General features: G+C 41.0%; 1 protein-coding gene across 1 annotated transcript; it reads right to left on the reverse strand.

Moving 5' to 3' along the window:
* Nucleotides 1-31,266: 31,266 nt before the first annotated feature.
* Nucleotides 31,267-58,748, reverse strand: LOC116742636 (cytochrome P450 7A1). Its single transcript, XM_032610410.1, has 7 exons — nt 58,694-58,748; nt 39,177-39,293; nt 37,360-37,600; nt 35,893-36,470; nt 33,896-34,026; nt 32,378-32,553; nt 31,267-31,754 (listed from the first exon to the last, which is right to left on the reverse strand). The coding sequence occupies exons 2-7, from the start codon at nt 39,254-39,256 to the stop codon at nt 31,455-31,457; spliced, it is 1,506 nt and encodes a 501-aa protein (XP_032466301.1). The 5' UTR covers nt 39,257-39,293; nt 58,694-58,748; the 3' UTR covers nt 31,267-31,454.
* Nucleotides 58,749-60,948: the final 2,200 nt, after the last annotated feature.

A 60,948-nucleotide genomic window follows, 5' to 3' on the forward strand; every position in this document is an offset into this window, starting at 1 on the left:
AGAATATATGCATTCATGTTTTGAAAAGGAGATTCCGAATAGCGCCAATAGAGTCGATACTGGTGACAGAAGACATCTGTATATTTTGTTTGGGTTTAAAGGAAGGAGAAGGAGAAAAGTGATCTAGAAGTGGTGGCCTCGACTCATCCCAAGGGTGGGAGCATCTGTATCTGTGAGCGGGTGGTCCGGCCGTTTCCCCGGGTAGAATTGGGGCGAAGAGGGCTGAAGAATGTGCTCCTGAGAAGCCTGCTGGAGGTGAGATGCCTGGGATTGTCTGAAAGCCAGTAGCAGGGGCTGTGATTCTAGTTTAGAGGTAAGGAAGAACAATGCTCTATAAAGACCTGGTAGAAACCCCTCAGAGGGCTCAGTTCTTTTTTTTTTTTTTTTGATGGTTACTTCTTTAATATGATAAAATGTGTTTCAACCCAAAAGCCAGCATTTTTTAATGACATATACTAGAAAGATGTCGACTATCACCACTATATTTTTAATCAATTCATATTTATATTTTAATAATTAGCAATGAAAGGACTTACACTTTGGCATTCCAAGTTACAAAGGAATGGAGAAAATAATCCCCCTTAAAATGAAATTGACTAAGGTTAAAGACGTTTTGCAACTTTTTCAGGAAGGAGAATATAAATATAAACAATCCTCTTAAATGTTCTTGAAGGTGAGTTTTTCTAGAACAAAATAACATGGGACCATGGAAGGCCCGCTGTTACTCGGGGCAAGTCAAAGGAACAAAGATGGCCTTGTGGTCACATCACCAATTTCTTTTTTTTGAATTTTATTCTATTTATTTTTTTATACAGCAGGTTCTTATTAGTTATCCATTTCATATATATTTGTGTATATATGTCAATCCTAATCTCAGTGGGCTCTGTTCTATTTGCTTACTCTAAGTACAGCTGTTCTTATAGATTTGATCTTCATGTCAGAGTTAAAATATCGCTAGTCTTATAATAGCTATTTAATTTATTAATATCACATAATTTATTTAAAACGTTTAGCCCTCGATATTTTATTTTTGAATGTAATACCCCATCCTCATTTGTTACTTTAATACTGATACCCCAAAATGTGAAAGTTGATTTAATGAAATTTAATCACAGTAGGTTGGGAGTGTGCTAAAATATATGGCAACACTCTTGTTAACTGAAAAGCTGCAGAAACTCAGATGACACTAAAGGCCGTAACCACACATCGCTCGTGCGTTTGAAATCAAACTAGTTTGTAGAGCTGTTGACTTTGGCTATGCTCTCAATTTGGCTGAACTTATGAAGAAAACTCACGAGTCATTATATATTGTTCTTGTTCTCCAAATTAACCCCATTACTCAATCTTCCACGCAAGCAAAGAAGGCAGAAATGACCTGGAGTTACAGATTTCCAAATAACCTTTATAAACAGAAAAGGATTATCTCTGCAAACATGTATGAGTTTCAATGTTCTTCTTGAAATTATTTCTCAGGAAGAGTGATGTTACAGAATTCTCTTAATCTTGATATTCCTGAATAGCACACTTTTATGCAGGTTAAAATACTCAACCAGCACTTATTTAATTTGCATGTTTCTCTTTTTTAGCATAAGTACAAAATCTGAAGTATTTACATTTGACATGAGAAACGGCACTAAAGCTTATAATGGTAAGTGAAGTAGGTTCTCTACGTGCAGTCCTGGAAATAAGAAATGACTTTAAAGTGGAGATATAAATATCAAATTCTTTTTTGCATTGATCTAGTACAAGAATCTAGTATTCTTATACAACCATAAGCCAGAATATCTTGAAAGAAAGCCAAAAAGATTAATAAACTTAGAACTCTGAAAAGTTCTTAATGCAGCCCTTCAAAAATTTAATGTATTAAAACATGGGGGAGCGGGGGCAGAGAGACAACGTTTGCTACAGCAGGTATCATTGCCTGGCAGCATTTAACGATACCAAAAATGCTGTTGTTGATTACAATTTAACTCCTTTCACGAGGTGACTCCAATCTTAAAATTAACAGCCCAGGATGTCAGAGGAGAAAGAACTGCATTTCTTCCCACCAATACATATGTATGGAGAGGACCCACATGGGGTCGAGTGAAAAAAAAAAATTTTTCATATGTCATCATCTGGCAATAAATGTCTAAGGCCACAGGCCCTGTTAACCTTTACAAAGATCAAGGTGTTGCTGATAGTAAAACAAAACCTTTTAGTTGCCTTTGAGAAGGTAACATTAGGACATCGTGTGCGAGATGTTAGCTACTTATTCCTCCACCAGACGGCGTGCGGGCCCTGTAAAAGAATCTCATCATTATCTTTCCCTCAGCTGGTTGGGCTGTTGGCTTATTTACTGACGTATAGTTGCCTTAAAATATTATAGTAGTTTCAGGTGTACAACTTAGTGATTTGATATTTTGATAAAATAAAGAGAGGATGAAAGTTCGTTGTTAAAAACTAGGAATTACGCCAACATCAATATCATTTAGCACTGCTTTTTTCTGACCTTTTGCAGTATAGATAAGGAATACTTGGCTAAATATAATTAGCATCTTTAGAAATGTAACAAGGTTGAATCGTAAAAATATCGCTAGTGTCAATGTATTGGGCCTTGGGTTTTTCAGTGCAACATTGCCCGTTACACATGGCCCAGATGTCCATCACTGGTGTCTCACCCACTGACTGTTCTCCCTGGAAAGCATTTAAAATGCCCCACTAAGGTCTCATCTCTTGATAAGACATTCTCTGTTTTAATGCACTGCCATAAACTGACTTCTTAACTCTTTTCCTGTGTTGGTTTCTCTTTTTGGTTTTGGGGGGTTTTTTTTGTTTGTTTTTTTTTGTGTTTTTTTTTTTACCCACACCATATCCCCGCCTGTTTTCTGTAGCTAAATTCTGATTACTCCGATTTCAATTCTTCATTCTTTTTTATCTGCAGTCACCAGCTCTCACCACGGTAAATTCTATTTTGATCTTTGCCTTTCCCTCTTACAAAACTGTGCGTGCACGTTCACAGTCCGCAAGGCCACTAGCAGAGACGTGAGTAGCAGAATTGTAAATGAAAATGGAGAGAATTGGCATAGAGGTGGACGTCCTAAATTCCTCATCACGCCTCCACCACCAACTCTGTGAGTCCCAATTTTCTCATCTCCAGAACCAGGAGATCAGAACACCGTCCTTCAGTTCTTACTTCTGATTCTTTTCCACAAAATTAAGCACTAACCAACATAACATGCCTACAGATGTTACCAGGGAAGTAAAGATGGACAAATGATGCCCAAAACGGAAACCAACAAGTAAATCCAGAGAAAATATAACGTGTTGTTTATTCTCTTCCTTTTGGATTGCTTTTCTGGGACTGTCTACTGGTAAGAGAATTTGAGAATTCTTATTAAAAACATTTTAGGGCTTCCCTGGTGGCGCAGTGGTTGAGAGTCCACCTGCCGATGCAGGGGACACGGGTTCGTGCCCCGGTCCGGGAGGATCCCACATGCCGCGGAGCCGCCGGGCCCGTGAGCCATGGCCGCTGAGCCTGCGCATCCGGAGCCTGTGCTTCGCAATGGGAGAGGCCACAGCAGTGAGAGGCCCGCGTACCGCAAAACAAACAAACAAAAAAACACATTTTAGTCTAATAATATCTGTGGAGTAGCTTGGTAAAGGATAGCATTAAGCAACAGGTTAAAGACAGTGAAAATTTTGCAGGCCAATACAATTTTCCTGGGCCTAATGCTTAATAGCCTTTAAAAAAAATTATGTTAGACTCTAACGGCACAGACCTATTCAACAAAAATTATGGTTCCTTCATAGGACACTATTCAGTCTTTTGAAAAATGTCTAGTAAAATAATGATGTGAAAAAATTTACGATAAGTATAAAACTGTTAGAAAAGATTTGCCACGGGATTACAGTGTAGCTGAGGGGTGGAGGGGGCACTGCTTACCATTTCTAGCCCAAATCTTGGTCTCTCATATTATTCCCGACTAAAAATAGCCAGAGCCCTTTGAAGAAACGGCTGACTCCAGGTTAGGGAAAGGGAAACACAAGGTGAGCCCAGCTTATCTGGGGACTAAAAGTAAAGAAGCTTTCAAAGACCAATGGGGTCATGTCAAAAGGGCACAAAAGCCAGGTTGATGTAGTTCTCACCGGCCTAATTTGACACCATTTGAGCCCAATTATCAAGATCGTAGTTAACTGAAATTCACTGGGTCCATGAAAATCCATAAGTCATTCGTGATTATCAAATGAGTCACTAAAACCAGTTTGTCACCAATGGAGGTAGCCATTAAACCAACCCCTTACTTTGAAAACTTTATGCCTTTATTCTGCCTTTCCAGGAAGACCTTTATTTCTCGAAACCAGTAGCCCTCATTGATAAGGGAAAGCTGACTTAAAGAAGAATACCAGCTAGTAGAGGTAGATGGTGACAAACAGAAATGTAAAATCATCATTTTGCAGTCCCCAGTGAAATCACTGACAAGGATTATCAGTTGGTATTAAAATTATTAGATGAGGGATGGATGGGGAAGTGAATTTTGTACTTGCTTTGCCCAACTAACATCAAAAAAGATCACACTCATGACAAGGACGAGATCTTAACTGTACGACGGAGGAGGAGGGAAGCTAAAATTGTACAATATGAAGAATAACGCCGTCTTCACACTAATTCAGCGACCAAACTTGGCACCTCTAATGGTGGAACAACCAGGTACTGTGCGTCCCCAAGTGGACTGCCTACGTGTCTACACATCACCAGGGATGTATTCTCAACTAAAGCATTTAAATTGAATCTGTCAAGCCTTCAGGTGTAACTTTCAGTTTACAAGAAAGTACGTAGAAGAATAAGTTAAAAGCTGCCACAGAGAAGTAATCAGACAAACCCAGATGATGACACATTTGACAGGACAGATCAGTGTCATGAAAAAAAAAGACTCTTCTAGATTAAAGGAGAGGTAAGGAATACAACTAGGCTGCTGTAACTGGGACTGGATCCTGATTTGGACAGACCAGACCATCATACTTTGAGGACAACTTGTGAAATGTGCACTACGTATATTGAAAATTGTAATAAATTTTGTGAAATGGGATAACGTTTTTAGCCATGTAGAAGGAAATATTTAATGTGTGCTAAAGTAAAATCTTCCAAAACTGTTCATGCTCGTTAATACAAAAAAAAAATCAATCGTGCTGAAGTGTTGGCTTAGAGACAGGCCTGGCTTTGACCCCGGCTTCATTTACCAGCTGGTCGAGGCATTTAAACTGTGTGCCTTAGTTACGTCTTACGCTATACCTACCTTTGATAGGTAACGGGAACTATATGAGATATGCACAGTTTAACAACTAACTACTTTTCCCATTAACCTCCTGCTGCTTGACCTGTTTGTCTTCTCGTCTACATTTTTAAAACTCTCTTCTTTGTTCCTCGCTGTTTTAAGCTTTCGTTTGATTTCATTATTTCCACTGATGATTCTTTCGATCTCTCCGTGTACTAGGAGCATTCAGTGTGGAATTATCCCTTGTTATCTCTGTGCTGTCGAGTACTTTGATTACACAATTATCCACTTCTCTTAGGTCTTTTGTCACTAAAAAATTCAAGAATCTGTGCCACGCTGTCACTTTGTGAATCAGTCTTCAGTTAGCACAGTATCTGTTTTTCTTATTGACGCTTCATAATCCGCCTCCGTGTTTATTTCCTAAAAAATAACACTCCCTCCCTGCCTCCCTCTTTCCTTCCTTCCTTCCTCCCTCCCTCCCTCCCTCCCTTCCTTCCTTCCCTCCTACTCTCTCCCGCTTTGCCTCTCCCTCCCTCTCTCTCTCTCATTCCAGATAAAAGGGAGATCACCTTTTCTCCCTGCATGTTCCCACACTTTGCATGTCTCCATGTCTCCTGTATCTCGCTCTTCGGGGGGAGTCCGAGCCAAGTTTGCCCCTGACGTGCTCTGCTGACCCCTGAGCTGCTTCCGTGTCCACCCTCCAATTCTCCAATTCCCGCTCTGACCTCTGCCACCCTCACTTGTCAGAAACAGCTGTGCTGAGGTTTTCCTTAACCTCCTCTTTCTAAACTGAATCCAAAATCCTCACTGATTGTTAACACATTCTTCAGCTGCTTGTGATCAGCATCTGATCTCGCCTGTAACCATTTACATTTAACTGGCTTTCTTACTTTTCCAGTAATTTATTGAACTCTCACATTTAATTGCAGCCAACTTGTCCCTTATCTGCACATAATGAATTCTTCCCCACGTTTTCATCATATGTACTTTCCAATTCCTACAATTTCTGTAAAAAGGAATAGAAGCATTCTATTTTCTGGAGCAAATTCACCCAAGAAGACTGACTCTGTTGAAGAACCAATGTTGAAAGATAAAATGAAAATGACAATAGGGCAAAGGTCATTTGTTCCTTTTAAATCTCCTACCTATCTCCTTAGGGATCTGAATATACAGATAATTAAAGAGAGTCACTAATACACAGACGAGAGCTTTTTAGAGCAGAAGTCAGCAGAGGTCCTCCCCACCCACAGGGTAAGTATGCTTCCCAGCAGGGGTCCTTGTCACCTTCGTGTAGCCTGGTGGAATCAACATGGCCCTGGAGCCAGATCTCAGTTTAATCCCTGAGTGGCCCTGGAAAAGTGACTCAGAGCTCTCATGTCTTCATCTATAAAATTAAATGCACGGTTTCATCTTAACATCTCCCAAAGGTGAGAAAATTAAAAGTTGTGTCAAGATATGTATTTGTTAACTACCCGCTTCCCAAAGAGAGAGAGAAATACAGGCAAAAAAGTACTTCTCCCAGTAGTAGCTATGGTTTCCCTTCCTTCTGGGTTCTGGAGGAAATCGGCTCTAACTTCCATTCCATGTCCATGAAGTCAGAATCCCTTGCCCCAAGCTTCTTGCTTCCATTTAACTAGCTGGATTTATGAACAGTCACCCCACTGCCCCTCACGTGAGGTTCCTGTCCTGTACTACGTTGACACCGATGTCAAATTAGACAGTGGTTTCCTCACCCACCCAAACCTCCCAAAAAGCAAAGCCCAGCAAAAACAAAACTCCCCACACAAGGCCTGCTTTCTTCGGCAGCTGACGCTAATAAAAGGAGATTGCAGGGAAAGGAGAACGAACTATTACAGCAACACAAACAGCTTCAGTCGAATGCTCAACAATTCTGTCTTCGAAACTCCTTTCCCCGTCATCCCTAGGGGTTTTTTCTTTGGCCACCTTGTTCTGTGCTGCACCCCCAGGCTTAGGCCATCAGGCCAGCTACATGCTCCCTGTTTGGAGGTCAGTGCTCCCTGGAATTCTAAATTCTCTCTCTAGTTAGTGGGGCCAGTTACCTCTTTGTCTCTCATCCTAAGCTTAGCCCCTCAGCTGAACCTGTGGAGGTCCTCTGCAGAAAACGGTGGGCAAGGCATTCAGTGGGATTTGACTTCCTTAGAAGTTGTGAAGAGCTTGCTCCCTATCGTTACATAATGGTTTGGGTTCTCATGAAAGTGCGGCTATAGTATCTCAGCCTATTTATTTATTTTTTAATGCCATTTACCTAGAGTTCATAGAGCTAAGAATAGAGAGCTACCTCAGCGTAAACGTAAGAAGTAGAGCGCACAAATGGTCAAGGCTACATGCAAGTGAAGTTTGGGTTCGGTGTTCTCAAAGAGCTGTAGTGCTTTAAAAAAAGGCCTTAGTAAATACTGTTCAAGGTCTCCTGTTATCAGTAAATGGCCTTGATCTTGGCTATTGGGTTCAGAGTTGAGCAGTCTCCATCTATAACCTCCCGACTCCTGTTGATTTTGGAGGTTTTACAGTTCAGGGCCAACACTTGCCATCTCTGAGCTTTCTAACCTACACACAAATGCACGCTCTACCTCTACTGTGATTTCTCTGTCCTTCATAGATATAGTTATGAGTTTACCTCTTTGTGTCAACCTATTATTTATAAGCTTTGAAAAGTGTGCCATGTCAAGGTGAACCAAAACAAAGAGAAGAAAATAATCCTAAATTAATGAACACATCTCAATAGAACCAACTTTGCATCCTCCTGCTTTATTTGAGATAGGTATTTTTAAACACTTGTTGCACCTAGTGTGTGGCCCATATAAGATGAACCCGATGTGAACCGGAGGCTGGCGCATGGAGAAAGTTCTTTCTTTCTTTGCGCGGTTAAGCAGCCCACAAAAACAGCATCTCCCCTGATTTCATTCAGCTGCTTGAACCAGCTTTCCAATTAAGTTTTCATAGATTAACATCATGGCAATGGACTCACCGGATTACGTGTTTGAATTTGTGTATTTCTCAAATGCCTGTGTCTCCTACGTGTTTCCACGGGAGCTGGGTGGTGTACAGAGGCAGCATGGCTCAGAGGAGAGAAAGTGACTATAACCTGAACCCTAGCCTTTACTCCCCACTCACCATCAGTGAGACCTTAGACGAATCACTTCCCTCCTGAAAAATGTTATACACCATAATAAATTTATGTTGCATCTACCATCTTTTGATTTAAGACTTCCTTGCTTTGCTCATTACTACCTGTAAAGTAGGGATTATACCTTTTAGTTGTTCTAACATTTGTTTATGTCATAAGGGCTCTGTGCTTTTTAAATAATCTGGAATTTGATGAAAAATAAAGTCACTCTCTTGGTAGCTGTTATGATCTTATTGTCATCCCCCAAAGTCCTCTCAACATATGATCATAATAATCACAAGATGACTCAGAAGCCTGCGTATTTCTCCCAAAGCAGGAAATCAGTGTTGATCAGTTCTTGGAAGATTCTTTCAACTTTCAAATGCTTTCAAGATTTCTTGAGGATTGTGGCCATAATGGAAAGAGATAAAATATAGATGTAACGTATTAGTCATTTATGCCCTTAGTTAAGTATTATTTGAACTTTCTTTGGATGAATTAACTTACATTTAGCTTAGGTTAACTCCATCCATGCTTTTCTCCCCATTTTGCTAGCTTTGTCAGAAAAGTCTGAATGTTTTTTTTCCCTGTTTTAGTTTTGAACTCTAGACACAATTCTCCAGAAGTCGGTTTGGTTTATGCATATCCAAGCTCACAGATGGACTTAACCGGTTGTACGCAGAAAGCAGGATTTCTATGAGAGCAAAACTTCTTCTAACCCAACATTTTTTAATGAGCATCGCTTCTAATCGGACAAATCCCAGAGCCCACCCCGAGCAAACGGAGGGAAAATCAACCCTACTTCGCAAAGACTGGAATATCGCTTTTAGTCTGCCATATTTCATTTTCCAGAAACATCCATCTCAAACATTTTTACCTAAAGTGTCATTTCAAAAGGCCAAGATGGATTCTAAGAGTGACAGAGGCAATATTTGGCCTAAGATACAGAGAACTTTTTCTTTGTTTGTTTTGGAAATAAGTACACCCACATGTAATGTAATATGTAACGATATAGCACAATTCCAATGACCTATTTGGGGGATTTATTGATATTCTCCTTGTTATATGGCTTCAGAAAATACCCACTCCAGGCTAAGTTATTTCAATAGAATTTGTGGCTGGTTGGATAGGGAGAAGATATCATTCTTCCAAAAGCAGTTAATATTCATATTCGTATTCAAAAGTAATACTGAACCCTAAAAAACGATGTCTCAGTGTCTGGCAGTCGTGCTTTATCTACCTTAATAAACAAGTAACACTTGTTCTTATTTTCAATCCAGTATCTCTCAATTAACATCTGAGGACCAGCTAATAGAAGCTAATCAGCTGCCAGTGAGAACCCAAGGCTTTGCAGATAAAATCAGCTACAAAACAACAACCTGAGCAAAACCGCTCCACCTTTTCAGACTATAGGTTACGCCACTTGCTTTGTCAGCTTTGGAATCAAGCCACTGACTGAGGTCACGATATCACATGAACAGACCCAGTGGATGGGAGCTTCCCAGCAGGTGTGTGTGAACAGGTGACAGGAGGGCAGAGAGGGCCAGCGCCTGGTGAGTTGGTTGGGTCCTGGGACCCTTGGAATCCCTAGACCAATGACCCCCAGCTTCAAGCAGGCCCTCCAGTTACCCCCGTATGCCAAAATAGAACGATTTTCCATGTGTCCGTGATGGGAGAAAAATAATGGATAATAAATACAAATTTTTAGGTATTTGCGGTGAAAGGTCATCTAGTCTAACATCTAGACTAATTTATCTAACAGCAAGGTTTCACAGCATTGATTTTACCAGCTGATTTTTTTCTTGTGGTGGTAAATACACATAAAATCTACCATCCTAACCATTTTGAAGTGCACAGTTCAGTAGTGTTAAGGACATTCCCACTGCTGTGCAGCCGATCTCCAGAACTCTTCTCATGTGACAAAACTGAAATTCTGTACCCCTTAAACAACAGCAATCTCCCAATCCCCCTGCTCCAAGTCCCTGGCAACCACCGTTCTCCTTTCCACCTCTACAAATTAGACTAAGTACCTCATGTAAGTGGAATCATACAGCATTTGCCTTTTCGTGACTGGTTTATTCACTTAGCCTAATGTCCTCAAGGTGCATGTGTATTGTAGCAGGTGTCAGAGTTTCCTTTTCAAGACTGAATAAGATCCCACTGGGTGCAACTACCACATTCTGTTTAACCCATTGATGGTTCTGGATGTTTTTGTCATCGACACAAACTTACTTGACCTTCTGGAACAAAATCAGGGTATCTAGAAGGCATTCATTATGATCCACTCTCATTTACTATCCCTACTAATTAAATGCATCTGCTCATAAATCAGCCACAACATTTGATCTATTTGCCTTGAATGTCATGTAAGGAAAATGGGGCAAAAATGATTAGAACTCTAGTCTGGGCCAAAGCACTTGTGTGTGACATTGAATGGAATACCTTTGATGCTTGGATTCATCACACGACTGCATGAGTGAGGGCTCTTGGTTGCCAGGACTCAGCCGGAATCTAAAGAGAATCAAAGGGTAGGAAGGTCTAAAGCTGCTGCTCTTCGGGTTCTGAGAATTTTGTCTTCCAGGACTTTTCAAGGTGAGATGTTGGCTTTTCCGTCCAGTCCAGCACTGCCTTTCATCTGAGGCCCTTCCCATGAGAGGCGGAGTCTGTGCTCTGCCATTCTTGGTGTTGAACCATCTTATTTTTCCTTCAGTACCATCTCTCTGTGGATAATGCACTTAAATATATTGCCTACTATGTAAACTAGTACAGAAAGTTCTCATTTTTATCCCCAGAACACTCTGAAACCAAGGGCATTAAGCAAAGCCTTGTAATAATAACTAAAACTTCTGTAAGGCTTCCTTAGTGCTATGCAGTGTTTTAGACACTCATTTGCTCCTCATAGCAGCTCTATAAGGTTGACACTGTATTATCACCTTTTTAAAGATAAGGAAGTTGAGGCACAGAGAGATCAAGGTTATAAGGCAAGTAAGTAGAAGAGCGGAGAAGTGAATGCGGCATCCTGGTTCCAGAATCCAGGCTCCTGGCAGCTGTGGTAGGCAGCCTCTAAGATGGGGCCAATGAGCCCTGCCTTCTGGTATTCATGTCCTTGTGTGTGGGCTGAAATTTTTTTTTAATTCAGATATGGGTGATGTACAACATTATAAAAGTTACATGTGTACAACATAGTGATTCCCAATTTTTAAAGGTTATACCTGACTTACAGTTACTCTAAAATATTGGCTATATTCCCTGTGCTGTAAAACACATCCTTGTAGTGTATTTATTTTATGCATAATAGTTTGTATCTCTTAATTCTCTACCCCTATCTTGCCCCTCCCCCTTTCCCTCTCCCCACTGGTAGCCACTAGCTTGTTCTCTGTATCTGTGGGTCTGTTTCCTTTTTGTTATATTCACTAGTTTGTTGTATTTTTTAGATTCCACATATAAGTGATTTCATAGAGCTCTATCTGACATTTCACTTAGCGTAATACCCTCCAAGTCTATCTATGTTGCTGCAAATGGCAAAGTTTTCATTCTTTTTTATGGCTGAGTAGTATTCCATTGTGTGTGTGTGTGTGTGTGTGTGTGTGTGTATGCTACATCTCCTTTATCCATTCATCTGTTGACAGACACTTAGGTTGCTTCCATACCTTGGCAATTGGAAATAATGCTGCTATGAACATTGGGGTGCATGTATCATTTTGAATTAGTGTTTTGGGGGGTTTTATGGATATATACCCAGGAGTGGAATTGCTGGGTCATATGGTAGTTTTATTTTTACTTTTTTGAGAAACCTCCACAGTGTTTTCCACAGTGGCTGCATCAATTTACATTCCCACCAACAGTGCAAGAGGGTTCCCTTTTCTCCACACCCTCTCCAGCATTTGTTATCTGTGGTCTTTCTGATAATGGCCATTATGACAGGCGTGAGATGATATCTCACTGTGGTTTTAATTTGCATATCTCTGATGATTAACGATGTTGAGCATCTTTTTATGTGCCTGTTGGCCATCTGTATGTCTTCTTTGGAAAAATGCCTATTGAAGTCTTCTGCCCATCTTTTAATTGGGTTGTTTGGTTTTTGATGTTGAGTTGTATGGGCTGTTTATATATTTTGGATATTAACCCCTTATCAGTCATATCATTAGTAAATGTTTTCTCCCATTCAGTAGGTTGTCTTTTCGCTTTGTTGATGGTTTCCTTTGCTATGCAAGAGCTTTAAGTCTAATTAGGTCTCATTTGTTTATTTTTGCTTTTATTTCCTTTGCTTTAGGAGACAGATCCAAAAATTATTGCTACAATTTACGTCAAAGAGTGTTCTGCCTATGTTTTCTTCTAGGAGTTTTATTGTTTCTGGTCTTACCTTTAGTTATTTAACCCATTTTGAGTTTACTTTTGTATATGGTATGAGAAAATGTTCTAATTTCATTGTTTTACATGTAGCTTTCCAGTTTTCCCAGCACCACTTATTGAAGAGACTCTTTTCCATTTTATATTCTTGCCTCCTTTGTCATAGATTCTCCCTTCCTCCCTTCCTCCCTTCCTCTCTTCCTCCCTCCCTCCCTCCCTCCTTCCCTCCCTCCCTCCCTCCCTTCCCTCCCTTCCTCCCTTCCTCCCTCCCTCCCTCCCTCCCTCCCTCCCTCCCTTCCTCCCTTCCTCCCTTCCTCCCTCCCTCCCTCCCTCCCTCCCTCCCTCCCTCCCTTCCTCCCTTCCTCCCTTCCTTTTTCTTCATCTGTGTGTGAGTGTGTCTATGTGTGCCCACATATGGAAAACCCACTCACAATCTCCTCATCTGGCACAAATACACACTCTGACCAGAAACTTTTTTCTTAGGTTCCCACAAAATTATAAAATTATTTTCATCCAGGTTCAGTATTTTTTCCCAATATTTTTCAGTTTAGCTTAGAAATACTGAGGAGCTACACCCAACTTGTATATTTTATGAATAAATTTGAGCATAAGAACCTCTTTAACAAATTGGTCAATAAAAATAGAGGCCAAGCATGTATTGGATCTGTGAGTCAGCACCCTTTCTTCCTCGAGCCTTTGCCCTATCATGAGAGGGTTCCTTAGACTCCTCCCTTGAGGAGCCATCACAGTTTGGGACATTCAGGAAGGTCCAGATCATTTACTAATTTGTGGGTTTTGACATCTGATGTCTGTGCACAGAATTGAGACACTCACCTCACGAGCAGACACCTGATCATCATCCCAGCGTCAGCATCTTAACCCAATTCTTTGTGGCAGGCATATTTTATGGAGGAGTTATATGTTACAGTGGTATTTGTAAATCTAGGTGGTCTTAAAAATACATCTCTAAGTGCTGAGAGGCCGCTTAATCTGTTTGTTTTTATTTTGTTTCTTCTCAGAGCTCCTTGGCTTGCATCATTTTTAGTTTGCCATCTGGTTTCGAGTTACTTCATGATTTCATGATTTAAAAATACTTTTTCCCTGCCCTTATTTTATATAAATGCAAAGTATTACTTAACTGTGTGTGTGTGTGTGTGTGTGTACACGCGCATTTCAACCAGGCCATATTTGGGCAAGAGTTCAGTTTTCTATGCTTACCAATCAGCCTTGCCACTGCCCTTAAACGACTTTAGATTCAAAGGCTACCTGACTTACCAAAGATACAGCGATGCTTACGTCATTTCACCAGAGGTAACCAACGTGAATACTTTGCAAACAGCTATTGACCGTAGGTCCCCTGCCAAAGTTTCAAACGCCATGAGACAGCATTGGAAGAGACCCAATGAGAGTTTTTAGTTTGGAGCACTGAGCCCCAAGGTTGTTTTGCAGGATTTATAATGGCACACAAGGGTTGATAAGGGCAAAAGAACTTTGATGAATAAAGCAAACAGCTTCCCAGAAACCAACCCCTTAGTGTTTTGTAAGTGAGCAGTCAGATAGAAGAGGCAACCATATTGTCCCTGAAACAGGGCCAGTGCCAAAGAGCGTTGTCTCCAGGCCTGACAGCATGATTTGGGGAAGACATCTTCACCCTTCTGGGACAGTGGCCACCCATCTGCCACTTCATCCTCTAACACAGGCTGGAGTCTGTTCCTTCTGCAAGTAGAGGTGACACTTTAAATACCTCCACCCCCCCCCCCAAAAAAAAGTACCATGTTATTTTAAATCCACCCTTAGGTGTGTGTGGTGTTCGAATTAGATCCATCAGGGCTTCTGACATGATTGGACTAGACTCCGAACTCCTTGCGGGCAGGAACTGAGTCTTTTCATCTCTGTAAATCACCATTCCTGATGCCGTGGGGGGCGCAGCCGGAGCCCAGCAGCCCTTAACTCTTTCATGCATATGAAAGGTGGATACTATGAGATGAGGAAGGGGCCACCAAGGATACACCTCACTTCCTAATTTTGCTTTGCCTTGTTTTCAAGTGCCGCGCTCGCATAATGTTGGGTTAGTCCAGCAGTTCAAGAGGGGTCATTCTGGTTGCATGAACACTACAGGCTCTGGGTAGTTACAATATTTGTTATCTGTTAGCACCTAAGGGACCCACCGCCTGCATGTAAATACAAGGTACCAGGGGAGGCTGAGGCTTGGTCTGTGGTCCCTTTAGTCCTGCAATCACGTGCTTACCCAGTGGAAACGGGAGTGGGGAGGGGCCTACGTGTATATAGATGCTTCTGCTCTGTTTCTCAATCTTGGGTTGGAGTGAATGGAGGGGTAAGTTGACCACACAGCAACAAGGATGAGGTTGAGACCGAACCGATGTTCTCACAGGAGAGCTAAACTCCAAGGGCGAGAAAGGGCTGTTAGCAGTGGTTCTCAGCCTCTTCATTCTCATCCCAAGCAGATCAGCTGGGTCTCAGGGCTGTAAGCTTCTTTCCTTAGAAAGCAGTTCAGCCGTTTCTGGAATGTGCCCCGCCTCATACCTGCATCACGAACAGCTCGTCAAAGCACTCCTGAGGGAAGTTTTGGTAAATACAACTTTCTTCCCCCCGTTGCACCGCAACCCCCAAGGGTTGGCACCCAGGGCAGAGCTCAGCCAAGCCACCCCTAGTCTGACTTTCATCCTGATGCAGCGGCACACAACACGGGAGAGCAGGCTGAGGTCTAGGAAGCAAAACCTCGGATCCGCTGCTTGAGAAGTTGTCCAGGCTTTTGAAGAGCAAGCTGTGTAGGGGGCTGTGAGGGGTGAGCTAGCACGCGGGACAGGCTGGAATTTCAAATGCAGAATCTTTATGAAAGTAAATATCAAGGAAGATCTGAAGAGAAGTAAACAAGGAAAGAAAAATAAAAATAGTGAGGCAATGTGAGCGTTAGAAAGGCTGGGATGTGGCAGCGTTTCAGTGACTTAGCATGACGCCAATTTCTTTCTCATGGATGCAACCTCTAGGTGGCTTTTCTCCATCATGTGCTTATCTCTAACACACCACCTGAGGTCACCATGGCAAGAGGAAAGAGCACCGCGGATTCTGAAGAAGGTTTTTAAAGGCCAGGCTGGGAGTATCCTACAGCACTGTGGCCTTGTCCTGTTAGCCAGAACCCAGACGTGTGGCCCCAACCTAACTGCAAGAGAAGCAGGACTGATAGGAAGAGGATGATGAGATGGAATTGGATGAACCCATATCATTGTCTCTGCAACCATCCGCCCTTCTAATCACCTCAGAACAATTCCCTTCTTCTCCTCCATAGAACATATTCAGCCCCTTCCTGAAGGACTCCCCCCTGCACGACAGAGCCATCAGTCTGGGGTCTTTGGCAGAGACCCCATCAAGTCAGAGGTGCTTCCTCTTGATCTGGAGACCCATGAACTAAAGAGCCATGCACTTGGCTGAGGGACCGGGGCGGGGAAGGGGCAGGGCAAGTACAAGGAAAATGCTCCCGTTCAGCATGGGGAAGGGTGGTGGGACACAGCGGTCACTGCTCTGGGGACATTGGGAAACTCCCCTGTGAGACGCGGTGAAGACCTTCCAGCACAGGGTGAGGGGGTCCTTGGCTCGTCCTGGGTTGCGCTGTTTAAGAGGGATCCCTCAGCCATGGGTCTCCGCTCACCGTGCCTAAAATGGGCACTGAGAGGGGAGTCCCCCTTGGGGCCTGCACAGCCATCTCAGTCAGAGTCCTGTTCAAGACCTTGAAGATGGGATGAAAGTGCCCTTGATGGAGCCTGTGTGTGATGGCGTTGGCATTTAGCACCCCGAAGGCAACAGTAAAATTCATGGGGATGAGAATCGAGGCCCCTAAGTCACCCCCTAATCCACACACACACAAGGAAGGGTGGTTGAGGCTGACCCAGGAGCCCTGCCCCCCTCCCCCCCCCCCGGGTGAAAGCCCCCAGCTCCGTCCATCGCAGCCAGGGCTCCGTGGGCCCGCCCGGTCCATCTGGCCATGGGCAGCACTACGGCCTCCCTAACTTTCTTCTTGCTTCTTCTCCTTTCTCTGCTTGTATGAGCTGAACTGCATCCTCCCAAAATTCACACATTGAAGCCCTAACCCCCAGTACCTCAGATTGTGACTGTATTTGGAAATGGAGATTTTAAAGAGGTGATTAGGGTTAAATGAGGTCATGGGGGGGTAACCTAATCCAGTATGACTGGCTCCTTATAGGCACAGGATGTGACCGCACAGAGGAAAGGCCACATGAGGACACAGAGAAGACGGCCATCTGCAGGCCAAGGAGAGGCCTGAGGGGAAACCAGAGCTGCCCACGCCTGGACCTCGGATGTCCAGCCTCCAAGACGTTAAGCCACCCATTCCGTATTATTTTGTTGCGGCAGCTCTAGAAAATGAATACCCTGGTCTGTCCCATTTCTCAAATTCTTCTTTACATCCCGTCAGCCTTCTCCCCTCCCCTCCCCACCATTAGTGACACAGCTAAACGGAAAGAAAAGAAAATGGACAAGCTTTGAGGTAAAATTAGAAATACCCTCCTGCCTCTTGTTTTCCTCAGCTACAAGCTGAGTGAGTATCCATAACTTGGAGACGCCGTGATTCTGCACCACCTCCCGTAAAAGCACCTCCTTCGAAAGCACTGAGTTGACCCCCTCTGAATCGTCGTGGTCCATCTCCCATCCTCTTTTGAGACATCTGTTTTCAAGGTAAATTAATATCATTGCTTACTTGATTTGAAATATTCATCTTTCAACAGTATTTCCCCCTCTTTTCACTTGCATTGAAAAATTATGCAAAAGAGAATGACTCATGTGATGTGATGGATTAAATTAGCTTTTGTGCATTTCTCTGGGAATTTAAGTCCCACTTCTAACATATTTTCTTCAATAAAATATGTTCAGAGTTCCAAACATTCTATTCACAAGTGAATATTTGGAACATACTCCTTATAAACTGGGACTGTCTAAACATAGTTGAATGAAAGCAGCCATAAATCTTGACATTTTTTTTGGCAATAAGCTTTTATCATTATGAGACAAGCAGCTTGACCTAATTATGATAAGAGTAGAAATCTAAGAGGTGGCTGGCATTACAGCTTCACCCTCCCGCCTAGAAAACTGTACAATGTGTGGGCTACCTCACCAGGCTACGAGCAAAGGCCTGATTATAACCCAAAATAGGCCTAGCCCCTCAGCAGGCTGAACACCTCTGAAACTTCACTGAATAAAAAAATAGAGTATTAATACGGCGCATTCAGTAAATTAACGACTGAATCGGAGGACGAAAAGTTCTGTCCGATTCCCACCTGGCCTCTGCTCCACTTCTGTCTCTGATGCTGCTGGCTGGGCCCCCCAGCCCCTCTGAGACCCTCCACTGGATTTTAGTAAAAAGCAAACTGCCTTATCACACAGCGTGGGCCTGAACACAGGCCAGCTGTGTTCTCATTTCTGTGTGTAACTCTTTCCCAATATTTTAATAGACGGGAGATCAATAGAGAGAAGCAGAAAGGTCTGCTCTCAAAGCAGCAAAACAAAGCATTTGCAACTTGTTGGTGCCTGGGCTCAGAAAAACAGAGACACTGGAGTACACACCACCTCCACACAAATCGTTCCTTCCCTTCGTCACCATCTTCAAACGTGTGTGCTCCTACTACATGTGAGACGCTGGCTAGGAGCTTCTGTGAGCTGTACAGTTCAGCAAAATAGAACTACTCTCCATGTTGGGCTGGCATTCCCTGGAATCACTCCCAAAAAGTGATGAAGCAAAGGTACTTATGGCCAAATTTCTGAGAAACTGACTGCTGACTCTGCTTGATGGTCAGGTTTCCATGGCCAAAGCACTCCCAGGAGCACCTGCCCTCTCTCGTCAGCAACATACCCAGGTCCCTCACTCCCAGGGGCAGCCCTTGATGACAGGCTGTGTTACCTGGAACACTGGATACTCAAGGGGATGCTGTCACCAAGCTCTCTGGACCTCGTCCCTAATCACATTCTCAGTGACGCTCTAAGACAAACTCTGAAGAAAAATAGTTTCCCGTACCTATTTCCCTATATGTATATATATTTTTTAAACTATGGAAACCATTTATTAGAAGACAATGGTAAAGTGATAATTGAGTGTTATGTGAGTTTATTTTCCAGGTTCATGCTTTGAGCTAATGACAGTCATCTTGAATTTGCCCGGTTTGGGGAAAGGAGAGACCAGATCTAGTCATGGCTCTGCCATCACTTAACAATCGATGTCAATGACCTTGGGAGTGTCAGAGCCTGTAGAAATGCTGTTGGTCTGTAAGGCAAAAGGATGAAGTTAAGTTATTGCCATGGTCCTTCCTAATTTTATTACTAATTATGGAGAGAATGAACTAAAGAAGCAGTCAGAAATAATGGTGAGATTGCCAACATGGACATCAATTAGGTCACTTTGGAGCACTGGGCTCTGTGTGAAGCTGGGGCAAGAATTTGACAAGCTGTGCAGCCTTCTTCACAAAATCACTTCTCCTTCACCAGATGTCAATTTCTAACTAAAATGAGAGCTTAAACTGGTGACTTTGAATCATCTACAGTGCTCTATGAAGCATCAGTGCTGCTGTTTTGATGTCACTTTCTAGGTTTGAGTCTCTGACTTGGTATCAACTAAGGTGGATGGAGAAGGGGCTGGTGAGTATGGTGTTGGCATTTCATCCTCTATTAATGAGACTAAGGCCTTAATCCCAACCGCCTCGAAAATGTCTCACACTGATCCTCAGAGGAACAACGTGCGATTCCACAGTTAACAAGTCCAAGATGTTGGTGAGTGGGAAGAAGACCTTCCCGTACAAAGGGGAGCAGAGTTGAACACTGAGATACTGTACTGGATCATGGTTAGAGTCTGTTGCAAGGTGTGTGTGTAGGGTGGCGGCATTCAGCATCCTGGCAACCCTGGACCAATTGAGCATGGCAGCTGCAGTGTCCTCACGCTCTGGCCAGATGATGCTCCAACCCATGGAGATTTTAGGACAGAAATGACTTCGTTGTTCACATGACCTATCTTCAATGACCTGAGACAAGACAGTCTGCCACTGGGATTTGGGCAGCGTGGAGAACACCAGCTCGAGTGGGGACCAAACAGCCTTGTATTAGAAGAAGATGCCATCTAGGATTTTCAAGATGCCGTAGGACTTTCAAATCCCAATATTCTGCTACTCTGACACTTGCCAGCCCTGTCACCCTGGGTCAGAACTTACCCTGCCTGGAGTTCCCTTTCTCCCCTGTAATATAGGAGCAAGAGTACCAGGCACCTCACAGGACCCTTATGAGGATCAAATAACACTTCATGTGTGAACTGTGTGAGGCTGGACCTGGAACACAGTGACCCTGAATAAATTTAGCCATTAATATCTCTTTTAGGCTTATTTGATCTTTTTATTTATTTACCTTTAACATCTTTTTTGGAGTATAATTGCTTTCCAATGGTGTGTTAGTTCCTGCTTTATAACAAAGTGAATCAGCTATACATATACATATATCCCTATATCTCCTCCCTCTTGCGTCTCCCTCCCACCCTCCCTATCTCAACCCTCTAGGTGGTCACAAAGTACCAAGCTGATCTCCCTGTGCTATGTGGCTGCTTACCACTAGCTATCTATTTTATGTTTGGTAGTGTATATATGTCCATGCCACTCTCTCACTTTGTCCCAATTTACCCTTCCCCCTACCCGTGTCCTCAAGTCCATTCTCTATGTCTGTGTCTTTATTCCTGTCCTGCCCCTTGGTTCTTCAGAACCTTTTTTTTTTTTTTTAGATTCCATATATATGTGTTAGCATATGGTATATATTTTTCACTTTCTGACTTGCTTCAATCTGTATGACAGACTCTAGGTCCATCTACCACACTACAAATAACTCAATTTCGTTTCTTTTTATGGCTGAGTAATATTCCATTGTTGTGCCACATCTTCTTTATCCATTCATCTGTCGATGGACATTTACATTGCTTCCATGTTCTGGCTATTGTAAATAGAGCTGCAATGAACATTGTGGTACGTGACTCTTTTTGAATTATGATTTTCTCAGGGTATATGCCCAATAGTGGGATTGCTGGGTCATATAGTTCTATTTTTTGTTTTTTAAGGAACCTCCATACTGTTCTCCATAGTGGTTGTATCAGTTTACCTTCCTACCAACAGTGCAAGAGGGTTCCCTTTTCTCCACACTCTCTCCAGCATTTATTGTTTGTAGAATTTTTCATGATGGCCATTCTGACTGGTGTGAGGTGGTACCTCATTGTAGTTTTGATTTGCATTTCTCTAATGATTAGTGACGTTGAGCATCCTTTCATGTGTTTGTTGGCAATCTGTATATCTTCTCTGGAGAAATGTCTATTTAGGTCTTCTGCCCATTCTTGGATTGGGTTTTTTGTTGTTGTTGTTATTTTTTTGATATTGAGCTGCATGAGCTGCTTGCAAATTTTGGAGATTAATCCTTTGTCAGTTGCTTCATTTGCAAATATTTTCTCCCATTCTGAGGGTTGTCTTTTCATCTTGGTTATGGTTTTCTTGGCTATGCAAAAGTTTTTAGGATTCATTAGGTCTCATTGGTTTATTTTTGTTTTTATTTCCATTTCTCTAGGAGGTAGGTCAAAAAGGATCTTTCTGTGATTTATGTCATAGAGTGTTCTGCCTATGTTTTCCTCTAAGAGTTTTATAGTGTCTGGCCTTATATTTAGGTCTTTAATCCATTTTAAATTTATTTTTGTGTATGGTGTTAGGGAGTATTATAATTTCATTCTTTTACATGTAGCTGTCCAGTTTTCCCAGCAGCACTTATTGAAGAAGCTGTCTTTTCTCCATTGTGTATTCTTGCCTCCTTTATCAAAGATAATGTGACCGTATGTGTGTGGGTTTATCTCTGGCCTTTCTATCCTGTTCCATTGATCTTTATTTCTATTTTTGTGCCAGTACCATACTGTCTTGATTACTGTAGCTTTGTAGTATAGTCTGAAGTCCAGGAGCCTGATTCCTCCAGCCCCATTTTTCTTTCTCAAGATTCCTTTGGCTATTCGGTGTCTTTTGTGTTTCCATACAAATTGTGAATTTTTTTGTTCTACTTCTGTGAAAAATGCCATTGGTAGTTTGATAGGGATTGCATTGAATCTGTAGATTGCTTTTGGTATTATAGTCATTTTTCACAGTGTTGATTCTTCCAATCCAGGAACATGGTATATCTCTCCATCTGTTTGTATCATCTTTAATTATTATCATCAGTGTCTTATAGTTTTCTGCATACAGGTCTTTTGTCTCCTTAGGTAGGTTTATTCCTAGGTATTTTATTCTTTTTGTTGTAGTGGTAAATGGGAGTGTTTCCTGAATTTCTCTTTCAGATTTTTCATCATTAGTATATAGGAATGCAAGAGATTTCTGTGCATTAATTTTGTATCCTGCTACTTTACCAAATTCATTGATAAGCTCCAGTAGTTTTCTGGTAGCATCTTTTGGATTCTCTATGTATAGTATCATGTCATCTGCAAACAGTGACAACTTTACTTCTTTTCCAATTTGGATTCCTTTTATTTCTTTTTCTTCTCTTATTGCTATGGATAAAACTTGCAAAACTATGTTGAAAAATAGTGGTGAGAGTGGGCAACCTTGTCCTGTTCCTGATCTTAGAGGAAATGGTTTCAGTTTTTCACCACTGAGAATGATGTTGGCTGTGGGTTTGTCATATATGGCCTTTATTATGTTGAGGTAAGTTCTCTCTATGCCTACTTTCTGGAGAGTTTTTATCATGGGTGGGTGTTGAATTTTGTCAAAAGCTTTTTCTGCATCTATTGAGATGATGATATGGTTTTTATCCTTCAATTTGTTAATATGGTTTATCACATTGATTGATTTGTGTATATTGATGAATCCTTGCATTCCTGGGATAAACACCACTTGACCATGGTGTCTGATTTTTCTAATGTGCTCTTGGATTGTGTTTTCTAGTATTTTGTTGAAGATTTTTGCATCTGTGTTCATCAGTGATATTGGCCTGTAGTTTTCTCTCTTTGTGACATCTTTGTCTGGTTTTGGTATCAGAATGATAGTGGCCTCATAGAATGAGTTTGGGAGTGTTCCTCCCTCTGCTATATTTTGGAAGAGTTTGAGAAGGATAGTGTTAGCTCTTGTCTAAATGTTTGATAGAATTTGCCTGTGAAGCCATCTGGTCCTGGGCTTTTGTTTTTTGGAAGATGTTTAATCACAGTTTCAATTTCAGTGCTTGTGATTTGTCTGTTTATATTTTCTATTTCTTCCTGGTTCAGTCTCGGAAGGCTGTGCTTTTCTGAGAATTTGTCCATTTCATCCAGGTTGTCTATTTTATTGGCATATAGTTGCTTGTAGTAATCTCTCATGATCCTTTGTACTTCTGCAGTGTCATTTGTTACTTCTCCTTTTTCATTTCTAATTCTGTTGATTTGAGTCTTCTCCCTTTTTTTCTTGATGAGTATGGCTAATGGTTTATCAATTTTGTTTATCTTCTCAAAGAACCAGCTTTTAGTTATATTGATCGTTGCTATTGTTTCTTTCATTTCTTTTTCATTTATTTCTGATCTTTATGATTTCTTTCCTTCTGCTAACTTTGGGGTTTTTTTGTTCTTCTTTCTCTAATAGCTTTAGACATAAGGTTAAGTTGTTTATTTGACATGTTTCTTGTTTCTTGAGGTAGGATTGTATTGCTATAAACTTCCCTCTTAGAACTGCTTTTGCTGCATCCCATAGGTTTTGAGTCTTTGTGTTTTCATTTTCATTTGTTTCTAGGTAGTTTTTGATTTCCTCTTTGATTTCTTCAGTGATCTCTTGGTTATTCAGTAGTGAATTGTTTACCCTCCATGTGTTTGTATTTTTTGCAGATTTTTTCCTGTAAATGATATCTAGTCTCATAGCATTGTGGTCAGAAAAGTTACTTGATATGATTTCAGTTTTCTTAAATTTACCAAGGCTTGATTTGTAACCCAAGATGTGATCTATCCTGGAGAATGTTCCATGAGCACTTGGGGAAAATGTGTATTCTGTTGTTTTTTGATGCAATATCCTATAAATACCAATTAAGTCCATCTTGTTTAATGTATCATTTAAGGCTTGTGTTTCCTTATTTATTTTCATTTTTGGTGATCTGTCCATTGGTGAAAGTGGGGTGTTAAAGTCCCCTACTATGATTGTGTTTCTGTCAATTTCTCCTTTTATGGCTGTTAGCATTTACCTTATGTATTGAGGTGCTCCTATGTTGGGTGCATAAATATTTACAATTGTTATATCTTCATCTTGGATTGACCCCTTGATCATTATGTAGTGTCCTTCTTTGTCTTTTGTAATAGTCTTTATTTAAAGTCTATTTGGTTTGATATGAGAATTGCTACTCCAGCTTTCTTTGATTTCCTTTTACATGGAATATCTTTTTCCATCCCCTCACTTTCAGTCTGGATGTGTCCCTAAGTCTGAAGTGGGTCTCTTGCAGACAGCATATATATGGGTCTTGTTTTCGTGTACATTCAGTCAGTCTATGTCTTTTGGTTGGAGCTTTTAATCCATTTACATGTAAGGTAATTATCTATATGTATGTTCCTAATACCATTTTTGTAATTGTTTGGGGTTTGTTATTGTAGGTCTTCTCCATCTCTTGTGCTTCCTGCCTAGAGAAGTTCCTTTAGCATTTGTTGTAAAGCTGGTTTGGTGGTGCTGAATTCTCTTAGCTTTCGCTTGTCTGTAAAGGTTTTAATTTCTCCACTGAATCTGAATGAGATCCTTGCTGGGTAGAGTAATCTTTGTTGTAGATTTTTCCCTTTCATCACTTTAAATATGTCCTGCCGCTCTCTTCTGGCTTGCAGCGTTTCTGCTGAAAGATCAGCTGTTAACTTTATGGGATTTCCCTTGTATGTTATTTGTTGCTTTTCCCTTGCTGCTTTTAATATTTTTTCTTCGTATTTAATTTTTGATAGTTTGAGTAATATGTCTCTTAGCACGTTTCTCCTTAGATTTATCCTGTATGGAACTCTATGTACTTCCTGGATTTTATTGACTATTTCCTTTCCCATATTAGGGAAGTTTTCAACTATAATCTCTTCAAATATTTTCCCAGTCCCTTTCTTTTTCTCTTCTTCTTCTGGGACCCCTATAATTTGAATGTTGGTACATTTAATGTTGTCCCAGAGGTCTCTGAGACTGTCCTCAATTCTTTTCATTCTTTTTCTTTATTCTGCTCTGTGGTAGTTATTTCCACTATTTTATCTTCCAGGTCACTTATCTGTTCTTCTGCCTCAGTTATTCTGCTATTGATTCCTTCTAGAGAATTTTAAATTTCATTTATTGTGTTGTTCATCATTGTTTGTTTCCTCTTTAGTTCTTCTAGGTCCTTGTTAAACGTTTCTTGTATTTTCTCCATTCTTTTTCCAAGATTTTCGATCATCTTTACTATCATACCCTGAATTCTTTTTCAGATAGACTGCCTATGTCCTCTTCATTTGTTTGGTCTGGTGGCATTTTACGTTGCTCCTTCATCTGCTGTGTGTTTCTCTGTCTTCTCATTTTTCTACACTTACTGTGTTTGGGGTCTCCTTTTCACAGGCTGCAGGTTCGTAGTTCCCGTTGTTTTTGGTGTCTGCCCCCAGTGGCTAAGGTTGGTTCAGTGGGTTGTGTAGGCTTCCTGGTGGAGGGGACTGGTGCCTGTGTTTTGGTGGATGAGGCTGGATCTTGTCTTTCTGGTGGTCAGCACCATGTCTGGTGGTGTGTCTTTGGGTGTCTGTGACCTTATTATGATTTTAGGCAGCCTCTCTGCTGATGGGTGGTGTTGTGTTCCTGTCTTGCTAGTTGTTTGGCATGGGGTGTCCAGCACTTCAACCTGCTGCTTATTGAGTGGAGTTGGGTCTTAGCGTTGAGATGGAGATCTCTGGGAGAGCTACTACCATTTGATATTACATGGAGCTGGGAGGTCTCTGGTGGACCAATGTCCTGATCTCAGCTCTCCCACCTCAGAGGCACAGGCCTGACACCCGGCTGAAGCACCAAGACGCTGTCAGCCACACAGCTCAGAAGAAAAGGGAGAAGAAAAGCAGAAAGAAAAAATAAAATAAATTTAAAATAAAAATTATTTAAAAATTAAAAAGTAAAAAAAAAAAGGTTCTGAAGAACCTAGGGGCAAGATAGGAATAAAGATACTGATGTAGAGAATGGACTTGAGAACATGGGTAGGGAGAAGGGTAAGCTGGGACGAAGTGAGAGAGTGGCATGGAAATATATACACTATCAAATGTAAAATAGATAGCTAGTGGGAAGCAGCTGCATAGCACAGGGAGATCAGCTCGGTGCTTTGTGACCACCTAGAGGGGTGGGCTAGGGAGGGTGGGAGGGAGACACAAGAGGGAGGGGATATGGGGATATATGTATATGTATAGCTGATTCACTTTGTTATAAAGCAGAAACTAACACAACATTGTAAAGCAATTATACTCCAATAAAGATGTTAAAAAAAGAAAGAAGAAAGCAATTATACTCCAATAAAGATGTTAAAAAAAGAAAGAAGAAAGCAGCCAAACCAAAAAATAAATCCACCAATGATAACAAGCATTTAAAAACTATACTAAAAAAAAAAAAAAAGGACAGACAGAACCATAGGACAAATGGTAAAAGCAAAGCTACACAGAAGAAATCACACACAGAAGCATACACATACACACTCACAAATAGAGAAAAAGGAAAAAATATATATCTATGTATTTTTTAAAAAAGGAAAAGAGCAACCAAACCAATAAACAAATCTACCAATGATAATAAACTCTAAATACTAAACTAAAATAAACATAAAACCAGAAACAAATTAGATGCAGAAAGCAAACCCCAAGTCTACAGTTGCTCCCAAAGTCCACTGCCTCAGTTTGGGATGATTCGTTGTCTATTCATGTATTCCACAGATGCAGGTACATCACGGTGATTATGGAGATTTAATCTGCTGCTCCTGAGGCTGCTGGGAGAGATTTCCCTTTCTCTTCTTTGCTCGCACAGCTCCCGGGGCTCAGCTTTGGATTTGGCCCCGCCTCTGCATGTACGTCGGCGTAGGGCGTCTGTTCTTTGCTCAGACAGGACAGGGTTAAAGGAGCCGCTCATTCGGGGGCTCTGGCTCACTCAGGCCGGGGGAGAGGGAGGGGCACTGCGTGCAGGGCGGGCCTGCGGCGGCAGAGGCCGGCGTGACGTTGCACCAGCGTGAGGCGCGCAGTGCGTTCTTCCGGGAGAGTTGTCCCTGGTTCCCGGGACCCTGGCAGTGGCGGGCTGCACAGGCTCCCCGGAAGGGGGGTGTGGAGAGTGACCTGTGCTCGCACACAGGCTTCTTGGTGGCGGCAGCAGCAGCCTTGGCATCTCATGCCCGTCTCTGGGGTCTGTGCTGATCGCCGTGGCTCGCGCCCGCCTCTGCAACTTATTTAGGTGGTGCTCTGAATCCCCTCTCCTCGCACACCCCGAAACAATTGTCTCTTGCCTCTTCGGCAGCTCCAGATTTTTCCCGGGCTCCCTCCCGTCTAGCCGTGGCGCACTAACCCCCTTCAGGCTGTGTTCCCGCCGTGAACCCCAGTCCTCTCCCTGCACTCCGCCGGAAGTCCGAGCCTCAGCTCCCAGCTCCGTCCGCCCCGGCGGGTGAGCAGACAAGCCTCTCTGCCTGGTGAGTGCCGGTCGGCCCTGATCATCTGTGCGGGAATCTCCCCGCTTTGCCCGCCGCACCCCTGTTGCTGTGCTCTCCTCCGTGGCTCCAAAGCTTCCCCCTCTGCCACCCACAGTCTCCGCCTGCGAAGGGGCTTCCTAGTGTGTGGAAACCTTTCCTCCTTCACGGCTCCCTCCCACTGGTGCAGGTGCCGTCCCTATCCTTTTGTCTCTGTTTTTTCTTTTTTCTTTTGCCCTACCCAGGTACGTGGGGAGTTTCTTGCCTTTTGGAGGTCTGAGGTCTTCTGCCAGCATTCAGTAGGTGTTCAGTAGGTGTTCAGTATGAGTTGTTCCACATGTAAAATGTATTTGTGGGGAGGAAGGTGATCTCCATGTCTCACTCCACCATCTGGAAGGCCTCTCCTAGGCTTATTTGACCTTACAACTGGTTACTATAATGTTTTTCTTTAATTTTAGGCCCCTGTTTCAAATAAAGATCTTGGCTAAATGGGATGATTTAGCCTTCAAGAAAGTTCTAAATTAAGGTTGTTTACAAAAAAAATTATATCTGGGTTTTGTTTTGAGGTAGTCCCCTCACATGCTTTCCTTTTTAAAGTGAAAAAAAAATCTCATATACTAGTGCATTTTTTTTAAGTTAATAAAATTGTAGAACAAACTAGCCTGTGGGATTGCTCTACGACTGGAGTTGGCAAACATTTTCTGTAAAGGCCCAGGTAGTAAATATTGTTGGCTTTGCAACCACGTGGTCTTTGTTGCAACTACTCAGCTCTGCAACTGCATGGTAAGAGCAGCCAGGGACAAGAGCTCAAATAAAGGGGCATATGCTGTGTCTCAAGAAAACTTCACTTATGGACATGGAAATCCAAGCTTCGTGTGATTTCTATATGTCATGAAAGAGTATTCTTCTCTTGATTCTTTTCCAACCAATAATAAATGTAAAAACCACTCTTAGCTTTCAATCTATTCAAAATCAGGACACCTTTGGCCCACAGTGCTATGGACTAGTAACCCCTGCTGTACAAGAATAAAGATGTGGAAAGATGTATGGACACATTCAGCAAGTGACAGGCACTTCCCTTTATTCTGCGTCACAGATGGTGCTTTTTTTTTTTTTTTTTTTACAGATTGAAGGTTTGTGTCAACCCTGCATCGAACAGGTGTATCAGCACCATTTTTCCAACGGCATTTTCTCATTTTGTGTCTCTGTGTCACATTTTGGTAATTCTTGCACTTTTCAAACTTTTTCGTTTTTATTATATTTGCCGTGGTCGATCTGTGATCTTGGATGTTGCTATTGTAATTGTTTTAGAACATCATGACACTTGCCCGTATAAGACAGCAAAGTTAGTAAATGTCGTGTGTGTTCTGACTGCTCTACCTACAGGCTGTTCTCCTCTCTCCCTGTCCTCGGGCCTCCCTATTCCCGAGACACAACAGTATTGAAATTAGGCCAATTAATAACCCTACAATGGCCTCTAAGTGTTCAAGTAAAAGGAGGAGTCTCACGTCTCTCATTTTAAATCAAAAGCTAGAAATGATGAAGCTCAGTGAGGAAGGCGTGTCCAAGTTGAGATACGCTGACAGCCAGGCCTCTGGCACCAGTTAGCCAAGCTGTAAGTGCAAAGGAAAAGTTCTTGAAGGAAATTTAAAGTGCTACTCCCTCGGACTTCCCTGGTGGCCCAGTGGTTAAGAATCCGCCTGCTAATGCAGGCGACATGGGTTCGAGCCCTGGTCCGGGAAGATCCCACATGCTGCGGAGCATCTAAGCCCGTGCGCCACAACTACGGGACCTGTGCTCTAGAGCCCGCGAGCCACAACTAGCCCATGTGCAGCAATGAAGACCCCACACAGCCAAAAATAAATAAATAAGTAAAGTGCTACTCCCGTGAACACAGGAGCAATAAGAGAGTGAAACAGCCTTATTGTTGATATGGAGAAAGTCTCAGGGGTCTGGACAGAAGATCAAACCAGCCACAACGTTTCCTTAAGCCAAAGCCTAATCCAGAGAAAGGCCCTAACTCTCTTCAATACTATGAAGGCTGAGAGAGGTAAGGAAGCTGCAGAAGAAAAGTTTGGAGCCAGCAGAGGTTGGTTCATGAGGTTGAAGGGAAGAAGCCGTCTTCATAACATCGAAGTGCAAAGTGAAGCAGCAAGTGCTGATGTAGAAGCTGCAGCGAGTTATCCAGAAGATCTAGCTCAGATATTCATGAAGGTGGCTGCACTAAACAACAGATTTTCAATGTAGAAGAGACAGCCCTATATTGGAAGAAGGTGCCATCTAGGCCTTTCATAGCTAGAGAGGAGAAGTCAATGCCTGGCTTCAAAGCTTCGAAGGACAGGCTGACCCTCTTCTGTTAGGATGATGAGTTCATCTTATGGATGAGCAAAGAAAGTGGTATCTTGGGATGGAATCTACTCCTGGCGAAGATACTGTGAAGGTTATTGAAGTGACAACAAAGAATTTAGAATATATACACTTAGTTGATATAGCAGTGGCAGGATTTGCGAGGACTGACTCCAATTTTCAAAGAAGTTGAAACCATCAGATGATGATTAGCACTTTTTAGCAATAAAGTATTTTTTAATTAAGGTATGTACATTTTTTTTAGATATAATGCTATTACACACTTAATAGACTAAAATATAGTGTAAAAACATAACTTTTATATGCACTGGGAAATCAAAAAATTCATGTGACTTGCTTTATTGGGGAGATCTGGAACCAAACCTGCAATATCTCCAAGAGGTGCCTATATAAAGCATATTAGGAAAGGAAACCACGTTAGAAATTTAGCTTAAAACAAATTTTCTGCAAAAGAATTTTGTTCATCTTGAGCCACAACTAAATAAGTTTAGTTTTCTTTGTATGAAAAATAACCTATGTAGGAGATAATTCCGTGATAATATTATTAATAAATTTAATTATTAATAAATAGCAAGATTAAAAATCTTTAATGAATTTTATGAAGTGTGCAGGAGATTTTTGAGTGAATAATTATTTTGCTTTTTCTAAGAAATGAATAATGAACAAAATTGTTCCATCTTATCAGTAGGTAAATGCTTTAAACATTCGGAATATTTAAAAATTTAAAACATACAAATTCACACTTTTATTTCTGAAAGATGAATCATTTCAATATTATCAAATGTTATAATATGTTCTTAGTATTTGTAGTACAAGGAAAAAGTTAAATATAATTTACATATAAATACATAGAGAACTATCAATAAAAATATTATAGCTGATAACTCCAGCACTTAAAATATTTTAAAAGAAATTATTCTTTTCATAGATGCATATTTAGTAATATCAGAAAAAAACTGCCTTTTATGAAAAAAACTTCCAATTAATATGAAATCTAATGATAGACAAGATCACTGAAACCTGACACAGACATTAGAGTTTCCAGCAAAAATAAATTAAAACCTAAAGAGAATATATTAAAACCATCTTTAATGGTCTCAGGACATCGAGATCGTCAGTTTAAAAACCATGAATACTAGATATAAGGAAAGCTGAAAACATTTTCTTTTTATTAGAAGGCATGATATAGTCCTTTAAAATATCCTTTATAATATACATCTACACCCGTAGGGCCCCATATCTGGTCAAAAAGTCATGCAGTTTCACTAAAACGTGAATGTGTACGTTTTGCATAACTGTTGGGTGGCTTTTATAAAAATAAAGCAGTTTCCTTAGGAAAAAAAAGAAATTTTGCCAATTGGAATATCTTCATTCTGGGAAAAAAAAAAAAAAAAGACTTTTTCCTCTGAAAATAATGAAGTTCAGTCCGTGGCTATATGAACATTCACTGACTTACTGAAATGAAAACAAATAATTGTGCTTCTAAGAACTAGTTTTTTTTTCACTTGTAGGGTCTGAAATAGCCTCTGCAAACCATCAACAAGATGTTAAGATTCACAAGCAATCACCGGTGAACAGAACTGGACCTGCTGCATCCGTTCTACCACCACTAAACAAGTCTGTCCAAAGGGACTGGTAAATCATGGTGCTCTGCAGTCTTGTAACAGCATCCGGGGTCCTCTTTTCCAAGCATATGTTCACAGATGTTTGAATTTATATCTAAACTCAATATCATTTAATGGTGGTAAGATGCCCAGGCCTGCACGGGACTGGTCCAAAGGGGGACATTGAACACAGCTCTCCACAAACTCCAGTTCAAAATAGGAAAGCATCAGAATCAAAAATTGTTTAATTTCCTGGACAGCAAATAATCTTCCAGGACATATACTTGCTCCTGACCCAAAGGGCATGTAGTAGTACTTTAACTTGAGTCCATTACTATAGAAGGTGCTCCTTGTCTTTCCATTTTCATCAAGATAGCGATCATATTTAAATGTCTGCAATAAAGATACAAAGAAAACAAATGTATAAGCTAGTTTAAAAGGAATTTATCTTTTTCTTAACCTGGAAGTTCCAAAGAGTAATTTTCTTTTTTAATCCAATCTATGAGTAATTTAGCAAATACCCCACCTCGAATCAGAAAGTAATAAGAAACGGGAACTTAAGGAGAACTGGTGGGAAAGGGAAACCTTTATACCTCCTATCCCGCCTGGGCAACTAGCTCCTCTCTCTGTTAGGCAGAATTAGAAAGAAGGATTCAAATCAGGAGCTTAGAGGAGTCAGTATATTAGCCCCTAATTCCCTGGATTTGGGAGCAGGCACTTTTTAAAGAAGAAGAAAGGCAGCAGCTTTATTATCACACTGCAGACATAATCTAGTAGAGATTATGTGATGACCAATACCAGGGATAAAAATTAAAATTTCAAGCTGTCATCCAAATTCTCCAAATTAGATAAATATTTGACATTAATAAAAGAGACAGTCCCTGTGGTTTCAATGATCAAATGAATTCTGCAATGGTAAATTTCTTCTTTATTTCAATCTGGGTAGACATCACCTGGATACTGAAAAAAAAATGTTTTTTTTTCTGGATTTGGAACTTTGATGAACAGTCACTTACCAAAGGGTCTGGGTAGATTTCTGGGTCTAAATGCATTAACTGCGGGTAAAGAGCTATGATGTCATCTTTGCGGATATTATAGGAACTGTCCTGGAGGTGCAAAGTGAAATCCTCTTTAGCAGTCCGGATGTTCAGCGAAGCACTGGAAAGCCTCAGAGACTCCTTGATGATACTGTCTAAAGATTTTAAAAGGAAGAAAGGAGGAGAGGGAAGGGAGAAGGAAGAACAAAGTATTTTTAAAGGCCATGTAATGTAGAGTCTGAAATACTTCTAGCAGCCTATAACACAAACCTAAAGAGACTGTGGGAAGCTGGCCAGATAAAAATTTCTCAAATTTTTTCTGTGCTGTGATCAATGATTCATTCGTGTCTGAATGTATTTTTAATCTGACAGTCTGAGTTAATAATCTTTTGGTAAAGATATGATTTTCTTGGTCATCAATGGGAACTAGACTTTCATAATTTTATGGAAAAATAATCTTATTTCTACAAGACACTAGACATCTAATACAATTGGGAAAAAATCAGTAAATCACTTTCATGTGAATTATTCAAAGTTTGTTACTTTTGAGATTTAACATACTAACACTTTTACATAGAAATAGTTTTCCAGACGTTTAATGCAGCTTCACTTCGGTGTTTACAAGAACCCATTTTTATCATTACACTATCTGATGTTGTGTGAGTATGCCCTGCATTCTGGTAAGGACATAGAGGGGTACAAAGCACACGCTGAGGATAGCTGAAATATATGATGAGAAAGTCTCGCCTGACCTTCCAGTCTCTGTCCTTTTAATTGTCATGCTTTAAGTGCTCCTCACATGACCGTGCATAAAATCATAGCATGTTAGTAATTTATTTCACAAGTGAGAAAATAAGACCCCCCAAAGTGAAATGACATGTCCGTGGTTTCTACGGCAGGGCAGAGTCCCACGTGGAGCTTGCGCTCCTTCTCGTCCCTTCCGCTAAGACGCACTGCCCCTGAAAGCATACATTGGTTTATTTCCTCTAGGGAAACATAACAAAAACAAAGAGAAAACTCTTTCTTACTCTAGAAATATGGTACTTTTGTATTTCTATAAAATCCAGAGAAGCAAACATTTTTTCAATGAAATAACCTTCCACCCCACCACCCAACCCATGCAGCTAATTGTGGTTTCATGATGGTACTTTTTCCCCTTTCATTTCATGAAAATGAGTAGCCCATGAACTATAAGATTGCTGGTAAGAGCAGTAACAAATGAGGCAGAGCAAGGGCAGCACAGAGAGGAGGTTGAAAGTGCAGAGTCAAGAGCTCCACGTTATTGCTGCCATTGGCTCCACCATCCAATCCCAGGCAGTGACTTAACCTCTCAGTGCCCATTTCCTCACTTGTTACATACAAATATTGAGTTGGCCAAAAAAGTTCGGGTTCTTCTGAACAAGTAAGTAAGTATGCAACAAGTAAGTGCGTGATGTGTACTGACAATTCCTGTTAGGAGGATGCAGTAGATGACATGTAACAACACAGCAAACACACCTAGCACGGGCATGTCATCCAGTTGTATCCGGTTCAAATAAATTGGATTGTCTTCAAAGCTAATTTTTTGACCAGCGTTCTCTAGCATTTTATTCACTTCTTCAGTGGCCGCTTTCATTGCCTCCGGGTTCCTATGAAAGGTTAAGATAAAAGAAAAGATGTACAGAACGGTTTTTTCTCTACCAAAAGGTCTGCAAACAAATAGGTGTTTCCCCTTCTTTGAACCAGGTGGTCAAGATACAAAGAAGGTGGGAAAGGGACATTTCCATTTATTTTTTACTCTATTTTATAGTTGTGTTTTAAGTCCTTGGATGTTAGCAAGAACTGTTGCCTTAAAAGTGTCCCGTGGGATTCCCTGGTGGCACAGTGGTTGAGAATCCGCCTGCCAATGCAGGGGACACCTGTTCGAGCCCTGGTCCGGGAAGATCCCATATGCCGCAGAGCAACTAAGCCTGCGAGCCACAACTACTGAGCCCGCATGCTGCAACTACTGAAGCCTGCGTGCCTAGAGCCCGTGCTCCGCAGCAAGAGAAGCCACCGCAATGAGAAGCCCGTGCACCACAACGAAGAGTAGCCCCCGTTCACCGCAACGAGAGAAAGCCTGCACGCATCAACGAAGACCCAATGCAGCCAAAAATAAATAAATAAAATAAATAAATTTATAAAAAATAAAAGCGTCCTGCTACATAGAAGTAAAACTTTGACCAGATTTTTATAAATAAATGTTTCTAATAAGGATTAAATGGTTAAATTAGTCACATGCATGGCAATTGAGAGAAAACTGCATCCAAGATAACAATTCTAAAGTACTGGCTAAAATGCCAAAGGAAATTTAAATTTACTCTTAACATGCATGTGATTCCACGTAGAACAGCTTTTCCATTTACATAATAATTTATTGTTCTAACACTTGACTGCTGAAATGAATGCTACTTCACTTTAGTGCATTGACGTTTACCGGATCCTCAGTGCCTTGGCAATGTAGCCATATAACATGATCACAGTAAACTGAGTCTCAGAAAGGCTTGACTGGTAAATCTTTGCGTGCTTATCGTGAAATGTCTACTCTTACCTATAGGATAAAAAAGTGATGTTGTAACCTCACTGTAAACATGTGAATTTATTCCAGAAAGAGCTTTCTCAAGTAAAAACTTTGGAAGGCATTTAAACTTTGAGAAAGATTAGTAATGGTTTTTTTGTAACTGAAATTGTTTAAATTTTTTTTTATATTAAAGACATAAAATTATCAGCCTTCAATGGAACTTTGGCATTCCCAATCCTATGGAATAATAATTTTGTGTCTATGTGACACAGTTTTGTGTCTATGTGACACTCAACATCCAATTGAACTGGAATAATTCAATAAACCATTTGAATGTCAAATTCCCAAAAGACTGTCACTCTGGGAAGACATCACGTTATGCAAGATATATGTTACAGACAGGGTTTTTTTTAATATACAGTTTTAAAAGGCAAACTCTAGCTAAATCCCATCAATAATAGTATATTATGATTCTTATTTATAGCTATCAGAGTTGGTCGAATAGTATGACAGCAATCACTAACAGTGAAAAAACAGTTAATGCACAGATGAATAAGATATAGGCACTGTTCTTTTCACTGACAATACGTCAGCAATCACATAAGGATATTTTTATGATTATAAAGACCAAATTCATGGACTTTAAGAGGTGTCATGAAGAACAGCTTGGAGTTAAGAGCAAGGGCTCTGGTGCAGACAGCCTACATTGACCCTGTACCAACACGTTCCTTTCCCTGGGAAGGTCTCTGCTTCTACAAGATGTGTTTACCAGTCACAGCTGTTTTTGGAGGGTTGGATGAGCTGATACACGTTAAACTTTTACAAGGGTAAATACCACATTCTTGATTGACAGTATGAGAAGGTACCACGTGTTTTGTTTTTTTTTTTTTTTTAGTTAAAATGGTTGAATTTCTGCTTTCACCTAAAATGAAGAAATGGATAATTTGCTAATTACCTAATCATTTGAAATAAGCTCCAGAAAGTCGCTGGAATGGTGTTTGCTTGTGAGGCCCAGAGGACGGCGAGGAACGACTTGGCTTTCTCCGTGTCGTCCAAGGTGGAGAGCGTGTCATTCAGAAACCTGACCAGTTCCGAGATGTGGTCTCTCTTTCTGAGTTTCTGGAGCCGCAAGCCCTCCGCCAGTTTCTCCCGGGCGTAGTGGCCCGTCTTGAACACGTGAATGGGGAAGCCTGCAACCAGGGCTGGAAAGATTTTGTCAAATTGCTTGAAGTGGTCCAGGTGATTTAGAATGAGTGCTTTTTGTGCATCTTGCCCTGAGAGATCTTTGCCAAAGAGCGTGAAATACCCAGCTTCGAACATCACTCGATAGCAAAAGGCATACATCCCCTCTGACATCCAGGTGGGCGTCTTGGGCTTGGGAACCACCTGGGGTCTCAGGACAAGTTGGAGGTTTTCCATCATGGCTTCTGTGAGGGAATTCAAGGCATCGCCCTGCAGAGTCTTGATGATAGTTTTATTTATGTTGTCGGTGGTATTTCCATCACTGGGGTCAATACGTCTGTGTCCAAATGCCTGACCGTAAATGAAATGTGTGAAAAAAGAAATTAAACCTGACCTAGGACTAGTAAATGTCTGAAACACAGATTAGATGCTTTCATGATTCTCTACTTGCTAAAACAAAAAAAAGGAAAACCGGCCTTCCCACATGCAATTTCATAGCACTTTACAAACGGCCAAATCACGCCCTTCTTTCAAGGCCAAGTGTGAGTCCCAGATTATCAGTGACACTTCCCTCACAATCACTCTGGTCTTCTATTTCTTATTTTTCTTATGCTTCTGCATTTATTTTCACATTAATTTGGTACTAATCAAGAATGTTTTTAATCATTAGTTCTCTTTTATATTCTTTGTAGGTGTATCTTAACCAGACTTTAAGCTACTTAGTGCAGAGACCAGTTCTAATATTTCTTTGCAGAGACTCAATATTGATTAATTTTTTCCTATAAAAGAGCCTCTTAGATCTCATCTAGGTGATGCCCAAATATCTAGTCAATTCCTTAACAAAATTAAACAATTGTGTGGCAGGAGTGTGCTAAAACAATTGTTGAACGTTAAGTTTCCAACTTATACTCTGGGTTTTGTGTAGAAATTGTTGACCTGAGTGAGTTTGTACCTGTCTTATTCATACCATGCCATCCGGTTCAGTAAAACATTTAATTTTTATTTCACCCTCATAAGCTGATTAAGAAATGACAAAGCTATACCGATTTTGACTTTTTAAATGATCAATACCAAGAGATTATGTCTAATTTGGTTAATTGTGTTTCTAAGAATCTCCATGTAAGGGTAATTGTCTCCAGCATCTCCGGCTTTTGAATATGTCAAAATGATTAAATAGATTGACATAGAAAAAGGTAGAAAATAAAAAAGCCTAATGCTGTATAAATGCAAACCTGGTTACCTTTGCAGAAGCGGTGAAGTGAAATTTTTTCCAGTCAAAGTATTTTCCATGATACAGCACTTTATGGTATAACAGGGGACTGGTGATGAAGTGGACATAGTTTCCCATTAGTCTGCAGGTGAAAACATGACCATGTTTCCTTTGATTTGCTCTGAGGAACTCAAGAGGATTGGCACTAAACTGGAGAGCACAACCCAGATATGGAATCAACCCATTCTCCAGAGGTGGTTCCCCCATTTGCCTGCAAGACACGAAGAGATGGTAAAAGGAAGATTGCACACTGTTCTTTATTTATATTTATTTACATTAAATTTTTTACCGCTGACTTCAAACCTCAAAACACTATAGTTTAGTGATACTTTTTTGGTTGGTGGGGCCCTGCTCCTTTACTAAAATAATGAGTTATTAACCTAGTAACATGATATGTTAGTGAAAATGATAGCTAAATCCATCCATCCATCCATCCATGCATTCGGCAAACACCGAATGCCTAATATGCGATCCTCGCTCTTCCCAGTGATAAGGATAAAAGGATCAACCAGGCCAACAAGATTTTCCCTATCAGTGTAGAGATGAAACTGCATTCTAGTGTTTATGTTTTTTCTAAGCATCATTTGCCCAAGTATCTCAAAATGTTTCATCTGATTGTTTTCTCTAAAGATATAGAATCCTGAATGACAAAAAGGATTGCAGAAGTGAAGTTTTCAAAATCTTCATAGTTTAAATATATTATTATTCTATAATGATAGTTGCAGAGGGGAATCTTTGAGAAATTAGCACATTATAAAGTGAAATTGCGTAAGATAAGTATTGACATGGTTATTGATTATAATTCAATGCTCTTTGATGCTATTTTAATGTTTTTATTTAAGAATTTAAACATTTATTTTCCAACATAAACCACTATCCCTCTTGGTAGAATAACATAGCATAAAATAATTCTTTTTATTTTCATAGTTTGCAGATAAGTGGTTTAATTAAAACTAGAAACTACCAGTCCTGGTAGTTAATATTAAAATACCATAAAGGGCAAAACAAAACCAAAAAAACCTGTAAAAGGTAGACAACACGGCAATCTACATGGCTGAAGATATGCTGTGGGTAATTCTGTCTCTGGGGGATTGACAAAGCAGAGAATATTTACATACCTCCCCCCCCAATACTCTTTGAGGGAATCAGAAGTTAAATAAACCATGGCTATGTATCTGATTCTGTTTGTATTTCTTGAACCGATTATAAATGATACGTACAAATAAAAGGGATGTCTCATACATTTAACAGTTTCCCAGTTCGCCATGGTTGATGATCACTAATAAGAAAATAGTAATAGAATGATCAATGCAGGCTCTACACTCTTTCCCAGCTTAGACTGAGTGTATACAATGCACAAGAACTAGCTGAAAGAAGAACATTTATTTAGTCAGAGCATCTACTTAACCCACATGACGGGAATTGCAGATCCACTTACCACTTATATCCTTACCAATCCAGACTTTCTCTTTATATGCACACATAAACACACACACAGAGATCTCATAAAACTTCTGTCAGTGATGTTTAACAAGTTTGTCCATTTTTACATTACCACTAGTATATGTCAATACTAAAAAGGAAACTTTGCCATTATATCTTTTGTGAGATATAATAAAAAAGATACTTTCAAAATTTTAAATTAAAAGTTTTTACTTTAAAAAAATTAAGGAAGAAAATGCTAGCGTATGTAAGTACAGAAAACCAACTTTCTGGTATAACAGTGAAGGTAAAAGAACATTAAATGAATGAACAAAAATGCAGTTTAAAAGTAAAGCTTTCCTTACCTTCTCCTCGTTCCAAGGAGAAGCCACCAACAACAGCACACTGCTATAACAATCCCCCAGATCAAAGAGACACCCATCATTTTGCAAATCTAATGCAAAACTTCTGAGGAGGAGAGTCTGTGGTGAGAAAGGTAAGGGTGTAACAACACAGACTCCAGCTAGACTTTTATATATGGTAAGATGCTTCACTTGAAGGATCAAAGCAAACAATTAACCATCCTATTAGGAAAAAAAAAAAAAAAAAACTGGCCTTGAACTAAGTCCACGGGTATCAGAAGAGGTTCCAAAACAATCAGAAACCTGCAATACTTGATAAGTTGAAGGTCTCTCAAACATATGTTGACTTAACATTCAGACCTGGGAATGACAGCTAATATTACAAATTTAGTATGCTTATAAAAAGAACAAGTAAACCTGTTCAGGATGAACATACCAAATAAAGAGGTAAAATATAATAATTTAAAGAAAAATAAGCATAAGTTATCATTAAGCTAATGATTTGATCTTGTTACATTTAAGAAGAAATAAATTTAAATGATTCATGAGAAATACAGCAGTCAAGTTCAAAGGAAAGAGAACTGGGTGAAATGTTTCTGCTGCTTCATGTTTCGGCGCTTTTACAAAATCATAGGTATTTTACTATATATAGTAACATGTTACTCACCTAACATCCTCAAGAAAGTATCCCACGTAAATGCATCTTCCAATTAAACAGTTTATTTTAAAACATCAAAATTTTATTAACCATTTTATTCTAATTGAAAATATGTTTACTAATTTTTCTAATTGCTAAAGGAATACAACTTCATTTCAAATAATTTAAGACTAACTGAAACATATCTTGATAGAAAGTCAATTCGTAATTTACCTCCTCAACGACTGCCCACCCAGAGGTAACAACTGTTAACTTTTTGGTATATATCCTTCCAAACTTTATTTCTATACACACTTATATAGTAATTGAGCACCTATTCTGTGCCAAGGACTCTTAAAAGGTATTCTGGCTACAGGTTTTAATAAGATGGACTTATTCCCTGCTCTAACGAAGACACTATTTCAGTAGGTAGACAGATAATAAAATTTAAGACTTATGAATAAAATAAAACAAGGTGTAGAGAGTTACCAGGGAATAAGAGCAACTGTAGGTATGCTGATGTGCTCCGCTGAGATCTGAGTGACAAGAGAGGATTGGCCAACTCAAAACCAGAAGGAAGAGAGATTACCAAATGCAAAAGTCCTGAGTTAAGGATGAACTTGTTCTATCTAAGAACCAGAAGGGAGGTAGGATTGGTCAGAGCAGAGTAAATGAGGGGAAACTTGGTTAAGCTATAAGACCAGAAGACAGGCAAGAGCTAGGTCATATATAGGGACACCTGACAGTAGGGAGAGAGATTTTGGAGGGCAGCAGGTCAAAACACTATCTTCAACTACACAGATTGCTGTGTTGTCAGGTTAACAACTGAACTTGAGCCAGAAGCTGGGGAGAAAAGTCAGGGGTGGAAATAGGTGTCCCAAGTCATCAGCATTTGGATGGCATTTAGAGCCCAAAGACCTAGATACACCTATCAGATCACCTAGGGAGAAAATAAAGCCCAAGAAAAGAATAGAATTTAACACCAGACCCCAGAGCAGCCCGTTTCTCGAGGTTAGTCAGAGAGCGGCTGAAGAGGAGGTGGGTAAGGAAGGATCCGGAAGAAAACGAGAGAACACAGTGTCACAGGAAGCAAGAGGAGGAGGTACTTGAAGGAAGATGAGACATTTTCTGCATCACATGCTACTTTGAGGTCAAGGAAGATGGCAAAGAAATGACCTCTGGATTTGACAACATGGAGATAGTTGGTGAGTCACACATAAACACGTGCAAAGATGGGGTTCTATTAAAGACCTTTTTACAGCACGAAGAAAATGACTCTCATATTGTGGATGTTTCCCGTGACAATACATATATATGTATTATATATGTATCTGTATAGATCTCTTCATTTTTTTCTGTGTGTATAGTCTTCCATTGACTAAATGTACTATAATTTAGTTAACCGATTCCCTACTGGTGAGCATTTGGTTCGTTTCTGGTTTTTGGCTACAGAATCCATAGGTTCATTTCATCCTTTTTTGTCTCCTTAAACAGAGACCACAAATATTTTTTCATGGGTGATTTGCAATCATAATTATGAATATCAATCATTGTGTGTCAGTAGGTAGACTTCTCAATCCATTTAGATTTTTTTAGGGCATTGTACCCACTAAATATACTTAGGCTGATGTGCTGTTTTGAATTACTATGTCTGAGTTCTATAAGTGACTCATTAAAAGCAGAACCTTTAGGTGGCCTGTCACAGCAGGGTACCACAGTCAGAGAAAACACCAATCTGAGAGCCAGACAGTTTAACCCTTTGGAGTCATCTCTCAAGCAAACAAATGGAAACAAACAAACAAGTGAAAAAAAGGGTACATGGGACCTCTAGGAATTACCTGCAACTTCCCGTGCATCTATAATTTTGTCAAAAGTAAAAGATTTTCAAAATGGTAAAGGAGAAGTACATTCACGACTCCAAGAAAATGTCCTTAAGCCTTGTCTTCCCCACCCCCTCTCAGAACACCACAAACACCTTTCGAATATAACCTGGATTCCCCTTACCCTCATGTATTCTCTCTACTCCTTCCCTCGCTATCCCTCTTCCAGACAACAGAAGCCCAGGATGCACACACACCCAGTTTTCTTTAGTGGGATGAGGACAAGCAGAGGCATGAATATCCATATTCATATTTTTCTTGTTTACATACGGTTTATGCCTTCCTTCTAGGGATGTCACTTCTCGTTACTGTCCCACGTCCACACATGGCTTCTAGCACACCCCTGACACGCAGCCTCTCATCTGATGAGTGGGGATTCGGATACTGGTTACGGTCGTCACAACTATTAAAAGCCTGCAAGGAAGTACCTGCAGGGTTTCCTGATGGGTCAAGGGCATCGAGTTTCTCGCTTGGATTCTATGACATCTCAATGTGTTTAGCACAGTGATTGGTGAAATGTCAGGAAATAAAAATGCCGGCTGAGTTGGAAAGTCATTTGCTTTTTTATTCTCTGCTATGTTTCAAACTGTGACCTTTTATTACACACACGCACGCTGAGCACCTACTACGTGTATCGAGCACTGCGTCAACCCTGGGAACCCAGTAGGAAACAAGAAAGCTGTGAGCTCTGACCTGTGGGGTTTCCACAGCAGCAGGGGAAAAAGTATGTGCCCTGATACCGAAGGAGTATGTTTTAGTTGTCAGGAGGCCTGGCATGAACCGAGTTTATTTAAACGCTCTAATCCCTCCGGAGTCTGTCAATTTCCTCTGTATGTGTAGAGTAGTGAAGGGTCCACACCGATGTGCCGAGGAAGAAGTTCTGGGCCTCAGAGAATATAGGGCCCGAGTCCAACTCACCATCCCCATGAACAGATACATACAAAACATGGGAACTCAAACTAGAGGAACAGAAAGTAGAAAGAACGGCTCAAGCTATCTGCTTACGTAACCTGATGGCACACAGGTGGTTTCTATTCAGAAATACAGTAAACATAGTTTATGTGTGTGTGATTGCTCTAGATAAAATGAGCTGTGAATATGGTCAAACAATTGAGTCAACCAGCTGTTTTCCTGAATTCACAAGTGAAACCAACTTAACCGTGGCACGTAGATCGCCTCAATTAATGCAAAGCTTTGTGCTTTCCAAGAGCATCACGGGGACCCCGTGGATCAGGGCAGGTCAGTGGGAGAACAAAGTGGAAAGGGCTGCGGGGGAGGCCTTGTTATGATTAACTTGAAGCTTTCATAATAAGCTCTTAGGAACTGTGTCTATTCACATGTCTTCAACTATTTTTTATGAAAAAAAGTTTTTTTATGGCATATACAGAATATCTTATTCTCAAATATTGTTTTGAATCTTAAACACATGGTGTCAAGGTTGTAAATGCCTAGCGTATCTAAATGTGTCCATTGAACAAATACAGTTTCACGGGACTAGAGAATAAGAAGGTGTTGATAAGTTCTGTTTCAGAGAATCATAATTTTTACATTAGTTTTGAGGTTTTCACTTTTTAAAGCTTCTGACATATATTTCCTACTTGAATAAAATAACCAACTCAGTTAGGCAGGGAAGGTATTTTAGCTATTGTAGAGATGAGGAAATAGAGGCATGAAGGTTTAGTGGCTAATGTCACGCAGCTTGACGTGGTTCAGATCATCAAGGGAGTGGGAGCTGGGATTCAACCGGGTTTGCATCTTCGCCCTGCCACTAAGTACACACCTCAGCACAAGAGGCTGTCCTCCCCAAGTCTTTGCTTTGTTACCTGTAAAATGGGGATGATCACAGTGCCTGACTCATAATATAGATGTTGAGATGCAATCAGGCCATGGTGTTAAATGTTTCCCCGAGGGCTGGGCACAACCTATGGTCAAAAATGTTCTTTGTCATTCGTAAGTGGCAAATCCAGGACACAACCCCATATCTGAAGCTCAGAGTCCCTCCGTTACAGCTCAGAACCCCACAAGAAGTTCAGTGGAGCCAACAGGCACCTGACTACAGATTTAGGAGAGAGTAAGCACACCATCTATACGTTCAGATATAAAGTTAATCTGTCAAACATGTTCTGAACACCAAGCATGTGAAAGGCGCTGTTAGGGGGACATGGATAGATTATTCAGCAAATATTTCATTCATTCATTCATTCAATTAACAGCACCCACTTGATGTAAAGCACTTTTTAGGTGCTGGAGATACAGAGGTAGATAAGACAGGCAGACTCAAGGGGACACAACCAATCAATAGGAGAACAAATCCACTATTTAATTTCTGATAAAGCATCGTTTATATTATCAGAAAAGGTCAGGCAAGGCATCAGTGTTTGTGCCAAGATCTTCACATGCTTGCTCGTGTAACCCACATGGTGGCCCTAGGAGATGCACACACACAGCTGCCTCCACTTACGGGTGGCTTCCTGCCGTGACGTTCTGGCTCCAAGCCCCCGCCATGCCATACCACAGGGGACTGCCTGTCCCCAAGTTAAAGCAGGCCTGGGGGCTAGATTCAAAGGCTAGTGGTGGCTTTGCTGTTAAGGCCCACCTTAATCTGAGCCTTCCGGAGCTTATCCAGGAAGCTCAACTGGACAGAGAAAAGATGTGAGGACAGTGGTCCTTGGACCCACTGGGCCCAGCCCAGCTCCCCGGGAGGGTGAGAGACCTCAGGGAGAGAGACAAAGAATGAAGCGGCCAGTCAGGGGTGCGCTGAGGCTTTTTCCACTTTTTACTGGTTATAAATAGTGCTGCCACCAACACTCACGCTCGAGTTTTCGTGTGCACGTACATTTCACATGTCCTGAGTGTAGAGCTAAGAGTGGGTTTGCTGGGTCATATGGTGACTCTAATGAAAGCAAGGGTAGTCATCAGTGGGATCCACTGAACGGTAACTTGCTTAAGAAATAATGAACTGTAACGTGCCTTCCCTGATCAAGCTTGATTTAATTGTCTTCCAAGGGTCACGTAGCCTAAACAAGTTGCTTGCCAGAGTTGTTTTTCAGGAACTCGGACTCAGCTGTGTCCAGTCTGAGCTTGAGCCAGCTAAGACTGGTCAAGACCCCCCCCCGACCCTCCAGCTGCGCGCACTCAAATGTCTGATCGGTGCCCTTTTGACCTCAGAGAGCCCAACACTCCACTCCCAGAAGAGGCATCCCATGGAGAAGCACGTAGCTTAGTTGCACCTGCTCAGAACGAGGATTAACGCCCCTTTCCCTTATACCCAATCACCTTGCCCCACGTCTCCACGCTCACTCCCCACGCCTCAGCTCATTCCATAAATAGCCCAAGCCTTGGCGGCGTTGGGGCAGGTGGGGTTGAGGTCTGCCTGTGTGGGTGCCTCGTGAAGAAGCCCTTTCTCTGCTGCAAGCCTCAAGCGTCTGGGCGTTTGGCTTGCTGTGCTGTGGGCGAATGAGCCTGGTTCCGTGACGCTATGTTTTAATTTTTTCGGACAGATTGTTTCCCGAAGTGGCTGCACTGTTTTACATTCCCACCAGCAAGGTAAGAGGGTTCCAGTTTCTCCATGTCCTTGTCAACAGTTACTTTTGTCTTTATGTTTTTACTGATGGCCATCCTATTTGGTGTGAAATAATAGCTCATTGTGGGTTTGATTTTGCATTTCCCTAATGACCAAAAATGTTAAGCATCTTTTTATGTGGTTGTTGGCTCTTTGTAAATCTTTGGAGGATGTGTATCAGATATGATTTTCAAATATTTCCTCTTGTTCTGCGGGTTGTCTTTTTCACTTTCTTGTTCATATCTTTGGACGCACAAAGGTTTTCAATTTTGTTGAAGTCCAATTTACCTGGTTTTTTTTTTTTTTTTTTCCTGCGGTACGCGGCCCTCTCACTGTCGTGGCCTCTCCCGTTGCGGAGCACAGGCTCCGGACGCGCAGGCTCAGCGGCTATGGCTCACGGGCCCAGCCGCTCTGCGGCATGTGGGATCTTCCCGGACCGAGGCACGAACCGGCGTGCCCTGCATTGGCAGGTGGACTTTCAACCACTGCGCCACCAGGGAAGCCCCTGCCTTTTTAGTGTTTACTTTGAGTGTCTAAGGAGTATTGCTAAATCCAAGGTCATGAACACATAACATTTATGTTTTCTCCTAAAGAGTTTTACAGTTTTAGTGCTTATATTTAGGTATTTGATCTATTTGTGTTTAACTTTTGTATATGGTATGAGGTTGGGGGTCCAACTTCACTGTTTTGTATGTGGATATTCAGTTGTCCGGCACTGTTTGTGGAAATGAATGTTCCACTGAAATTTCTCGGCACCCTTTTTGAAAAACCAATTGACCATACAGGTAAGGGTTTATTTCTGGCGTCTTGTCTTCCCATTGATCTTTAGGTCTATCCCTATGCCAGCATCCAAGTCTTTTACTGTAGGCTCGTAGTCAGTTTGGAAATCAGGAAATGTGTGTCCTCCCGCTTTGTTCTTTTTTTTTTTTCCCCGGTACGCAGGCCTCTCACTCTCGCGGCCTCTCCCGTTGCGGACGCACAGGCTCAGCGGCCATGGCTCACGGGCCCAGCCGCTCCGCGGCATGTGGGATCCTCCCGGACCGGGTCATGAACCCACGTCCCCTGCATCAGCAGGCGGGCTCTCAACCACTGTGCCACCAGGGAAGCCCCAAACTGGCATTTTGATAGGGATTGCATTCACTCTGATCAATTTGGAGAGTATTATCTTACCAATATTAAGTCTTCTGACCCATTAAAATGGGGTGTCTTTCCATTTATTTCGGTCTTCTTTAAATTTCTTTCAATGTTTTGTAGTTTTCAGTTTACAAATCTTGCACTCTTTTTGTTAAATTTATTCCTAAGTTATTCTCATGCTATTGACAAGGAATTTTTTCTCAGTTTCATTTACAAATTGTTCATTGCTAGTGTATAGAAATAAGCTGATTTGGGGGTGTTGATTTTGCATTTTCTGAACTTGTTTATTAGCTCTAGGGTTTTTTTGGTGGGTTCTTTAGACTTTTCAATGTACAAGATAATGTTTTCTGAAAATAGTTTTCCTTTCAAATATGTATGTCATTTCTTGCCCTGCTGCCCTGGCTGTAACTTCCAGTACAGTGTTGGGTAGAAATGGTAAGAGCAGATGCACTTGTTTTGTTCCTGATCTAAGGGGAGAAGCTTTGTCTTCCACCATTAAGTATGATGTTGGTTGTGGAGTTTTCTTAGATACCCTTTATCATGTTAAGGAAGTGCCCTTCTATTTCTAGCTTTTTTAGTTTTGTTTTTGTTTTATCACGAAAGGGTGTCATTGGTCTTGGGACTCATCCTTTTATATGCATACTTTTTCTGCATCTATTGAGATAATGAGGTTTCTGTCCTTACTGTATTAATACGATGTATGTCATTAATTGATTTTTTTGTACGTTGGACCACCTGTGCATTCTAGGGATAAATCACACTTAGTAATGTATAGTATAATGCTTTTCATATGTTGCTATATGTAGTTTGCTAGTAGTTTTTTTTGTTTTTGCGGTACGCGGACCTCTCACTGTTGCCTCTCCCGCTGCGGAGCACACGCTCCGGACGCGCAGGCTCAGCGGCCATGGCTCACGGGCGCAGGCGCTCCGCGGCATGTGGGATCTTCCCGGACTGGGGCACGAACCTGCGTCCGCTGCATCGGCAGGCGGACTCTTAACCACTGCGCCACCAGGGAAGCCCAGTTTGCTAGTATTTTGTTGAGTTTTTATATCTCTCTTCATAAGGAATATTGGTCTGTAGTTAATTTTACTTGTAATAATTTTATCTGATTTTGGTATCGGAATGAGAAGGTGATCTCTCCTAATTTGTGAAGAATTGGTGTTATTTCTTATTTAAATGTTTGGTAGAACTCAGCAACGAAGCTGTCTGGTTCTGGGCTTTTCACGAATTTTTTTTTTAATTTCAACTTCAATATTTTTCTTGTTAAAGTTCTATTCAAATTTGTATTTCTTCCTGCATCAATTTAGATAGTTTGTCTTTCTGGAATGTGTCTGTTTCGTTTGGGTTATCTAATTTTCTTGCATACAATTGCTCTTATTCCATTTTTTAAAAAATTTCTGTAATGTTGGTAGTAATGTCTCCTATTCTTCACTTTAGTAAATTGAGTCTCCTTTCTCTGTCTAGCTAAAGATTTTTCAGTTTTTTCCTTTTCAAAAGAACCAACTTTTGGTTTTGTTGACTGTATCTGTTTTCTATTCTCCATTTATTTCTGCTCTGATATTTTTCCTTCTTGCTGCTTGATTTGGGTTTATCTTGCTTTTATTTTTCTAGGTTCTTAAGATGAAAGGTTATTTTGAAATCTTTTTAATATATGCAATTATAAGTTTCTCTGTAAGCACTGCTTTTGCCACATTAATTTTGGTATGTATTTATTCATCTCAAAGTATCAATATTTTCTACTTCGTTTTCTTCTTGATCCATTAGTTAAGAGTGTGTTGTTTAACTTCCACATATTTGTGAATTTCCCAAATCTGTTATTGAATTCTAATTTCATCCCATCATGATTAGAGAACATACTTTATATGATTTCAAATCTTTAAATTTATTAAGACTTGTTTTCTCACCTAACATATCTGTCCCAGAGAATGTTCCACATAGACTTGAGAGGATGTTGTACTCAGCTGTTGTTGTGTGACATGTCCTATACGTTAGACACATCAAGTCTAGTTTGCTTATACTGTTGTTCAAGTCTTCTATCCCTGTTGGCCTCCTATCTAGTTGTTCTGTTATTGAAAGTTAGGCAATTCTACAAAAATAGAGGCTTTAATACCTATTTCTCTCTCCAGTTCCGTCAGTTTTGCTTCATGTATTTTGGGGCTCTGTTGTTAAGTGAATATATACCTATAATTATTTCTTGATGGATTAACCCTTTTATCATCCTAAAATGTCTCTAGCAATAATGTTTATCTTACATGTGCTTGATTTTTCTCCTATTAATGTGTATTTTAGGAAATATTAAACATGTTCCAACCATAGCACAAACCAGAAGGTAATATGAAGTTAAATTTTTGTTGTTAGAGTTCATTTATTACTTTTTTCGCTAATGTACATTTGTGCTAGAAATCTGATTCTGCGTCATGTTTTAAAAACTTAATGCTTATATCTCCCTCTAGTGGACAGCCATATACACTGACACTTACTCTAGTTACAGAAACCAGAAGCAACCCACCCTAACACTTACTGATGGAACCATGAACTAGAATCCTAGAAAGCACTGTATAAACCCAACTCATAGAAACAGCCCAGTCTTGCACCCCACACTTTGGAGCCACCAGAACCTAGGCTTGTGGAGCCTCCACTCCGTTGTTATAAGCCAAGGCACTGGTGTTCTCAAAACAAGGTGGCAAGCCCAGGAAGGTGCAGGACCCTGGAGAAGCTCTGAACCCAGAGACACCGGGACCAGTCCACGTGAGCTTTTCTTTTTTTGTAGCATGTGGACAGAGATGAGAAACCCAGCAGTGGGTCAGGTTGCCAGTCACAGCTGCTGGTTGACTCACGCTGACCACACGGTTGTTTTGCCAGGCGGTGGTGCTGGATCTCTATGTAATGTGCTTCCCCCGTGACTGTCTTCAACTTTTTTCCCTTAACTTTGGTTTTCAGCAGTTTGGCAGTGATGTTTTTAGGGGTTTTTGTCTTTCTTGAATCTCTGGCTTGTGTTCCCTCATTGATTTTGGAAAATTCTTGCCTGTTATATCTTCAAGGATTCTTCTGCCCCTTTCTCTTTTTCTGGGACTCCAATTACATGTATGTTACTTTATCCCACAGTTACTCTTTATTTTTTTTCTCTTTGTGTGATTCCTACTGACTTATTTTCAAGTTTATTGATTCTTCTGTAGTTTCCAGGCTGCTAGTAAGCTTATCTAAGAAATTCTTCATCTCTGATCCCATGTTTGTTTGTTTCTAGCATCTCCACTTGACTGTTTTATGGTTTCCATCTTATGAAATTCCCCATCTGTTAATGCCCACTGTCCATTTATTCCACTAGATCTTTTAACATTTTAATCATCGTTATTTTAAATTCCCCGTCAGTTCTAACATTATGGTCATCTGAGTCTGGATCTGTTGAGTGCTTTATTTCTTGAAGATGGTTTGATTTTTCTTTTTGTAGAATCCATCTATGAGATTTAAGTTCATCCATGTTAGGTAGGAAATAAAAATTCATCGTGAGAGAATCTATACTGGGGACTGTGGTTCAATAAGAAGGCTTGAATGTTTCTGGTCAAGCTGACTCTGGTTGAATATATGACTGAGGCAGAAAATGGAAAATCAGAATCGTGAGGGAGAACTTCTCTGATTTGTGCAAGCTGGAGCACGCAACCAAGGCACATATAGCCAGGACCCCCGGAAGGCTGCATCCCAAGACAAAGAGTTAACAAGAAAAATATCGCATAGACATTTAAACAAAAAAATTTTTGTCTAGTTTTTAGGGGTTTTAGTGGAAAGGAGGAATTCTTCAAGAGGTTAGCAGTGAAGTTGCTCTGATCATTGTTGATGTGCTGTGTGCTCCCCAGATGACGGAAGGATGAGGGGTTTTCTTCCCTCACCTGAAACCAAATCAGGGGGTTTCAAAGAACTACTCCGGGAGCTTGTCATGTGCCCCTGGCATTTGGACGACACAGCTAATAGACTTGCTGAAGCCACGAGAGTGAGAGGAGAGAGACCTTCATAGGAGGTAGCCTCTACCGCCAGAATTGGGCAGGGAGAGTCTCTGGTTTAGTCATCTTGAAAAGGACACACCCAAAAGGATGGTCCGGGGGAGACGAGGGAGACGGCTCCAGAAGCAAGGGTGTACGTGGGATGAAACTTCAAAAAGCAGGAGCTGAGGGCAGGTTACAAAAAAGGGCTTGCTGGTAGGAGGTCCCCCAAGGACAGGGACGCTAAGACTATACCGAGCGACCGTCGGAGAAAGCACCGAAATAGACAGTTGGAGGCCAGATGACAACCGCTCCAGCTTCTAAGCTCCACCCACAACTCTCCCTGCCTGGAGGGCGGGCGGGGCCAGAGGCTGTACTAAACCTTAGGCCGCCGGTGCGGGGGCTGGTCAGGGAGGAGACAGAAGTCGGTCGAAGCCCTCCCTTTCTCACTGCAGGTTTCCAAGCTCAAGGCAGACATTATCAGGTGGAGGGGAGAGGCTTAAACTGCACCTAAAGAAATCAAACTTTGAAAATAATCTGCGCCTAAGACGAGGAACTGTGGGATCTGCCCGCAACCCTCGGCTATTTAGGGAAAAAATGAGCTACTTTAAACTATCATCCCTAATAAACAGAGCTGCTTCAATAAGCCAGTTCAGTACATTTCTCTGGGTAATTTAATCTAAATTTCCAAGTGTGTTAATAGAGATGTACCCTCGTGGGTTTTCTTTTTTATAACATTAAAAATCTCGGGCTTCCCTGGTGGCGCAGTGGTTGCGAGTCTGCCTGCCGATGCAGGGGACACGGGTTCGTGCCCCAGTCCGGGAAGATCCCACATGCCACGGAGCAGCTGGGCCCATGAGCCATGGCCGCTGAGCCGGCGCGTCCGGAGCCTGTGCTCCGCAGTGAGAGAGGCCACAACAGTGAGAGGCCCGCGTACTGAAGGAAAAAAAAAAAAAAACTATGCCTGTACTTACGTGTCTTGTTTCTACTGTTGTTTATATGTATCTATATTCTTGATCAGATGTATCTATTTTAGTGAGTTTTTCAAATAACAAACTTCTGATATTGGTCAAATCTATGTTTTTGTTTCATTTCTGCTTTTATATTCCTTCTGTTTTTTGGGGGGTTATTTGAAATACTTTGCCTGTCTTCCTGAATTATATGCCTAGTTCGTTTTCAATCTTTCTAGTTTTTTAATGTCTGTTTTTAAGGCTATATTTTCATTGAATGCTATTTTAACACTTTAAATTCTTAACCAAAGATTCAGAAACACACTTTTCCTTTTACAGTATTCAAGTAAATTTTTTTTTCGTAAGGCAGTGAGATTCAGAATGCCAAGAGACAGGCTTCAGATGAGTTTTTCAAGACAGTCCCATTTATTTTTCACTTAAGATCATTAAGAAATTGAATATTCTTTGCTGTGATTTCCCAACCATCTTATATTTGGACTTCTCCAACATCGTTTCAGAGTTGTGTACAGTAAAGAAACTCCCCTTTTTATTTCTTTTTATGTCTTGGGAGAGACACAAACAGGAGAGACCTTCACAGACCAACTCTGTGAAAGAACCTGGTCATTGAATCCAGAAATAATTGGCGGTGATAATGTTTAACTTCATAACTTTTCAATTTTTCTCTAAGAGTACCGAAAGACGGATTTTTTCAGTTTTCTAAAAGATGTGGGTCCAACTCAGCAAGCAAGGGTGAACTTCCCTGACTTAGAGCAAGCTATAAGGATTCAGCAACACATCTCACTTTTTTTCCTCCTTTTGCTATAATTTATTTAAACTTCCTCTTGAGGAGGGCGTGGCCTCAAATTGTGTGGAACTCTGCTCTCCTAAGTGACAATTTATTTGGTCTACCTTTTTTCCAAATGAAGGAAGTATTGTGACATGGCAAATTGCCAAGAAACCTTAGCTGGGGAGACACAATTTCTAAAGATTCCTTAGCCTAGTCTACTTTGCAGCGTTTACTGATTGGAAATTGATGGATGTCTTCAGGGCATAATGAATCCTTGCATTTGGCCATTAGCCAAGACGGAGTGCAAGAAAATAGCTGTTATCTGCTTCAGCTGCGACAGTGAAATAATGACATGCAAAGGCAGGGCTGTCATGCATGGGTGGCTTCACCCCCCTGCTTAGGGATCACCATCTGTGAGTTCTAAACTGGTTACTAATTAGGCAATGTGTCCACCCTATTTTTAGGTTTGTTTAATGAATAACTTTATGGCCTCTCTGTATCGTATTGACTTTTTTATACAGCAGTAGATAACGTTATTTTGTGGTTTAAAGTGATAGATGATCTAAATTTTAAGCTGCTGAGCCCAGTGATGTTATTTCTGGCTCTAATAGTTTTGATCCAAACATCAAATTCTCCTTTGAGGTGTTTGATTTTTCCTTCAGCCGATGAGGAGATATTTCCCATAGCCTCTCAGGCTGTGGCCTTCAAAACAATATTGATAATTGACAATGACATTAATTGCTTTCATTAAATCATCGTTCATCGTTCTTTGGATCAACGTAAGAACTGCCCAGCATTTTCCCAAGCAGTAGTGGTACAGTATGGCCCCCACTGTCCCTGAAGCTTAGAGCAAGGCAGATATTTTTCAGAAGATGTGACAGAAATGCCAGGGTTCCCAAACCGAGCCGGTAAAATCTCCTGTAGGATTAGCCATGTAGAAAGAGAAGCCATCAATCACCAGCGTAAGTTAAAAATCGAAGACCCCTGGTTAGAAGAAAAATAGAGAACTGATACTTGTGAGGATGTGGAGACTTCTGGGCAGGTTTCAGATCTTCACGTACCGTGGGACTCTGATATACCCTAGAACTGAGTTCATCTCTTATTAACCATCTGGCTGTTATCAATTCTGCTTCCTGTGTGACATATGTATTTAACATACCGTGACTCATTATGAAACACTACTTTCCAGTTTATCTGAACACGTTTCATCATTCCAAAGGTTGTCTGTACCTGGCCCACTACAGGTATTGATTGGGCACAGGTGTTTTTGCTGGCTAACTTAACCCACAAGGATAACTAAATACTGGAAACTCAGAGACATTGCCCCGTGCACAGCTGTACCCCTGCCCAGAGATTCCCAGAGTCCCTACCCACCACACCTTTCCTCACCCACACCCCACCCTGCATCCGACCTCAGTCCCAGCCCATCCATTCCTACAGCCAGGTCAGGGTTTATTCCTTTCTATGCATTCTTATTCCGGGTTTGCATGTTTCTCTAGTCCACAGAATTTTTAAGGATTGGCTGCAATGTAACATTTCCACACGGCATCCCTGTTATATACCACAAATGCAAAGTTGAAAAAGAATTTCTTTACTTAGCAAACAGTTTACCTTGCTGGTAGAAATTTATTTATACTCATTAATGCATATATGTGGAATCTAGAAAAATCGTATAACTGAACTTGTTTGCAGAGCGGAAATGGAGACACAGATGTAGAGAACAAACGTACGGATGCCAAGGGGGAAGAGGGGGTGGGATGGAGTGGGAGATTGGGATTGACATATATACACTATTATGTATGAAATGAATGACCGGTGAGAACCTGCTGTGTGGCACAGGGAACTCTACTCAGTGCACTGTGGTGACCTGGATGGGAAGGAGATCCAAGGAAGAGGGGATATATTGTGTACATGTGGCCGATTCACTTTGCTGTACAGCAGAAACTAACACGACATTATAAAGCAACTATACTTCAATTTAAAAAAATGTTTATGCTCAAATATTGTTGGATATATTCTGGTATACCTTCTCACTCTGTTCACCTTGCCACTCATTCTAGACATTGCTTTAAAGTTGAATGTGTAGACACCGATTACCAACATTATTCGTTTCAGTGCATTGATTCCTCTTATCAGTTACTTCAAAGAAAAGTTTGATCACTTCTTTGTAGGTGGGTTTTCTCCCATACAGCTCAGCCTCTTCCCACAGGTACCTCCTAAACATATTACTGGGCATTTTTAATACATAGAGTCCTTTACTGCTTCTCCACATAGAGGCCGCCGAGTAAGGGGAGGCTGGTACACACTCAGTCTTTCCTAAATATAAGTGTGTATCAGATAGTTAAAAGTCACGCCACCTCTCGGAGAGGGAAGGGTCTCTTCTAGATATGATACATGGAAGTCCAGCCTTGAAGAGTAGTTGCTGTTATCGAGAGCAAGAGGATCAGGAAAACATACTGGAAAAGGATCAACTTAAAAGATTGCCAGAGGGCTTCCCTGGTGGCGCAGTGGTTGGGGGTCCGCCTGCCGATGCAGGGGACACGGGTTCGTGCCCCGGTCCGGGAAGATGCCACATGCCGCGGAGCGGTTGGGCCTATGCGTCTGGAGCCTGTGCTCCGCAATGGGAGAGGCCACCACAGTGAGAGGCCTGCGTACCGCAAAAAAAAAGAAAAAATCGCCAGACCTTAAGTTATGTTTACTATACATTCTTTGATTTTGCATGTTCGGTATTATTTGACCATTAATTTTGTGCTTTGTGGCTTAGTTCCTAGATATTTCATTTGGACAAAGCCAAGTTTCCCTTTTTACCTAAATCTTTTTGGCACATAATAAGTTGTGAATTCTTATTCTGGTGTATTCGGTAGATGGCTATCAAATTGTTTCCCTGGTTTATGTAAACAAAAATGTGTAAGACTAAGCAAGTAAAGTTTGATTCTAATCTGAACGATGAATGATAAAAATCAAGTCCATCAACTTTGTATTTGGTATGTGTTTTGTTTTTATGTTTAATTGATATAGAAAAATAATACACTAAGTAAATTTAAAACCCTCGTTTCTATTTTTTCTTTACCCAAGAGTTACAGTTGACCCTTGAACAACAAGGGTTTGAACCGTGTGGGTTCACCTATACGCAGATTCTTTTCAATAAATGTACAGAAATATACATGGAGAACAAAGTGTGCAAGACTGGTATTGAAGTGGATAGCCTATCCTTACATAGGCATATGGTAAGTGATACTTAATATTTTCTTACTGTTTTATAACTTTGCTTTCAAAGAATTACAGTACAGTATGCCTCTGTCATAATTGGAAGAACTGCATGTCAACCTACCATCACGAGTAAGTGTTCTTTTTTAAAGTGTAATAGTATTTCCAGTACTGTATTATGAATATGACTGTAATTCTGTGTGCCATGAAATTTTTATAAAGATTCATTCATTACGGGCTGAGCTACTGTGAAGCAATGGTACTGATTACATGAGGCTACAATAGAGCAGTCATATTGCTGCTTCTTCGTTATCAGTGCATGAATCGTTATACTTGTAAATATGAGTGTTTTTGTCATATTACAATACAAAACACTGCATGTTATATGTATCATCCAAGACTTGATAGAGGTACTGACATGATTCATTTTGTAAACAGGACGTAAACTTACTGTATCCATAAATACAGTACAGCGCTGTAAATGTGTTTTCTCTTATGATTTTCTTAACACTTTGTCTCTAGCTTTATTGCAAGAATACAGTATATAATACATATAACACACAAAATATGTATTAATCTGCTGTTTGTTATCGGTAAGTCTCCTGGTCGATAGGAGGCTATTAGTAGTTAAGTTTTGGGGGTGTCAAAAGTTACACGTAGACTTTTGACTGAGTTGGGGGTCAGCACCACATTGTTCAAGGGTTAACTGTTTAAAAGGATGATTGTAAATCTTCAAAAGGAAGAGGTGTGTTTTGATTTATTATTTTGTTAATTTCCACATTTTCTGCATTGTGGTCAGAAAATGTGACCTTTTATGAATTCTGCTTTTAGGGCTCTGTTTAAAATTTTTCAGTGTGGCCTAATATATCATCAGTTTGGTGAGTACTCCATGTGGATTTTACAATAAAGTACTATATATATTTACATGTTAAGAGTAGGTTCTGTGTCTCTTTTAATAAGAATTATTAATTATACTAAATATTTTTATATTTGATATTTTGATTTCTGAGTTATAATAAACTTTCCTACTATGGTTGAGGATTTGTCAATTTCTCCTCATCATTCTGTCAATTTTTGGTCGCTGTATATTTGGAGCTGTGTTGATAGGTATATACAACTAGCCCTTGGTATCCATAGGTTTTCCAACTGTGGAATCACTAGCCTGGATCGAAAATATTTGAAATAAAAATTCCAGAAAGTTCCAAAAGCAAAACTTGAATTTGCACACTGCTGTAGCACTTACATTGTATTTATAACTATTTACATAGCATTTATATTGTATCAGGTATTACAAGTAATCTAGAGATGATTTAAAGTATATGGGAGGATGTATGTAGATTATATGCAAATACTATGCCATTTTATATGAGACTTGAGCATCTGTGGATTTTGGTATCCGTGAGGGGTCCTGGAACCTGTCCCCAGTGGATACCCAGGGACAAATGAATAGGTTCATGATTAAGGAATGACTATCTCATTAATAAAAGCTTTTTGCTGTATAGTCAAACTAGTTTTATATTTATGTTGTTAACCTGTCTTCTTTATATCAGTATTTGCCTTGAATATCTTTTCCATTCTTACAATTTAAAAATTTTTATTGTGTGGTTTTTAAAGACCAAAGAGCTGAAATTTGTTTTTTTATCACAGTATGAATGAGAGCTTCTGTCTTTTAACGGAATGAAACTATCGTTTTCATGTTTATTTTGGTTTCTCATATCTGTCCATTCTTTTTATTTGTCCATCCTACTTTTTATTTTCCAGTTACCACTTTATTTCTTATCCCCTTCCTACTTTTATTGGCTTGAGGGTTTTTTTTACCCCTCTATATTTTTCATTTTCTTGTGGCATAGAAGATATGTAGGTATATATGCACATATATGTATTTGAAATTATGTATATTGGAAATAATGTATATATTATTGAAATTATATATAAGGAGAATATATACCTGGAAGCGAACCTCCAGGATAATGTCCTAAGAGTTCTGTACTCCAGTTCTTACACCTAGAAGCAACCTGCTCTTTCATATGTTCACCTACTTTTAACAGCTAAAATATATATCTGTATTTATGTATTAGCTATTGGAGATTAATGTTTCAATGTCAGTGGTGCTCTCTTGCTTCTTGTATTTATTTGGGCTTGGAGTTGCTGTGAAATGTGCTTGCCTTCAAATCAGCTGTTTTGCCTATGTTTTGGGCTAACATTTCCTTCAGGCCCTTTTTCTGGTGGGGCAAAAAGCAGCTCGGCACCTGTGCACGTTGCCTAGGTGCTTCTCGGTGTCTCAGAGGAGGGGTCTGTTCCACTAGGATCTGCCTCGGTGAATTCCCAGCAGCAGACGCCTGCCGCTTGAGTCACAGGTGGCCATGGCGAGTGGTGTCCAAGGCAGGAAGCTAAACAATCTGTTTTCATAGTAGGCCACATGTGCTAGGGTGGTGTAGTAGCCAGAACAACGACCTCCCCAAGATGTCCACGTTCCAATGCCCAGAACTTGAGAATGTGCACAGGCAACGTGCACAGGTGCTGAGCTACTTTTTGCCCCACCAGAAAAAAAAGGCCTGAAGGTAATGTTAGTCCAAAGCATAGGCAGAACAGCTGATCGGAAGGCAAAGCACATTTCACAGCAACTCCAGCCCAAATAAGTAAATACAGGAAGCAAGAGAGCACCACTGACATTGGAAAGGGATTTTGCAGGTGCTGTTAATGATCGTGAGATGGAGAGACTATTGCCTCATCCCAGGGTCCTTGTAAGAGGGAGGGGAAAGGTAGGTGTGGTGGCAGAAGCAGAGTTTGGAGGGATGCACTGGAGATGGAGGAAGGAGCCCTGAGTCAAGGAATGCAGGCGTCCTCCCGAAGGGGAAGGAAATGACTTCTCCCCCAGAGCCTCCACAAGGGATACAACTCTGCCAACACCCTGAGTTCAGCCCCTAAAACCCATTTCTGACTTCTGACCTCCAGAACAGCAAGATGATAAATCTGTGCTGTCCTAAGTCACTGTTTGTCATACGTTTCTACAGCAGCAACAGGAAGCTAAGGCAGGTGGCATCTTTCTCCAGCAGTAGTGATCTTTGGGTGTGGGTTACCTGTTCTCCATGCCATCTTCAGTGAAAGGTGGTCCCAGCCAAACCGGCCAAAGCTCTTCAGGTAAACCTGCTTCCTCCTTCCCTGCCCCAGACTCAAGAGAACGGACAGGTGCCGGTCACTGCATAGATGGCGCAGCGTGGAGGTTTGCGTGCGCTTACATGGAACAGCGCTGTCGTGTCTTATTGGCTGCTGGAAATGCAAAACGGCCCAGGCATGGAAATGGGGCTGGTGACAGATGAAATATTGTTCAGAAAGGTGGGGGGAATGAAGCAAGGAAAGAAGGGCCCTGTGCCCTGAGGGAACCATGCCTGCGAGCTGGGAGGAAGGCCTGGTCCTCCGGGCTCATTCCTCTGCTCTGGTTGCTCCCCCAGGGACTCTTGGCCGTGGGTCTACAGGGGAAGGAAATCTCCAGGATTATGTCCTTACAGTTCTGCACCCCAGTTCCTACATCTAGAAACAACAGGCTCTTTCAGGTGGGTGGGTGCTTCCCAAGCACAAGATGTCTTCTGGAGACTGAGCCCATCCCAGCACCCCACCTCACAGGGCACAGATGCACCATCCCTTCACCACTTCTCTCTCTGACTCAGTGTCAGAGCTGGTCCCCCCTCTAACTTTACAGTAACTGTTTGGGGGGCCCCATTTTCTATAACTAGTCCTGACATTTTATCTAAGTCATCCTTTTTTTTTTTTTTGGTTTTGGTTTTTGCTTTGTTTTGTGGTACACTGGCCTCTCCCTGTTGTGGCCTCTCCCGTTGCAGAGCACAGGCTCCGGACGCGCAGGCCCAGCGGCCATGGCTCACGGGCCCAGCCGCTCCACGTCCTGTGGGATCTTCCCGGACCGGGGCGTGAACCCGCGTCCCCTGCATCGGCAGGCGGACTCTCAACCACTGCGCCACTAGGGAAGCCCTAAGTCATCATTTTGATTCTAGGGGACTCCATAACTTCAAATCTTAGAGGATTAGAGTATAGCTTTCTCTCCTCCAAGAAGTCTCTGATTTCTCTAACTGAACTTGAACTGGTTCTTCCTCCTCCTGTGTAAGAAAAATCTGCTTCAAGATGATTTTTCTGCCCCTGGCTGTGACTGGAAATCAAGTGGCAATCTCTCTATATAAAGGGAAAAGTTAAACTAATGCGGGTTTTGGTGGTACACCCATGACTGGGCTTAAATCCTCGTTGTGTGACTTACCGTGAATTTTTATGACTAACTTTGCACATCATATTCATTACCTCTACTGACAGAAATCAAGTTTTACTGATCTTTGACAGTTTCTAGCGTATAAAAAATGCTCAATACGCATTAAATATTTTGAAATGATACTGTGGCAAAGAATGCCAATTGCCTGTCAAGGTCCATTCTCCCTTCTCCTTTAATAGCAAAACCCCAGGAAATGTGCTTGGCTACAAGACGCTGTTTCTTAGACCCTTCTGCAACTAGGCGTGGCCAGTGAGATATAATTTAAGTGGTCTCTGAAGCATCTCAGAAGGCTTCTGTTGGGTAAGTGTGCCTCACGTGGCATATTGATTATTTTGAATTCAAGTTACTTAGGAAATGGCCAACACGGGAGGAATACTCTGACCCGCCCTTCTGTCTACCCAAAAGCAGGAAATATACTCATGTGAAAGCTGCTCTCCCTGCATATGGAGGTGGAAGGACACCCTTGCCACCAAAGATCTGGATCTCAGGGCCGAGAAGCCTCTGTAAATAAACCTCCTTACTTCTGTAATTGACGACCGCAAAGCCCAAACTGAGTTTACATTCTTCACTAATTGGGCACCCAAATCTAAGCTTATTTGTCCTGTCAATTCCTCACAAATGTATTGTTTATTTGTCTAAAAAGTATAAAAGCTGCCTGCTTTGGCCACTTCTTGGGCCCCATTTCTATGAGGCCTCTGTGTGCACAATGAAAATTCTTCTTTTTCTCCTGTTAATCTGTCTTGTGCTAGTTTTATTGGGTCCAGCCACAAGAACTCGAGAGGGGCAGAGGGGGAAATTTCCCATTTCCCAACACCTCATAAAAAGAGGGGGGCTTTTAGGCCCATCTGCTCTTTCTCTTCTTTTTGTCTGGGATGTGGATGTGATGGCTGGAGCACAGCAGGAATTTTGTATTATGAGATGATCTTAGTTCTGAATAACTTTTATGTGAGGAAAAAGTTAACGTCTATCTTATTTAAGCTACTTTATTTTAGGTTTCTGTTTACAGCTGAACACAGTACTAAATCAAGCCTTTTTTCTTTTTTTTTTTTTTTTTTTGGCTTGTAGAGCAAAAAAGAAAAACATGGAGAGAGGATTGAGGAAACAGGATGCAAAAAAACAAACCAAAACAGTGTTAAGATTCTAGGGGTGGTGTTTGCCCTAAAGTCTTTCAAAGGACAAAATGTATGGTTTGTTCTGCTATCACATGTGTTTTGGGAAGGGGAATTAGCTCATACACAATTGATAAATGCGGGGTGATATCAGTGTAATGATGCTGATATGGGATTTCCAAGAGACCGGGAGCAAACTTTCTTCACAATTAAAAAGCAAGCCATAGCAATGTGCAAACACCTTAAGAAAGAAATCCTA

Source organism: Phocoena sinus, chromosome 17 (assembly GCF_008692025.1).
Source record: "Phocoena sinus isolate mPhoSin1 chromosome 17, mPhoSin1.pri, whole genome shotgun sequence".
Taxonomy (NCBI): Eukaryota; Metazoa; Chordata; class Mammalia; order Artiodactyla; family Phocoenidae; genus Phocoena; species Phocoena sinus.

Coding starts and splice junctions, on each gene's coding strand:
- LOC116742636 (XM_032610410.1), bottom strand. CDS start 39,256: ATGATGGGTGTCTCTTTGATCTGGGGGATTGTTATAGCAGTGTGCTGT. Junction 37,601..39,176: donor CTCCTTGGAACGAGGAGAAG/GTAAGGAAAGCT, acceptor CGTGTCTTGCAG/GCAAATGGGGGAACCACCTC. Junction 36,471..37,359: donor ACTTCACCGCTTCTGCAAAG/GTAACCAGGTTT, acceptor ATTTACGGTCAG/GCATTTGGACACAGACGTAT.